Here is a 72,089-nt window from a genome sequence, read left to right on the forward strand (position 1 = left end):
CTGATTGGAAGATGGCTAATGTATGTCCGATATTTAAAAAGGGGAAGAAAACAGTACCAGGTAACTACGCACCTGTGAGTTTGACATCAGTTGTGTGCAAGCTTATGGAATCATGCCTGAGGGACAGTATTATCAGCCATTTGAAGGTTCATCGCTTGATTAACACATCTCAACATGGATTTGCATCTGGTAAATCATGCCTGACCAACTTGCTTGAATTTCTAGAAGACATAACAGAGTATGCTGACAAAGGGTCTCCAGTTGACATCATTTATTTAGACTTTGCCAAGGCGTTTGATAAGGTTCCACACAAGAGGTTGATTCATAAATTGCATATACATGGAATAATGGAAGACATCTCAGGATGGATACAGGAATGGCTCAGTAATCGGCAGCAAAGAGTGGTCGTAAGTGGTAAATGTTCTTCATGGAAACCAGTGACTAGTGGTGTACCACAAGGATCCGTATTAGGGCCTGTTCTGTTCGTCATTTTTATAAACGATATCGATGACAATATCCATGCTCGTCTTAAGAAATTTGCCGATGACACAAAGGTTTATAGAGAAATTCAAAGCTTTAATGATCACGTAATGTTACAGAGAGATTTGGATCATCTAGTGGACTGGTCTAATAAATGGTTGATGAAATTTAATATTGACAAGTGCAAAGTTATCCATGATGGACGTGATAATCCTAAATGGAATTATTAAATGGGCAATGTGCTTCTGGAAGAAGTTGAGGAAGAAAAGGATATTGGAGTTATAGTTCGCAAAAGTTTAAAACCCAGTCGTCAGTGTTCAGAGGCAGTTAAAAAGGCAAATCGTGTAATTGGTATGATCAAGAGATCATTCACATCCCACACAATAGATATCATGCTCAGGCTTTATAAGCAATTTGTGAGGCCTCACCTGGAGTATGCTGTTCAAGCGTGGTCTCCTTGGTTACAAAAGGATATATGTTTATTGGAGAAAGTTCAGGCTCGTTTTACAAAGGCTATCCAAGAATGTAGAGGCAAATCATATTTTGAAAGATTATCCTCACTTGAATTACCTTACCTTGGAAACTCGTCGTGTGAGAGGTGATATGATAGAAGTGTACAAGATCTTGAATAATATAGATGACTGCATAATAATTATAGAGCGATGTTTGTCTAAAACTACAAGAGGACATGTAGAGAAACTACAAAAGATATTGTGTAGACTGGATATCCGCAAATACTCCTTTTCCCTTCGCATTGTTGATGAGTGGAACTCATTACCGGACTATGTAGTACTTTTGAAGGATGTAAATAGCTTCATGAACAACATTGATAGATACTTCCGTACCTTTAACAGGATTTGACATGGGATGTTATTATCGCAAGATAGTCAATCCCTAGTATACTGAACTGAACTGAACTGAACTGAACAGTCTGACAGCGCGTTTTTCTGTGACCAATATAATATGATAAGCAGCAGTAAGTAGAAAAGAACTTACACTTTTGGTAATAAGGGTGTTACGTCTACATAAGGTAGCCATCTAGGGACAAAAATGTAGTGCAATCTTATCAAAATAGGTAAAACAAAAATATAATTGTCTATAAATAAAATTATTACATGCCCTTTATTTTGTATTCTCGAAATGCAATCTGTTTAAAAAACGCATGTCTAGGTTCAGCGTTTTCAAAGTTCACCCTCTGTTTTGATATTTACATCTCAAAAATATTATTTTCGACTGTGCAAAACTAAACCATCACATCTTCCTTACTCTAACTAACCGATTTTATAGGAAGACTATCAATGATATATCAAGGACAATTGACATAGACGAGTTACTACTTACGTTGACCATTGCCTCTCCTCTAATTTTGGTACAGCCGTAGAAGTGGGTTCACGAGTCACCTTAATATGTTCTTCTGTGGGAGAGTGATTGCAAAAAAAATCATTACAAGTTGAAAGTAAATGCACTAACGATGCTCTGTGCACATTTAGCTTAAATGGTCTTTTGGTTCTTGTAGAGAAGTATTTTAAATATTTTTGGAAGCTTAATGTAGGTTTTTGGAAAAAAACAAACATCGCTGTCGAACCACGTGACAAACGTAAAATCTTTGCTCCCATACTTGTCCTCTTTACCCAAATCAGACCTTTAGCTCTATTGGCAAGCCAAGAGTTAGATATGTGCATAGTTAATAAGGTACAGTTTGAGGTACCATAAGGTGCCTCGTTCTGCAAAATGAGAAGGATGTAGCATTTGTAATTACTGATTTATAGGCATATTTGCTAATTTGAAATCAAAGGTCATTCAAGTCACATGACAGTTTTGCAAAAGTCTTTTCTCCTATACTTATCCCTGTGCCACAAAAAGTCAGACCTCTGGCTCGTTTTGCAAAGAATTAGATATGCGCAAAATTAATTAGGTACAGTGTGTGGCATCATAAGGTCCCCATCCTACTAAATATGATTGTGTAGCACTTGTGGTTACTGATGTTTCGCATATTTGCTAATTTTAGGAATAAGGTCATCCTGATCACGCGACTTTTTTTCAAGAATCTGTGTTGTGTTACGTCTGAGGGCTGCTGGCCTTGTTGAGATATTACAAAGTCGGACTGTGACTTGCCCATTCTGTCTTTGTCTTATGGCCCCTCCACCAAAGTAGTGTAATCTCCTCCTTTGGTCCTCTTAACATGCGACCATTAATATGCATCTCTCGTCCAGTGCCAAATTTACGTTTGTGTCGACCCTTTCACTTCGCATATCCTACTCTACTTCTTTTACCACCAAAGACATTCTTGTCCCTCTTGGCAAAAGCACGACACCATGTTACAGATTTCTGCCCTGTCTTTAAAGGTAGTTTATGCAGTATTTTGGTCTTTCTTCATTTCTACTTGCCATGATTATGTTTGTTGTTATAAGTACGGGCACATCCTTACTGTAGTCTTCCTCAGGAACTATAAATACAGGCATTCCCTGGCATGAATGTCCTAAGATGAAATTATTGACCGAAACACTACCACCGTGGGGGACACTGTCTCCTCCAGGTCCTTCGATTTCGATTGCACTGATGTCCAGCTCTTGGCTGTGCAGATCTGGATGCTGTCGCGCAAAAGTCTATAAGTAACTTTAAACACGATTGGAAGAAATTTGGGATAATTGAAACTTCGTAGTTTTCAAATTTCTCAAATGTGCTGGATGCCATATAGCTGAACGTTACCATATTACAAATTAATCATGACAACAAATGTATAGCTGAAAAAGAGAAGCAATGTAGCTTACATTTGCAGATTGTGCAGACACTACTTCACCATCCAATAATCCTTAATTAGTTCCAATCGTGGTTTTGGTACCATGGATCTGGTATCCAGTAGTGCAATGCATATTAAAACATTTAACTGAACATTGTCCTTATTAGTGCTGAGAAATTTGGCGTAGAGTCAAATATCTTGTTACCGTCTTCACTGGTCTGGTCCTGTGCAAGTCTACACTCAAGTGCGTCCACGCAATCATTGTTACGACTGTCTGTATTTTCGTAGCCAATGATTCCTCTCCTGCGATAAACTTTTTTCGTTTAAATGATGTGCGATTATTTTGGTATCACCACTTACTTTGTGGGCGAATACACATACCGACAAATCGACGCATTTTTTTAGGATCTTGTGACGATTTCGGGAAATCTTTTTGTCGGCGTTATCAATAGAAAATTTGGGACGTGAGAATGACACGAGCTTTGAACTTGCTTCGCTCAGCTTTTACACTTTTGTTTTCATACTACTGAAGCAAATGACTGAAGCTGAACGTTTTCTCTTACATTCAAATTTACCTTCGAAGTGTAAAATGATTTTTTCAACAGATTTCTATCACGTAAGTTTTCTTTTGTGATCATTTGAAGAGTTGCAAGTTTTCTCTTACGTTTAACTTTGCCGTATAAGCAACCAGTGAAAATAGAAATATCATTAGTATCGTAAAATCTCTCAAAAAGACTTGATGATGATATCGACTTCGACGGTTTGACTTCGATTGTATCAACAAACGAAACGCGATATCCGATGTTTCTTCCGCGCTGCGGCGCATGAACTGAAAGTTCTTTGAATTTCTTCCGTTAATATGTTTCATAAATTTTGTAGTTTTTCTCATGTAATGAAAGGTATTTATTGTTTGAACGGCATTTTTTTGCTTGTGTGTGTCCTTTTCCTCAACTAGTCCCAACAATGAGTAGAAGGATAGTGTAACAGACTTTCAAGATTATGCACGCTTTCGAAGTCTTGCGAGGGGAAAAATACCAGTACTCAACTTCACATCAACTCCATATTCCGAACAGTTGATCATAGATGACTTAATTCCACATCAAGAGACATTTTGGTCATCGATACAAGTAATAAAAACAAACTTTAGGGTGTATTGCCAAAAATTCAACACATCAAATAAGCAGATTGGCGCAGCAATCTTTCGTCTCGGCCAGCCGATGCTTCAACACTTTACCTGTTCGACCCTGCCTGTTCGTAAGATCACATATCGTTTCGAGATACGGGTAGACGCTATGAAACTAGGAGCAAAATAATGAAACTCACGACGTGTAATTGACCATTTATTTTATGGAGTACAGTAAATGAAAATCTTACATAGAAAACATCGGACGGACACCATCCAACTGAACAGAATTTTACCTTGACCTCATGCACTGACACCTGTGACCTATAGCGTAAATTGACCAATCACAGCCAGCGGAACTTTAGGGACTTTCCCTTCACTCATTGTCTGACCTTTGTGGCCATGCTATGGGGAGCTAGCTGCTGCTGGGGAACGTACTTGTTGTACAAATTTCGTATTGATTATGTATTCACGAAATACGAAGATTTATTGCTATCGTATTGCTTAGTAAAAGAAGGTATGGCAAATACGCTATATTTCAAAACTTTTGGATCTCCATTAATTTATACTTGTACAGATTCGACTGCGAGTATCTACGTAGCATGGCCATGAGTCGATATCACAAAGTATTAGTTGTCTGTAGCGTGAATCAAAAATCATTGGCATAAATATGATTTTTTGATTTTTTGCATAATATTCCATAAATTAGCTTAAATTAACTACGACGTTCGATTTCGCGGCGACATCTCTTTATAAGACACCCCCCATCTTTTTCGTCATCTTTGGTTCAGGAAAGGGGGTCTTAGAATCGGAGGAATACGGTACCTTTGCATAGTGACTTTCTTGTTTGCACAGATTATGTAAGTCCGATTTATTTCGACAACTTGTAAGGAGCGCTTGTTGATCCACGCGCTTACGGTCCCTGGGGGGTAACTCCATGGCTAATAGTACGGGGGGGGGGGGTGCTCCGCGCGAACATGGAAACCCAAACTGTTGTGATACCAGTTTTGAGCAAAAAAACTACCCTTTCTGATACCTAGTTGTCGAAACACAGCTATCTCTTGGCGGGGTAGCGTGGGGTTGACCTTTGACCCGCATAGCAACTCACGCTACCCGCGAACAGATCACTCGCCCGATACTAAATATGGAAGTGCTCATGAATAATAATTTGGGGGCAAAGGTAATGAAGTGTCCAATCAGATCCGTGCACAGAGTCAAAGGCCGTGACCTACTTCACGTACCTCTGCCGTGTTTTGATTCTGCTTCACAAAGAAACGTGCTCGTCGTTGTCCATAAAAGTATGTTTTTTTCTCTTTTCTAAGCACCTCCTTATTTCTAACTGTGTCAGATTAAAAAGGCGAGGTTGTTCGTGAAACAATTTTAGGGATAGGTTTTGGTGTGCGTACGATCGGCGGTATCCATGGAGCTAGATCCGTACCGTACTACTCTTGTGCAACTGCCGAGCTCAACCAGCATGCTCGATCAAGATCTGTCCTCAATTCCATTGAAGATTCATAAGTCTTAGTTAAAATTGCAGTCTTGTTTCCGTATGATAATCCCAACAATGTGTGGTATGGTCAAACGTTGTGGCCGTTTATGATAGTACCATGAAAACTAAGCTGCAAAGCCACACAGCGTCACTGTCGCGTGATCGAGGTACAAACATGCGGGTGATTCACGGTGAACGGAACTGTTCAGAGGGAAACACGATCGTTGACATGGGCAGTAATTGAAAACTCAAATTCACAGAAGGTGACCATGCAAGTCAAAGTTATCAAGAGAAAATTTAACCATTATGGCCTTCTTTATTTTAGTAGGATTGCAACTTTGATGATTTGAATAAACTGTCAATACACTCTTTCGCCAGCCTACATTTTTACATATTTTCCAACCATTACATTGGCCATGTATCACAGGAAAGTAAACCAGGCGAAAAGCAGAAATGAGAGAATATGGGGAATACAAAGATCGACAAGGCAATCCTATCATTTGAACATCACATCACAATCACATTTATTCAATAAGATGGAACTTCATCTGTCATCATGGAAGCCATAGAAAAAGTGGAAGGAAACAGAAATTTCATCATTGAACAAAACAAAAAATAGTCTGTGAAATTGTTCCCGTAGTACTACCCGAGACAAACATTCGTGTTGTCAATTTTAATTTCATTTCATAAACTTAATACTTCATCGAGTATCACGTAGTATTTCAGTCTTTGTGAAGCCATTTTTATTGATATTTTCCTTTTTTTGTCTTAGCGTAATTGTGGAACATGTAGAATCACATGGAATGTAACATCAAAATTCAATTTATTAACTTCATGATGTACATAGTTTGTAAAAAAGAAACAACATCCGACCACAGGATTACATACATAGCATGGAGATACAAGCATTTCTTTTTACCTTCACGGTACAAGCGAGCTACCTCCTTGACGCAGGCTTAAGAAGTCTGTTTCGTCGCACAAAACCGTCAACTATGAAAATCTGTTATTTTTGAATATATGTTATTCTCAGCATCACAAACATATATGCCTCGAAGGCTATGTGTCATCCCAAATAGTTATATTTGAGAACTCCGTAAACAGAATCCGCTGTATTTTGTGAACCCGGAAGTAAATTGTGTTCGGCTCAATATACCATACATTGCCTAAAGACAGCGAGCTCCGAGCGAAACTGCCCACGTTCCATGAACCTTTCTTCAAGACTAGTACGACGCTATCTGTGCAAAATTTGTGGCAACTCATGCTTTATTTGATGGAAAACCTCCCTTAGTGTAACATGGACGTAGCTAACTAACTTTGGATTTCGATTTCGTTAATTTCATGTCCATGCAGCGAGTTGGAGGTTGGCGCACTTCCCACAACTCTCCCGCCGCCGCCCACATTCCGATATCCCGCATGCACGAAGCTCAGGACTGCCAGAAAGATTGCAGGAAACCCGTAGTTCAGCTCTGTTGTGGTTTGACAGTTGATATCATTGCTTGTTGGAGAGGTTTTTCCGGGAGTAGAAGCCATGGCCATGCAAATTACACTTTTCACTGCACTGCGCCGCGCCCGTTTGGATCGCCTCTAAATCATGCAGACAATGCACAATTGTAAAACCAAATGACCAGATCGCGGCTGATCGTGGCTAAGGTTGAAAGATCATTATCCGCATACAGGCAAGATCATTCGCCAATGAAATCTTTCGTTTCAAAGCGTTAAAGTTGGGGATAGGAAATTTGTGTAGCTGGAAGCCTTTTTGTTTATGTAGGACCTAAAAGCTGCTACCTGATTGGCTCAAAGGTTGGTATAATGAGAAGGCGCTGTCCTAATTGAATATTCATGAGCACTTCCATATATAGCGATCGGGTAGAGTGATCTGATACCATACAATACCATACGTATACAGATACGACTCACTCGCCTTGCGTACCAGGGGTACATGTACCAACAGTCAAACCGACAGATCGGAAATATTGATGGTAGATCTGGGATGTAGATACATGGGTTTCCAGTGTTGACAGCATGATTTTTTAACAAATGTCAGTTTGTGTTTAAAACCGGACCCTTTCTCATACCAACACCTCGTGAAAAGTATACCCTTTCTGATACCAAACAGTGCAAAAAACGACCCCTTTCGCGCGGACCCTCCCCGTATAGCCATCTATGGGAGTTACCCCCCCCCCGGGTTACGGTCACTCAACAGCACCTTCGGGAATCGTAGTGCATTCTATTGTCATAACGGGTGTTGCGATACCATAACCTAATTTATTCGCGTATATGGGATTACCGCAACTCGATCTATTAGCATAAACAAAGATGCATTTACCTGGCGAGCAGTGAACTACGCGACAATGCGTATGCGTCACCTACACTTGCATTTTTCATATTTATCCTACTGTATTTGCATTTTTCAGAAATCCACTTTTGTCACTATCAGTATAATAAACGACGGCGATTCCCTTTCTTTTGATGAGAAAACGTCGATTCGGACATCGCTTTTTAGGGACAGCATGAATAGGTCGACGATGTTCCGAATGTAACTTTTAAAACTATCTTCAAATATCCTGTCTGCCACCAAGTTTATGGAATCGCAAGCGGTTTTTGGGGACCTATGAAAAGTCTCAAATGCCCTTTGTGAAATGTCGATTTTTTTCGTAGCTACATGGACGTAATGTCAATGGTAGATGCATATATTTTTACACCAGGAGACCTGTGTGACAATCAAGCACATGTAGGGCTTCATGACGCGAGGGAAAACAAAATTTCTTGGGCTTGAATCAAAACATTGCTTTTACGAGGTATTCTCGCCAATGGATATGTTAAATCAAAAATAGACCATTTCACCCCTATTAGCATATGTTATGAAAATGCGTATTTACATTATTCAAATTTAATATACAGTCAAAGCGATGTTCATCTAAGTTGATCGAAGCAAGCAAAGCGAACAGATGTATTAGCCAAAAGGTTTCCAAGTTACCCTGCTTTCCGTAGGCGCACGGTGTTTTTCCGTTGTAAAAATCATGAAATTACGTATGCCCTTTCAGCTGAAGTACGCGTTAGCTGTAGGCCTACACCTATGCCGACTTCGACGGTTAAAGAAAGTCAGGCAGTGATCGTATCATCAATTGAGTCTTCGGTACTGCCTGGAAAAATCCTATGGGAATGTGTCTATTTCAGAGCCGTACTGCATTCCGTGTTATCAAATGTAAATGGTAATTTAACATTTAGTCTGTTAGCGTATACTTCTGAACATAGCAATCGGAAATTCCTGAACATAACAGCCAGTTATTTAGTTTGTTTGCTTTGATCACGTTCACAGCCAGTCGATTGGTGACAAATATTCAACTTGAGGCAATTGCCGATAAGTGGTGCATTTGTTGAGAACAAGAGTATGTTTATTGCCTTCTGCCTATTGGCGTATTGTCTCGCTGTCAATCACCGTGAGACTTTCCATATTTGTATTGTACCACGCCCTCTTTCACGGGCACGTGGGTTCTGAGATTGGCGGAATAAAGCTGAGTTGAGTTTTGCTGTTGTCAACTGAACACGTGCGTCTGTTCGTTCTGTTCTCTGGGTATCTACGAACCACCTCACCCTAAGCGGTCACATTTTGGTGCCGAGACCAGGATACAGGTACTCTGAGACGAGATGGATACGCCAGAACGAATAAAACTTAGTAGAAGGGCACACCGCGGTCAAATGACCAAAATACTGAACCAACTAGACGAATTCATGGAGACAGCAGAAGATGGGTTGAACGAAGCAAAGTTAGACAAGATCCAAGCGAAGCTAGAGTTGGCTTCCGCCAAGCTTCAGCAACTACAAGTTCTAGACCAAAATCTGATCGACAAGACAGAAGATTCCGATTTAGAAACCGTCATCGTCGAAGCAGATGATTACCATAGCGCTAATAAACAAAGGTTAGTCGTTTGCGAAAGACACTTGAACAGACTGTCTGACAAATTTACCAAGAGTACACAAAAACTCGATCCATCGGCTGAAGAATTCAGGCCAACATCTGCAATGTTACAAAACTACAAACATGTCAAGAACGTACAGCTACCCAAACTAGCTTTAGCCAAATTTTCCGGAGACATTCTGAAATGGCAGAGCTTTTTTGATAGTTTTCAAGCCGCTGTACACAACGATCCGTCACTGGACAATATTCAGAAATTTCAGTATTTGCGAGCCCAACTATCGGATGAAGCAGCCAGGGCAATAGAAGGACTTTCCCTCACCGCCGCAAATTACTCAAATGCTATCGAGCTGTTGGTTAAACGCTACGGTCAACCCCACATGGTAAAGGCTGCCTACATGAAGGCCTTGTGGGAACTACCAAGACCGAACGGTGATCTTGCCAGTTTACGTGAGTTCTACGACGCCACTGAAACTTACATCCGAGGATTACAATCGTTGGGAAAAGACGAATCATCGTACGGCGACCTCCTCGTACCAATCATCATGGAAAAACTACCGAGCAGAATCCGCGAACTCATAACAAGAGATCATGGTACATCGCGAGAATGGTCACTTCAGGAACTGAGAGAAGCTATATCTAGGGAAATAGATGCGAGTCTAGCCGGACAGCCGCTATTTGAACTATTGAAAGGTTCATCCAACCATGGAGATACTCAACCCCGCGCAACCGCCGCATTCTTAACCAGAAGTGAGACAAAACCGCCGCCACCGCGAAAATGCGCCTTCTGCAAGGAAACTACACATAAACCGCTGAACTGTATCAAGGTCAACTTGCCAGAGCAACGCTTAGAAATTGTCAAGCATGACCGCCTCTGCTTCAATTGCCTAGGAAACCGGCATAAGGCTTCTGATTGCAAATCGAAATACCGCTGTAGAAACTGTAAGAGAAAACATCACACATCGTTATGTTCACCGTCGCAACCCACCTCCAAAACGGACACAAAACCAAATTCAGTTAAACCCTCCTCACCCGCAGAAGTCCACGCGAAATCAGTAGCAACAGGTGTCGGTGACGTTACCCTCTCGACCTCATCCAATGTCGGAGCTGTATTACTAAAAACTGCAGTCGCTCAAGTTTCTAGTCGGTCGGTAACCACATTAGCAACGATTCTCTTCGATGAAGGCGCGACGAGATCGTTCATCACACAGGACATGGTGGAAAAGTTACAATTGGCGCCAGATAGCTCGCAGATATTGAACTTGCCGCGTTCGGAGACAAAACATGTCAAACAAGGTCTCTGAGTCAAGTTACTTTCTCGCTACATACTACATCCGGGACAAAAGTAGACATAACCGCATTGATCGTCCCCAAAATATCTGCTCCCATGCGAAATCTGATAAATCAATCAGTACTAGATTTGCCACATTTGAAAGGGCTACATTTCGCTCATCCGCGCTCGGACACTGACACATTTGAAATAGCTATACTCCTTGGCGCAGATTTTTACTGGCAGCTGATCGAAGACAAGATTATTCGTGGAAATGGTCCCACCGCTGTCAAATCTAAACTGGGATACCTTCTGTCCGGTCCAGTTCACTCCCGCGGTACAAAGACGAACACTGTCCTTCACGTCGCTACTAATCTCAAACAAGAAGAAACTGATATGAACTCATTTTGGGAATTAGAATCGATCGGCATTAGGGACGACCCACAAGCTACAGAGAGTGCAGCTGACTACGAGCTCTACCGCAGTACCAAAATAGAATTCCATGGCAACCGGTATGTTGCAAAACTTCCCTGGAAACCGGACCATCCATTGCTCCCGACAAACTTCTAAACCAGCGAAACGCGCACTCGCCCAATGGTGAATAGACTCAGCGGTGATCTGCACAGTACGTACGGCAGAATAATACAAGAACAAGAGCGCAATGGCTTCATAGAGAAGGTCAAGGACTAAGAAATGTCACAAGGACACTACCTTCCACTCCATCGGGTAAAAAGAGCAAAGAAACAACCCCGATCTTACATGTTTGCGGTTGCAAAGCAACGAACGGAGTCAGTTTAAATGATTGGTTTTTTTTCTTTGTCAACAGGAACGCCGCTACTAAACGATCTGGTATCAATACTGATTCGCTTCCGTGTTCATCGCTATGCCTTGTCAGCAGATATAGAAAAGGCATTTCTACAAATTGGATTACATGAAGACGACCGCAACTTTACGAAATTCCTATGGTTATCGGACTGTAATAACCCAAATAGCGATTTTGATGTTTACCGTTTCAAATCGGTATTGTTCGGAGCAGTCTCTTCGCCGTTCATTTTGAACACAGTTGTCCGTTCTCACCTTGAAGCAAATGGATCCGACGTCTGTCAAGATCTAAAGGAAAACATTTATGTTGACAACGCAATGAGCGGAGCACAAACCAGAGAAGACATACTGAATTATCATAACGAAGCGAATGAAGTGATGTCGAAAGGCGGATTCAACCTCCGTTCGTGGGCTTCAAACTGCACAGAACTCCGCGACCTTGCTCGGGAGCAAGGAAACTTAGACAGCGAAACGACCGTGAACGCCTTGGGTCTAGTTTGGAATACAGAGTCGGATAAGTTATCCTACAAACAGAGAGTTATGGAAGATGGACATTTAGTCACAAAGAGAGAGGTCGTACGGAGTACCGCAAGTATATACGACCCGCTTGGATTTCTCGCGCCAGTTCACGTGACGGCAAAATGCTTTATCCAGGAACTCTGGAAACGTGATACACAATGGGATGAACCGCTACCGCAATCACTCAGTGATACTTGGTGTACTCTCCGCGCTGAATTATCTGCCGCCACAAGCAACTTTTCCATCGACAGGAAATACTTTGGTTGTACAGACTCTTGCAAAGAACCCTACGAGTTACATGTATTTGGAGACGCCAGCACCAAGGCTTACGGTGCTGTGGCCTACCTTCGCCATGAACAAAATACCTCCTTAATTATGAGCAAAACCCGAGTCGCACCGATCAAAACAGTAACACTTCCGCGCCTCGAATTGATGGCCACATTGATTGCTGCTAGATTAGCGAAATTCATCCGTGAAAGTCTCGCAAAACTCGTGAACATCACGCGTTGCGTATTGTGGTCAGACAGCCAGATAGTAATTCACTGGGTCAACAAAAATAGTCAAAAATTGCCTGTCTTTGTACAAAACCGCGTAAGAGAAATCAGATCAATTTCTGTCGACGCACTGATGTATTGTCCTACGAAAGACAATCCCGCGGACATAATCACAAGGGGCATCCCCGCATCTAAACTTCAAGAAAATTCACTGTGGTGGAATGGTCCCCGTTGGCTTGGAAACGGTAACTGGCCAACTTGTGCTATGAATGACGTCATACCACAGTCAGATGTTGACACCACCACACGCGACTCAGAAGAAACCACGGCTGCGTTTAAAACCATCACATGTCAACGTGACACTTACGATAATATCAAGAATATTATTGATCCAAGCCGGTACAGCTCATACAACAAACTTCTACGCGTAACTGCGCTCGTGATGAGATTCACATCAAATATCGCAAAGCCTAGCGATAAAAGAATGCTCGGACCGCTATCCGCTACAGAAATCCAAACGGCTGAAACTACGTGGATTAAGAGCATTCAACGAGAACATTACAAGAACGAAATAAATACACTGCAAACGAAATCTCAAAAAATCGGATCATTGTGCAGACAACTTCACTTGTTTGTAGATGAGCTTGGTTTACTTCGCGTCGGAGGCAGACTACACAATGCTCCTCTAGACTTTGAAACTAAGTTTCCATTGCTTCTGCCGACACGCGAACATTTCACACGGCTGCTCATATCAGACGCGCATCAAAATGTCGCACATGCTGGACTGAATGCTACAGTCACCTATATCCGTAGAAGGTTCTGGATTACCAAGATACGACAAATCGTAAAATCCATTCTACACAAGTGTGTTGTGTGTAGGAAGATAAACAGCAAACACTACAAAATTCCGATACCAGCACCACTTCAATCGATGAGATTACTAGAAGCGCCCCCATTTACAGTGACTGGTGTCGACTTCACCGGGGCACTTTTCTTGCTGGGTGAAAAGCGTGAAGAAAAGGCCTACATATGTTTGTTTACGTGTTCTGTTTCTCGTGCAGTTCACCTTGAACTCGTACATGACCTCTCCACTCAAACTTTCTTACGCGCATTTCGTAGATTCTGTGCAAGGAGATCAATACCTCGCTACATGATTTCGGACAATGCCACAACTTACGAGTGCGCAGCAGATGAATTGAAAACACTGTTCAGTTCGCCAGCGGTCAAGTCCTATTTAGCAAATCGCAGAATCGATTGGAAATTTATTCCCAAGCGCGCCCCGTGGTTTGGGGGTTTCTATGAACGCCTAATTGGCATAACAAAGATCGCCCTGAAGAAGGTACTCGGACGATCATATGTTACGTTCGATGAACTACAAACAGTAGTTACGGAGATTGAAGCGATCATCAATGATCGACCTCTCACGTATACATCTAGCGATTTCGACGATCCTCAGCCTTTAACGCCGTCACACCTCCTACATGGTAGACAACTTACTGGATTACCTTACGACACGCCGGATATCGAACAGTTGGAAGATCCGACATACGGTGTGACAAAATCAGCTCTCCAGAAACGATCGGACCTTCTCGCGAAATTGCTTGGCCACTTTTGGCAACGCTGGTCAAGGGAATATCTCACATCACTTCGTGAACGTGACAGTTTGAACACTACGAAGGGAACAACTGAGAATGTCATTAAGGTCGGTGACATTGTTCTAGTCGAGGACAATCGTGTACCGCGAATGAGATGGAATCTTGCTGTCGTCGAGAATTTGAACTATGGTAACGACAATCTCGTACGCTCGGCAGAAATCAAAACAAAGTTTGGTCGCACAAATCGACCTATCAAGAAACTATACCCAATTTTGGAACTGGGTGCAGACATCGACGGCAACAATTTGTGTGATCTCAATAGCTCTGAAACCAATGATGAGCCAACACCGGATTGCAAGGAATCAAAGACTGTTACACAGCCAGACAAACTCACCCGCGCTGCTGCCAAGAAAGCGCGTCAATGTATAAAAAAGTGGACACATGATCTGTTGAAATAGAGAGCTATTTCATGTGATCTATCAGTATAATACTCACCATATGAAAACGGACTTTAATTTCACTTGTCATTACGAACATTTGAACATTGTCATTGCATGACATTAGTATTATCGAGTTTCATAGAGCCTCTGTGAACATTTGTGTGATACGTCACAGTAATAGTGTTTTTTCAAATCGGACGCAAAAACATTGACCTTTCGTTTACAGGTCAAAAACATTTGATTGCCATGTTTTATTTGCAAACTTGAAGGAGTCATGTTTATCATCGTGTTATTATTGTGTTTACAGTTACAGTTTAATTCAGTTGTTCAGTAATTGCAGCACTTTCGCCGGGCGGAGTAATGTTGAGAACAAGAGTATGTTTATTGCCTTCTGCCTATTGGCGTATTGTCTCGCTGTCAATCACCGAGAGACTTTCCATATTTGTATTGTACCACGCCCTCTTTCACGGGCACGTGTGTTCTGAGACTGGCGGAATAAAGCTGAGTTGAGTTTTGCTGTTGTCAACTGAACACGTGCGTCTGTTCGTTCTGTTCTCTGGGTATCTACGAACCACCTCACCCTAAGCGGTCACAGCATTACGCCATCTGGTTATTTTCTTTATCACGGTGTCAAAAGGCTATAGAGCAATTCCTAATTTTTGTAGCCAGATAAGTGTAATAAGTGAAGCCAAAACAGCACAAACAGAGAAGTGTCTGTAGACATTATACAAAGTTGTTGACCAAGGGGCATTGATTACTCAGGGCTTCCTGCGTCACAGCGAGGTGAAACCTAATTATCGACGTTAAAATTTGCTATACACTTCTTTGATAATATATCATAATTTCCGTATACATGCATGACAAAAGTTTAAGTTCTACTTTTGTCGCATAATATCCGTACTCGCTAACTACATGTCGCCATTGATGTAAAATATCGGTGTTCGCCCTGACTGCTAGGTAGACGCGACGGTTGAGGGGATTTAAGGTTCTCAACCACGGAATATGAGCATGTTAAGTGGAGACCGCACGCATATGGGATGACAAGCTTTTCAAGAGTATTCAGACAGGTTATTAGTAAATGTCCTTGTCTGTAACAGTGTTTCCCCCGATTAACCATCGTTTACATGATAATGTGAAAACCTTCCGCCTAAGGCATGCGAATGGCTGCGTCATCAGTTATCCCCCCGCCGTGCGCCCACGGTAATTTAACATCATGTTTAAAGGAGGTGCTAGTGTTGAGGTATCACCACCTCCTTCGAGAGCGTATGAAACCTACTCTTCGCACACTGCCCTTCTTGTCCACACCGATCACATCACCGATTTACTATGATGACAACTGGAGCGCATGTTGTACAGGCACGATGCGTATTGCGATCCCGTTACATTGTTTATTCACATGAACTGATATTCGCAACTCGGTTTAATATTTGCATAAACAATTATGTTTACCTGGCAGGTAATGAATTTGCGGAAATGCGTATGTGTCACCTAGACTGGCTATTTTCGTATATACGCTTTGTTAGTTGCATTGTCAGAACTGCATTTGTTGCCACTATCAGTGGAACGATAAACGAGGACGACTTCCTTTCTTTTGATGATAAAACACTCTTGAGACACCATTTTAGCGGAACAGCGTGAAGAGGTAGTGCTCATAGAATGATATTATAGGATCACGAGACAACTGATAATCACCTTAATCGACTCTCAACTCTTTAAAGTCGTCCCTGTCTTGTATCTGCTCAAGGGTATGCACATTCAACATCAATTCCCTTGTCTCTCCAGTCAATTACCTGTCAACTGTCGGAAACGGCAAACTCAACGGCGTCCCACCAGTTTGTAGCGAATACTGCATATCATATATCCTTTCTACATTGGATATAGGTGTGGTGAGCTACCATATGTGCAGACTGGTCTGCCTGGTTTTCCCAGCCTGCCGAGATTACATTGTGGAAGTTGGGTAACCTAATACCACAGGTGTCGGTCCACCTGGCAATGCATTCTGGCTAAACTTGGTGCTAGAAGGCATGGAAGAGATGTTACGCACATGTTGCCAACAGCCCGATGGTCAGTCCTATCCTGTGTTGCCCACTGCCAGACCATCTACCTCATGACCCTGACCCCTGGTCAAATAATCAAGCCATGATCCTGGCTACCTATACCATGATAGCATACAACACAATTGGAACGAATTAGGCAGAATGGGATCTTTAAGTTGTTCAAAGTCATCAAAAGTGTCAGGTGCTCCGTAGCTGAAAGTCGCAATATTGAAAATTAAATGTATTGCAAAAAAGAAAAGTAGATGATCCCAATTTAGTTCCAATTGCGTTATATGATTTTGTACGTACATGTACATTACTATGGTACAGATCTAAGCTTTGTATACATTTATAAGTATACTACATTTGTGCAAACATAAACAGTTGTAAACAAAGTATTGTTTGTGCACCTCTATAGTACCATGTTGTGTGGGTCTGTAATCCTTTCATTCACCACCATGGTTTGGCCCAAGCCCATTGTTATCAATGGTGATTGTGGCCCTGTTTCCAGGTAATTGGTGTTGAACAGGTTAATCACAAATGTACGCATTCATATACAGTGATATACTTATTGTTAATCTATGATTTAACTCTATGAGTAAAAATAAGTAAAAATTTGAATCATGCATTAAAGTCAATTTTCCAGGGCTCAAGATGATCACATATTCATTCCTAGCTTTATTCACTCATGAAATGACAAAGAGTTATGAAAACACACTTTGAAATCGGGCCCTTTGACTCAGAGGTTTTTATACAACCTCTGCAACAGAACTTGATCAATGCCAGTCTTTAAAGGTAATCCATGATGCATTGCATGTGAATGTCTTGCTCATCATTAATTTTTTCAGTACACTGAGCTTTAAGGCAAAGTACTACAAAGTTATTCTTGATAGATGAAATTTGGCAAGTACATTCTTTAAAAAATGATTTGAAAAATGAAACAAAACGTGTTGCTACATGATTTATGTTACGTTGAAAATTGGAAAAATTTCAAAGTAGATTGTAATGTTATAAAATATGGACTGTCTGACAATCTTTTGTACTTCAATCAATTCAATTTCATATTTTAAAATGATAGCTTTTTCAGATATTTGACTGCCAACTGAATAAATTATGTCTAGTTATGATATAAATTTAATAAAATGAGAAACCTAAGGGGTCATGCTAGTGATTGGGTCAAAGGTCAATAAGACCTTTGCAAACAGACACTATGATATGCATACAACTATAGTCATATCAATTGATGTTGAATAACACCACACTACCACGCCAGGTCAATTATATTACTGTCAGTCTAGAGAGTTTACATGTGGGTATAGAGCTCTTTGGAATTTTGGTACACCTATCACTTAACCTTAAGCCATGATATCAATTTCACTCATCATTAGATTCTCAATGGATTTCTCTGATGCATATTCAAAATGAATTGTTTTATTGCTAAATTTGCATAATAGAAGATTCAAAGCAATATCTTCAATGCTTGTCAAAAACTGGTCAACTCAAGATGCACTTCAACTTTAAATCAAGTCCATGAAGGTTGATAAATACTGTACGTCATGTGTAGAGTATGCTGATCACTTTGATGTACTAAATTTGACAGTTTATGCAATGTGAGATGCAATAATTGAGAAAAATAATTCACCCTTGATAGGAGAAACTAAGCTGAATAATACCGGGGGACTAAACAAGTGATGTTAGAACAGTGAATTATGCCATCAAGACAAAGTGTCAGTCAAGGGTGCTTCAAAGTTCAGTATTTTCACAAAATATCTAAGCTAAGATGAAAGAATTGTACATCCTGAAACACTTTTTCAATATTCCTTTCCAGAGAGACACTCGTGGACAATGCTTGCATCCGTATGGCATGATAGTTGAAGAAACTAAAAGTCATCAATATTCTATGATGTAAGTAACCATGGTGATTTTTATCTGTGTTTGAAGGCTTGCTGCATACCGGTATGTAGCAACACAAAGTGATCTGACTAAATAGTCTGTGTTTCACAGATTTACAACAAGGGAGCAATATCAGTAAAGTATAGTGATAACTAGCAGTTAGTATTTTATCACATTCACTTTTCCTACGGCTGTAAACATTGATTATGAATCACTTTAACCCTTTGAGTGCTGTTTTTTTTTCCACCAAAATTTTAGTGCAATATTTAACCAATTTTTATGAACTTTCTGTAACTTTTTTGAAAAGTTTGGACCAAATGGACACATATTTCATTGGCCACAGTTTTTTATCAAAATTTGGCAAAATCTGACAAAAATTAACTGAGGTCTCAGGTATATTTTATAAGGGCAACAAAAATTGACTTTGGCGCCCAAAGGGTTAATTGAATGTATACACATACTTTGTTTCTCTCACAAACAAACCTTGCTAAAACCCTGCTGTTTCTGTGCCAATGCTTGACCCCTGAACAGTGCCCTCAGTGGTGAAGCACAATTGTACCTTTCTTTTTAAAATGGATTCATGACTACTTTTTTTTCTGTGGGTACAAGCAACAGAAATGCATAAATTTTGCACAGAAAAGCCAACAGAGGACAATGTAGTTGTAAAGAACAAAGAATCAACGAAATATACACTTAACTTAAGACAAGATATCGCTTGAAAACATAGCTATGATCTAACCTGTAACCAAATTTTAATTTTACTTTGACCCTATAGCTATACTAAGCTACCATATCATTATTTTTAGGCATTGCCCCCGACTTTCCTTTTCACTTTTTCACCCACTTACCTGGCTTCTTTGAATATCATTGAGATTCATTCATAGATACACACAGTGCCTTAAAGATTAATACTTTTCATTGAGTGAAAAAGTTAATCTACTTTAAAATTGTGTTTGGATGAACATAGTAAATCAGAGATTACAAAATATTAAACTTCATTGTTGAGACACGATTTTCATTTCCTCAGACATGTGTATATTGTCAAACTGTGCAATGCCATATTGTACTTGTGGACATTTTCAATATTCAACAAATTAATAAGAAATATCACCCGTTTCAGTTGATCACTGACCCTGATTAAAGCTTTGAGAAAAAAATGTTCAGCTCATCATGTGTCACCTATGTTATTAACACTTATGTAAATATGTTTTAATCCCTCTATTTCACCTGCATACCTCACACACACTTCATTAAGTTGCTATATGGATCAGAATGGACCTTCATATTTCAAAGATTTAACTTTACAGAAAAATCCGTACCATTGTTTCATTTGCAGATTCGACACTTAACAGGAACACGAGGATGACTCTAATTTGAGTAAATTGATTTAATTACCGAATAAATTCCTGTTTTGGTAAGTACTGTTTGCGAGAGTAAAGCACAGAATTTGAAACCTCATTTCTACAATTTGAATATGCACGCATGCATATTTGGTGCATTGTAATGGTTTGTGAAATTGCAACATCGTGTCGACAAGCCTTCCCACACACAAACACGGTCAGGAAGGTCTCTGCCCGCGCCCTGGGTCTCTGCTGGCTGATTCAGCCTAGTAAAAACGGAAGAAATCAGCCAAAAATGCCGACAAAATAAACATTGTTTGGTCAGATTGAAAGATGGAACCAGGAAAAAGAGTGAAAGAGTGGTTGTTAAGTTGACTTGTCGAAAGAGTGACTGTGTCTATACAGTTTCTCGCGAAAACACCAACGTCGCCACTGTGTATTGTGCTTTCCCCCACCGAGCCATCACAGGCCGAATGCTCGTGGGCAAGTGCAAAAGCATGGGGTAAATTTTTTAGATGTACTGACAACAACTGAAGCGGCAGCCAACAGTCTGCATTGATATAGGGCCCAGCAAGGTTTTTAATCGATTGGTACTGGCAAGAAGTTGAATCATAGGCCTTGAGAAAACAAAGGTCTGTTGAATCTGCCAGTGGCAGTGCAGTGTCACTAATCATCTAATGTCATCATGGCTTGTTTGCTACCCCAGCCATATTTACCTTGTCTCAGTAGTCTCATTGATATACTGAGCATGCATTTCGGGGGTTAAATGTGATTTTGATAACTACTAGTACTCAATCAAAAGTTTTATGTCCATTTCTGACCAGAGTTAGGAGATGAACTCAAACTTGATATGTGGTGAGTGCATATATAATCAAAGTGGCGTATATTAACGGCAGTTCCGTGTGATGATCAACTTTGCTAGCCAGTGGTGTTTCCTCGGGCAAGGACCCTTAGTCCCATAATATGCAACACCGACCTACCAACACCATGTGGACCCCACAATTTGTAATGTGAACTGGGCAATAATCCTTCCGCAAGGAAATAATTTTTATTCAATAGAGCTGACAAATCACTTAGCATTCATTGATAGGGCCTAATCTGGAATCCTTCAGGTCAAATAGGCATTTTTCGGAAACAAAGAAAAACTGCATTTTCCATCATCAGTGGCACGGTCCCTCCGCAAAATGTGTCAAAGGTCATGGTCTCATTTACTACGCGTCGATGCCCTGACATGGCCATGCAAGACCAGACTGAGGGGCAAGACAGTTGCTGATCCTCTGCAGTGGCAGATGATACTGAAGTGGGCAAAGCTTTCAAATAAATATAGCGTGCAGATACCTCACCTTATAATATGAAAAATGTAACAACTTGCATAGGGGAGAGGTAGCTGTGGGTCCATAGCTGTGGTGTTTTCAGACGGGATTCATGCCTTTTACGGGCTGGTTTTGACTTTTACGATTTTAACCCCGCCACCACAGCTATGGGATATTCCATAGACTAGCGTCCAAATCCGCCGCAAGCACTCATTGCGCAAGTTTGTTCGACGATATTTAGAAGAAAAATTTCATCCAAATTACAAATTGCCAACACTCACGACAGCTTGGTTATTAAGGACTCACCTGACCAGAAATCCGCTCAAAATTCACTGAAATATCGCCTTTTTTCTAAGTTTGCGCGACATGACTACACGTAGACCGCCATTTTGCTAGCGTAAAACTGTTGGTCGAGGATCCCTGCAGTACGCACTACAGTGACGTAGGCCGTACCTCTCAACTTCTGAACACAAACTAACTTACGGCCAGCATCCGCGCGGCGCGCCACGAATAATTATAGATCCTAGGACTGAACTTTTTTCCCCCAAGTAAAAGTTTGGTTTCAGTTTTGTGAGACTGGGAATGTCCATAAGACGAACGATGGTCATCGATATCACACGATGAATCTCTCAGTTTGTGTTTAGAAGTTGAGAGGTCACGGCCCTACGCCACTGTAGTGACGTACTGCAGGGATCCTCGACCAACAGTTTTACGCTAGCAAAATGGCGGTCTACGTGTAGTCATGTCGCGCAAACTTAGAAAAAAGGCGATATTTCAGTGAATTTTGAGCGGATTTCTGGTCTGGTGAGTCCCTAATAACCAAGCTGTCGATGAGTGTTGGCAATTTGTAATTTGGATGAAAAATTTTTCGAAATATCGTCGAGAAAACTTGCGCAAAGGGTGCTTGCGGCGGATTTGGACGCTAGCCTATGGAATATCCCATAGCTGTGGTGGCGGGGTTAAAAATCGTAAAAGTCAAAACCGGCCCGTAAAAGGCAGGAATCCCGTCTGAAACACCACAGCTATGGACCCACAGCTAAGGGAGAGGATATATTGCAGAAATGCCGTCAAACACGTGGTGAACACAACCAGAATTGTGTACGTGGTTTGGACGCTCCACCGAATGTACACAGTTGCATACGGTGCAGTGCTGATATATATGGGTGTAAAAAATCAATCACACAATCATTTGTAGAGCTGTACTTTATTTTACACATATACCCGGTATGTATACTTCTGAAAAATTGTGACACGTACTACCAAAGTTAGACAAATGCAAAATTTACAATGAATTATTCATTATATATGTCAAGTTCACAGTCACCTGTGGTCTATTCTGCTCTGCGTCTATATATACGCCCCTAGACGTGTGTACATATGCTTGAGAAGAAGAAAGTCGGGAAACCAAATGGCTATTTCATATAGGGACTATGTGACCATGTCATCTTCGACGTTCAATTTTACCGTGAAAATTAGAAAGTTCATCTAACATGTAACCGTCGATCATTCCCTATATACAATCATAACGCAGTTCAAAAATAACTGCATCAGCAATTTGCAGATTAAGTAGGTTGACTGGTGTCACAACTACCTTAAATATCAACGTTTAGGATCTGATTTAAACAATTCACATTCAAAGTGTCACAACTACCTGAAATATCAACATTTAGGATCTGGATTTAAAGTGCTGATCAGATTGACTCATATGATCGAATTTACTTCATATGTCAAATTTATAGAAAAATCCATAACAATTTCATTTAAAGTGTCACCATTAACAGGAACACGGGATGGCTCCAATTTGAGTAAATTGATTTAATTACCGAATAAATTGCTGTTTTGGTACGTACTGTTGCGAGAGTAAATGGTAACGGTTTGCGAAATTGCAACATCGTGTCAACGTGCCTAGCTAGCCTTCCCACGGGCCGGGCAAGTGGTCAGGTCTCTGCTCGCGCCCTGGGTCTCTGCCGACTGATTCAGCCTAGTAAAAATGGGAGAAATTAGCCAAAAATGTCGGCAAAATAAACATTGTTTGGTCAGATCGAAAGATGGGACCAGAAAAAAGAGTGACAAGCGACTACTGCACCACGTCGAGGAGGCAGACTGTCTACAGATTTTCGCGAAAACACCAACATCGCCACTGGGTGATGATCAACTTTGCTAGCCAGCGGTGTTTCCTCGGGCAACACCGACCTATAAACACCGTGCGGACCCCATGATTTTTTATGTGAACAGGGCCTTAGTCCCTCCGCAAGGAAATAACTTACACTGCGTAAAAACCCTATAATACTTAGTGTATTAACATGGATTATTAACTGTATTATAGCTGAAGAGTGCATATACATGCAGATGAATACAGTCAATAATCCATTTTTTGTATTCAGCAAGTCTGTATTCATGTGGATTCATGTGAATTCACGTGTATATTTATACTATAATACAGGCAACTCATTAATGTGAATTTATCTGAATTATCGGGTTTTCATGCAGTGTTAGAATTGTTAGCATTCATTGATAATTCACATTTAAAGTTGCAATATGGATCAAAATTGTTGATTTTTTTCCGTAAAACTAAAGCAGATAGACCATACTATGTTGAAGTACTCTTCTTAATCTTAGCTAAGCCTCTCACCAAACCCGGCACACAAACACGTTCATTTTGATACGTTGCGGATGCCTAGAAAAGCTGTTTAATTTGTAGACAAACTTTCAAAACAAAAACATTGGTTTTTCTGCTGGGCGCGTGACAACTTAGTACCACCAAGATTGATGAGGTCTCCATAGACTGCACGTTGGAAAGGCGATGTTGACACAATAACAGAACTTGACCACAGTCATCTGTGGTCTATTAATTCCTCTATGCGTCTGTACGCCCCCTAGACGTGTGTACATAAGCCTGAGAAGAAGAAAGTCAGGAAACCAAATGGCTATTTCGTATAGGGACTATGCCACAATGTCATCTTCGATGTTCGATTTTACTGAAAAATTAGCAAGTTCACCTATCATGTACCGTCGATCGGTCGATCCCTATCGTCCTCAACATTCATACCTGATACTTAATCTGCTTCAAACACGCTTGTTTCATGTGATTTCCGGCCGAATTTGATGGTTACATTGCCAAAACAGAAGTGTGAGCAACATTCCGTTCACCTCACAGTGAACGTTGGGCACCTCCACCTTACTGACCATATAGCGCTGTGTACCCATGAGGGTGACTGGAAGGTTGCTCACGCTCAACGTTTTGGCAATTGGTGTTTTCCAAACTCGGCCGAAATCACACAAAAATTTACACCTGATAAATGCTCATTTCGTGTGTTTTTTTGGCCGAGTTCGAGAGACACATCGCAAAAACATAAGCGTGAGCAACATTCCATTCACCCCGCATAGGTAGGCGGCACCAACGTCGGCGGATCGTCCATGTAGCCGACACGAACACAGCAAGTGTCTGATACCGGCTATCAAATACTATGAAATATAGTAAAGAATGAGCTACAAAATCACTATCAGTTTTAAGTTGCTGGTAGAATAAGTCTGTGCCTTTGTGTAAAATACTACAAAATAGTAGAAAGTGAGCAACCAGCTGAAAGTTAGTCGAGGAGACCTTAAACGCATATCATTAGCATCTCATTGTCGGCTACGTCAGCCCCCAAGGTAGAGGTGCCCAAGAGGTGCTCGCTTGCTACTTCTGGCGTATGTACTGAGTGACCTCTTTTCCTCTAGATCATGATTTTTTTGCTTAAGAACTTCATACAATGCAAAGGCAAAAAGAGTCTAATGACAACTAGACTCTGACTTGGCTGTAATATATTACTCAAAGCAGCGGTATATAAAGGAATGTAATATGAGTCTGTGTATGTGAAGTGCACTGGGCGAGTGCAAAGTGTACTCCCTAGTGTGTGTTTATTATTGGTCCATAAAAGCTCTTTGATTTTCACCGCAGTTATAACAAGTCAGTGCAACTTCTGAGGCAAGTTTTGGAACAACTTTACAAACCAATTACACAAGTGTGGCAACATTTAGATCAATTTCACTGTCCATTCTTATCTGTATATCAGTGTAACATGTGCCTTTGTGTGATGTCATAAACCCTAAAAGGTCATAGTTCAAGGGTCATAGTGACAGTAGTCATAGTTTGATAATAAATACATGTGTTCAAAAACCAGTAGTTTATACAGTTATCAAATCTAGGGTTTATTATTGAGCCTCAGTCGTTGTGATTTGTGATGTACAGTATTTTTCATATTTTTTGTTTGATAGTTATCAAAAATTTTGTTTCATTCCCAAGATTATGTTGAAGTGGTTGTTAAGTTTGACTTGTCAAAACAGCCTATTTGTGTGTAATGGACATGTTCTTGTTCAGTGTGCCCTATAAAGCCTATTTGACATGCCATGACAAATCAAGAAAATTTTCAGTTGAATTAGAAATTATACATTGTGACTCAAGAATATTTCATAAATTTTTCAAGGGACTCAGAAATCTTTTTTTTTTGGGGGGGGGGGGGTTGGGCACACTGTTCTTGTTGAATAGTGGATTTCAGTCCGGCTACCATTCATTTGTCAACAATAACATTGCACATAATGTGCTGTGTTTGCAATGCTAATACTCTGAGTCACTTTAGGGAAAAGAAAGAGAAACAGCAAATGTTACAGTGTCAATTCAAGTAGCTATTAAGTCGTTGAAAGACTCAATTGACATGTACAGTTAGGTTCCATGGTATGACAACCAGTGTCAGAGTGACACTGACAACATTGCTTGACATTCATGAAATCTTTCATCACTGTTCATAACTAGTCATTTGATGTTCATCCATAATCATGAAACTCATCTTCTTTATTTTCTCTCCTTCTAAGTTGACCAAAACATGAAGAATGCCATTCAGATCAGAGAAATGTGTATCATGCTGTTAAAAGGCCTGATTGCTGAAAAGATGGCAACTTCATCACTGAGACGAATCTATTGGTAGTAATGCTGGCAGATGTTAGCAGAGCTGGATTATTCTAAACTTGTCAGATGTATGTATAATATTACGATGAGATGAAGCAATCTGATTGTTTCACTATGTCTACTTAGGGTGCATTTACAAATACTGGGTAGTGGGGGAGCTGAAGGAACTCTAATAGGCATTTAAAGTTTCTTTGGTATTAGTGTTGATTTGAACAGTTTGCCATGGCTATACCAAAGAGTAGTATGCTCAAAAACAATTTGGGAAGCATTTACAGAACTTCATGACTCTTAACAAATTCTAAAAAGTATAAGTGTCATTAAATTTTCAAAAGAAAATAAATAACGATACCTTGTAACAAGCTACACAAGATGCAAAAATTAATATTTTTTCAATATATAAATCTATTCATTGCATCATATACAGTTTCTTGTGATCTCCACACAGCATGCTGAAACACAATATTCAACTTGTCAACATTACCTGTATTACGATACTGATGTACAATAAACTGGGGCTGTTTGCAAGCTGAATTCTGAACATTCCGACATGACAAAGGCAAAAATTAAAATGTCAAAATTTTAATTTGATGTTATTGGCTTATTAGATGTTTGGCAATACACAAGTTTGGGGAATTAAATATTTTCATAATATAGAGGAGTGGGATTTGAAATATTTTTTAAGGTATTGAGAGGGGGCTCTAAAAACAGATTAAAGTATCAATTCTCGCTACCTTAAATCGCTTTTGTCTAGTGCTAAAGGGGGCAAACTACATAATATTGCAATGCATTGTGGATAACAAGTGAATTTCTCACCATAGCAAGATTTTGAGTTAGCGATCTAATAAGTTCTGTTTGTTATTGAAAGTAGCCAAGCTTATGCAAGTTGTTAGGCATTCTGATATGAAATTCCTATATATTATAGCGAAAATTTTACTTTGGCTTCTGTAGTCTTATGTGTTTTGCCTGTAGTAATTCTGTTTATTGAAAATATGGTCGACCACCTTAGACTTTTATAGCTTACTTAGGTGGCACAATTGCATTAATGTTCTGAGAATTGCAATTTCTTTAGCCATAATCAATAAACTCATCTTCTTTATTTTCTTTCATGCCGTGTTGACCAAAGAATGTGTTACCTTTGAGATCAGAGAAACAACAACAAGACCTGACAACTGAAGGTGTTGCAACTTCATCTCTGAGACTTAATTAGGACAAAACCTTTATGTATTCTACCTTAGGTTAGTAACCATTGTAATATTGATAAGTGTATCTGAGCTGATATGTTCAAACAGTGGAATATACTATTACGTATACATCTGTTGTTTGTTTGTCTTCAGTTTAAGAGCTGGCATTTTTACTGTGCTGTAACAAAATTGATTTTTAATGGAGGAAAGTAAAATGAGTTGAATAATATCCTGTACAACTCATAACTCATTACAATATAGCATTTTATCACCCATTTTTGGATGCACACAGTTTCCATACAAGATAAATGTTGCATAATAAACTGTTACGAACAATATATCAAGTATGTGGTTTGTTATTTTAAAAAGTCTTTTTGTAATGTAGAAATCCAGTACACAACAAAGTAGTCATTTCTCTGTGAGGAAAACTACTAACATTCAATGACTGCAGACTATTCTATATGACTCACAGGTCATCTACTGTTTAATAATCAAACAGAAACAACATAGTTTGACAAATTGTGGTAATTTGGCTCCCATATATTCCAATTTGGTTTCTAGAAATTTCAATAGAATAGTTGAATAGAATAGTTTCAATAGAAAAGTTTAATTTCAATCCTGAAAGTGGTCTTTTCAATACAATACAGACAAATTGTATATAATGATAAAATAATCACCACCATCCATGATACATTCAACTCTCACCTTTCACTTTTCTTTTTTCACCAATGTATTTTGTACCACCAATTGGTTTTGCCTCAACTTTTGATGCACTCTTCTCTGCAGCAAAACAAATTTGTTGGTATTCAGAGGTGGCAGAATAATGCCTTTTTAACATTCCTTTGTAATTGTCATTGACTTCAACAAAGTTAGCGTCTATTGTTACAGTAGTGGCCTAGGCCTGTGACTAATATTTCAAATTTAAAAAAAAATATTAAAAAAATGTTTTAAGACTCAACAACTATGGACTATTTTAATTCATAAATAAATGCATAAGAGTGACTAAATTGTATAAATTATATTCTCTTCATCTCTATATAACAATGGATATATACAAATCTAAATACATGCATATATAACTTCTTTCACATATGTTAGTGACGTGCATGGCACAACATCCTGGCTAGATCATTGTATTTCTTCATACACAGCTCATCAATGTATTGAGTCTGTAGAAATTTTGTATGATGTAATCGTTTCTGACCATTTCCCACTTTGTATTAAGTGTGACATTGGTACCATACCTTCATGTGAAAGTAATGACTCGGTTAAGAATGATACAGATGTTCGCTTAAACTGGTCCAAGGTTAGTACTAAACAACGCAATGAGTATGTGAATTCAGATAGGCTTCTTTCTGAAGTTGATATTCCAATTTAGCATTATGTTGTAAAGATATTCATTGTAATATTACAATCATGTTGATTGTATCTTGAAGTTTTATGACAATATTATTGATAGTTTATATGTTGCTGGCACTAAAATTACACCACCCACCAAAAGTACGAATTTTAATATTCCAGGGTGGAATGACAATGTGAGACAGATTCATTCTATTGCACGTGATTCGTTTAAGCTCTGGCGTGATTTCTGGTAAACCCAGGACAGGTCCATTGTCAATCTCCACCGCAGAGTGCTTATCGGCGTGTCTTTCCCACAATTCCTGCGCTGTCGCCGATAATGAATCTGCCACAGGTGTCTTGTTTACGTGGTAAATCACCACATACCAATCCGCAAAGCGGAAGTCAGCTCGAAAAACCGACACCGATACGAACTCGCCGAAAATACAAAGTCCATCCTCGATGCAAACATGTTCATCGGTTTGAAAACTAATCACTATAAGTTTATAGCAAAACACGAACTGGAAAAATATAATTACCATTGGAACTACTTTTAAATAGTGTAATTATTCGGGAAGAAATAAGTCTTTGACCTGTTCTGACCTCTTGGCGAATCCCCTGTATCGTCTGCTGATGATGTATTTTCTTGAATTGTGACCCCTCCTGCACTCGAAGTTATTTACCAAGGCCGTATATATGAACACTCAAGAAAGAACAATGAATAAACACTGAAAGAGAAAATGGCGTTTTTTATTATAAATTTGTAGATAACTGTGCGCGTGCTGGAACGAATTCGAACTGCCGCGCGTTACTGTGGCAATACCATAGCCACAGTGCGCGACAGGTAAAAAAGTAGTTCATTTACGTTCCAATGACTCGAGGTCACATGAATATTAATCTGCCTGTGCCAGAGATACTTATGAGCGTACGCGCGATAAGAACTCTGGTTCCGAGAGTGGTCCATTGTATGACCTTAAACGCCGCACGCATGCGCAATTTAAGTATGCTCTGCGTCTGTGTTGCCGTAATGAGGAACAGATAAAAGCCGATGCTATGGCGAAAAATCTGTCCTCTAGCAAATATGACAAATTTTGGAAGTCTGTTAACAATACTAAAAATTTGAGTAGGCCAAATAATGTTAATGGATGTACAGGTGATGCAAATATTGTTGAAATGTGGCGTAACCATTATCATGATATTTATAATTCTGTAAACAATAATAGGGATCAGGAATTTGTTTTAGATGCTATGAACAGTTGTTCACTGCAAGACAATTTCACTGTATTACCAGGTGACATAAGTGATGCAATTAGTAAGCTACAGACTGGAAAAACGTCTGGTTCAGATTATCTTGCCGCTGAGCACTTATATTTGCCTGTCAGAAAGTTTCTGTTTTGCTAAGTATGTGCTTAACAGCTATGCTTGTCCATGTAGTTTGCCCTAGACGACTTTCTAACACTATCCTTGTTCCAATTATCAAAGACAAAAATAGTGATATTACAGATAAAAACAATTATCGTCCTGTTGCACTTTCCACTATTGCTTCTAAAATAATTGAACTTGTTTATTGCGTCACATTGATTCTTTTCTGGGAACGACTGATAACCAATTTGGTTTTAAGTCAGGACATTCCACTGATATGTGCGTCTTTATTTTGAAGGAAATTATCAATTATCATAGACAACATGGTAGTAATGTATTTATTACATTTATGGACGCCTCTAAGGCTTTTGACAGAGTGAACCATTGAACGCTTTTCAAGAAATTAATTCAACGTAAAATTCCCATTTACTTTGTCAGATTTCTTGTCAAATGGTATCGAACTCAAATTATTATTATTCGTTGGGGTACATGTTTATCTGAGGGTTTTCTGTCACTAACGGTGTAAAGCAAGGTGGTATTTTATCACCAAAGCTCTTTAATATCTATTTTGATAATTTGATTGTTCTCTTATCAAACTTGAATACTGGCTGTAATATTGGTGGCATTTTTGTTAATCACTTAATGTACGCGGATGATATCTGCTTGATTAGTCCTTTAGTCAAAGGTACACAAAAGTTAATAGATCTCTGTACTCATTATAGTGATATTCACGACATCATTTTCAACAGTAAAAAGACTAACTGTATGTGCGTGTTTGCGAATCACAGTAAGATTCGGCACATTCCATGTGTGTATCTGAACGGGGTTAAATTAACCTTTGTTGTTAAGAAAAAAACATCTAGGGTTCGTGTTAACTGACCATTTCAGAGATGATGATGACATTGAGCGCAGCAGACGAGATATTTTTACGTAGTAGCGAATATGCTAAAGAGAAAATTCCACATGTGTACTTTTCATGTTAAATGCATTCTATTTAAAGCGTTATTGTTATCAGTTGTATGGGGGACCAATAGCTATTATGCAAATGTCTTGAAAAAAACTGAAAGTTGCTTACAATAATGCTGCACGACTGTTATTGGGTTATGAGAAACGGAGCAGCGCGAGTCTAATGTTTGTATCTAACAGAATAAGCAACTTTGATGCTCTTCTGAGAAATCAGATTAACAGCCTGAGACAAAGACTTTTGAAAAGTAGCAATGCAATTGTACGAAATGTATGTAAATCATTGTATTTCAACTCAGAGATGGTAAAACACTGGAATAAGTTACTCTATGTTTAAATGTCTGTTTAAAAAGAAACCCATTGGATTATGTATGTAGATATAATCAATTTTTCTATCTTTTCAACCATAATTTAATTTTGTAACTGAATTTTCATACTATTGCCTTATTTGACTATAATATGGACGCTCAAATCCGAAATAAAGATATAATAATAATAATAAAAAAATAATAACTCAGTTGCACTATTCAAATGCTATATAAATTCATTTTGTTGATGAAAGTGTCATATTTAGACCTCATTCTGCACTCTATTTAGAGTTTATGGTATCATATATTTCTTGTTAATTGCAAAAGAATTCCTACTACCAAAAATCATCCAAAACTTTACATCCTAGTTTGTGGTGGAATATGGGGTTTTTATCTGTAGCTTACATTGGTTTCAAGCTTAATTGACAGTGAAATGATACAAAGGACATCTTACAATAATGAAAGGGAGATGGGCTGAACAAAGAGTGATTATTTGGAAAAATGTGTTCAAAATAGGCTTCTTCTAGTATCACAACTTCTTTGACTTGTGACTGTCTACGCTAACATGGAGGCACAAGTAATTTTTCAAGAGAGTGTCATTGCACATGCTTCACACATACAAGAGACGACTTGTCCAAGCTTCATTTTGGGCACTCAGCTTTGATAATTGGTAAATCGTTAATGATAGTGACTGAAATGCTGACAAAAACTGTAGCTGTTTTGGAAAATTTCTGGATACTGGCAATGGACAATTTTTTCATTTCAACAAAAGTTGGCTATTCCAAATTTCCCTCCACGTTCACCACTTAGGTTTCTTGTTCAGCTAATGAATATTCATGTGTTGATTCTATAGAATTTAATATTGGATTTCAAGACTCTATGACTCTTCTGTGACTATTGTACTCCACTAAGTCTCCTTTCAATTGAATACTTACCTTTTGCAATCAATTTCTCAGTTTTTTCTTTTGCTTCCTTGTACTGATGCTGAACACATGCCAGTTCTTTCACTGTATCTCCAAGTTGCTGTTCTAGTAGTTTTATATCTGTCTCTAGTTTATCATGTGCGATCTTATTTGTTCATTTTCTTTTTCCATATCTGGAATTTTGCTACTTCTTGTTCAGTTTCTGCAAGCTGCATTTCTAATCTTGTCCTCTCCTTAATGACTCTCTCTAGCTCACCCTGTATTTGTTGTGAAAATGACTCTGATTTAGAGTTAGCAATTTTCAGCTTTTCCGTTTCTTTGTTGTGAAAATCTTGAACTTTTTCGACTTCTTTTTTGGCCATTTTTAGTTGCCTTTCTAGAGTGCTTCTTTCTTGAATGGCTATCTCTAACTTGTCCTGTACTTGTTTTAAATCTGACTTGGATTTTGTGCAAGCTTTCATAAGTTTTTTTTCTACGTCTTCCTTTTTTTGAAGTCGTTGATTTAGTACATTTCTTTCTTCAACAACCATGCTCAGCTTTTCCTCCACCTGTTTTACATCTATCTCTAATTTTGTTTGTGCAGTTTTTAACATTTTATTTTCTGTTGCAAATCTTGAACTTTAGCTGCTTCTTGTTTAGTCTCTGTAAGCTGTGTTTCTAATCTTGTCCGCTCTTGAATGACTCTGTCTAGCTGATCCTGTATTTGTTGTGATATTGACTCTGAGTTAGATTTAGCATTTTCCAGGCTTTCCTTTTCTTTCTTTGAAAATCTTGAACTCTTTCTACTTCTTTTCTCGTCATTTCATTTTGTCTTTCTAGCCTTGTCCTCTCTTGCTTAGCTAATTCTAGCTTATCTTGTACTTGTTTTAAATCAGACTCTGATTTTGTCAGTGCTATTCTGAGCTTTTTTTGTTCTTTGTCACAATGGTCATGTTCTTTTGCATTTGCTTTTCTGCATTATTTCTTTCTTGTAATACAATAAAGAGGTTATGTTTTGATTCAGATTGGTTTTTTCATATTTCCTTTCTAATTCTTCCTCTCTTTCTTTGAAATGACTTTGGCAAGTTTTACATGGGATCTCTCTCTGAGGAGGAGAGCCATCAGGTCGAAGTGGGGATTGTCCTGACCTTCCTGCAAAAAAAATACGTGTTATTTGTGGCTGTGTTGCCTCTATGAGAAGGTTTAGCTCATAAGCCCCCTTAACGGATGTCAACAAGCATGGCACTGCCAGAGTGCTTATGAGGTTGAGATTTATAGTGGTTGTTTGCTTGCTTCTCATCCGACTGCTTAGTTAAACTTGTGTCAGAAATGAAATGATGGAATTGGCAGCATTTCAATTCCAGGCAACAGACACTTTCAATTTTCATAACAAAGTGGAAGGCCAAAATGGCTCTCACATTCGATCCCATCTGCACCAGTTCAATGGTGATGACAAAGAATATACATGTAGGTCACTCATGATAAACAAATTCCTTGGCATAACTGAAAACAAAACAAACTAGATGGAATTCTGCTGGGTTTGGACTCACTGATAAGAACATAACAAAGATTTCTGTGTTTTGGAATAAGTTTGGAGACTACTCGATTCTCCACCAAGTGTCATTTTTAGCATCAATATTCAACAATTTGGTAAATCAATGAACTGCAGCTTTGTAATAAAACTGTATGGCTGCTTAGCTTTGTAAATATGACATTCTACTGGAAGAAATGATTCCTGATTGAATAGTTGTAGGCCTCTGTGCCAACAAATTTGTTAGGAAATCACTAAAGGAAGCTGATCTGACTTAAGAAAAGGCAGTCGACTAAAGAATAAATGAGGCTGTTAGGCTGTATTCACAAACACCTCTTGAGTTGGTTGTGGTGGCAGTGGTGGTGGGGATGGGGTGTGGTTCAAAACAAGTTCTCAATTTTTTAAAAATGCCCCTTTACAAACTCCCCCTTTCTCACAAAAATTTCAATAACATCAGAGTCTATTAGGCAAATATGTTTGACAATTGAAACAAACATTCAAATAGGTCATTGATTCAAATAGGTCATTTGAAAGTTCAGACACTGCATAAAAACGCTATAATACTTACTGTATTAGCATGAATTATTGCCTGTATTTTAGCTGAATAGTGCATATACAGGTGAATACAGATAATAATCAATTGTTTGTATTCAGAAAGCCTGTATTCATGTGGATTCATGTGAATTCACGTGTATTATTCTATAATACAGGCAACTCATTAATGTGAATTTATCTGTATTATTGCGGTTTCATGCAGTGAGATGTGGACAACAAATACATAAATGATATTGGAATTTCGCCTAAAATTATTTCACTTCTATGACAATCTAAAGGTAAACTATTCTATTTTCAGGACAAAACATGCTTCATCTGTAATATGAAAATATATAACTTAAAGAGTTGTTAAACATTAATTTTACGCTGTAATAAGTTTCATGATGATAATAATAGTGTCTCTGTACAATTACAAGCCAAACTGCAAATGTACATGTAGGTAAATACATATTACAGCTATTGGCCCTTTATGATCACGTAAGAAAGGTTTTGTTCCATATGTATCGACTGTACCGGTAGCTTCTTGTTCTACTCCCAACAGCATACAAGAATAAGAAAATCCTGTTTGGAAAACCATAATCATAATTGTTATTGATGATCAATAAATTCTAGTCTGGACTTTTATTCAATTTCATACTATAACAATGTTGACCGTACGTATATGGCTGTGTTTGACTTTTCGTCTTGCTTCAGAGAGTAGAACAAGAAACTGCAGTACACAAAACAAAACCACTAAAAAATTAGCAACATTAACAACCCAACATATATTTCATATCAATGAAGGGACAGTCCTTCTTTAAGTCCCCAAATCCTTTAAATTACCTCCCAAAATACCCTTGATATTTTCAGGTCTCCATCAATTCTTTCACCACCCTGCAGAGGTGTTTGTGAATGCAGCTTTAAAAGCAAGCAAGCAGCATGCTTTTGAAACCCCGTGGCAGTGCATGTAATGATAATGTGATGCAATCAAGCCAGGAGAATGACCATCAAGCCTGTGGTGGATTTAACAAACTAAAAGTAATGATGAACTCTCATCAAAAACTCAAACTCGCTATTAATAACGCCACCATAAACCAATCAAGCTGCCAATGAACAACAAACAAAATTTTGACTGTAGGTGTTCATGGTGTTGAAACAAACCAAATCACAACAGACTGAACTGTCCTATGAAAGGTACCATGTATGATGCATGCGTTGGAGAGTTGGTAATTACGTCACTTTACTACAAGAAGCCGAATTGATTCATAATCATCAGGTGAAGGAGGCAAACTTTGAAATGAAGACCTGACACTTAACAATACACGTGTACACTTGAAGGTAGACATAGGTGCAGGAGAAAACATTTACAGAACTGCACGACTTATCAAAACCTTAACACACATAGGATGTTATACGAACCGGGAAAATTCATTGCCGAGCCTTTTCAATCAGCAGGGGAAATCACTGCGCTGATTAAGGTACTAGTACCGTAGTATGCGCCTCAAAAGTGAAAGACTTAAACTTTTGCTCAAACTTCCTTCAAGGAATCTTTCAATCATTCTCTTTCAAAATCAAGAATAAAAATAGGGGGTCACCGTGCAAATTTTGGTACTAGGGAAACAAATTACCCAAGATTTACCGAAATTAGAAATTCAAAATGGCTGCCATTTGTGTGTTAACTCTATGGAGAATTTCGAAAAACTAAGACGTTGAAAAGTTTTCTTTCGCCACGAGCTTTAAAATTAACCCCCACATGTGGTAGATCAGAGGAGAATTGTAAAAGTTTGAGAGTCCGAATGTCTGTCCCCGAGGTGCGTTCTACCTTAAGGTGTACTTGCCACAGTTGCCATTGATTTATGCAGGGCACTTGATGAAGGCAAATGTGTATTTTGACACCATTGACAATGACTTACTGATGCTGATTTCAAGATTGCAAAATACACATTAGATCTATGTTTACCCAAACACTTCATATCATCGACTCTATCAACATTGTCCCTTCTGTTATTCACCTTGCAAGTTCACCTCATAATATTGGTGAGACCTTCAGGAAGTGCACTGCCCTCACATGCAAATGTATGCATGCCTCGAGACAATTGGTCACATTAATCAATACTTTACGAATTGAAGTCATTCATAACCTTCTCTAATCTAAAATGGACCACTGTAATGCTGTTCTGGTTGGACTACCATCCAAAGACAGACATAATAAATTACAATTATTAACCAACATGGTTATAATCTTGTGTAACGCGACTATGTGATATAACGATTTCTTTGAGAAAGAAAAGTAAATTGTCAATATGTGAAGATTTTGACACTGTGCTGCCATCTGATCTGAACTAATGCATATTCAAGTTAATTTATATGGATTGTGTGTCATAGTACTGGGAATTAAGATAAATTATACCAATTGTTAGTTCTCCCTTTCTATAATGTCATGAAGGGAATGATTTATACTGGTGTAAACTTGTTGAAATCTTAAACATTACCTTTTGCTTGTTCTAATTGTCTAAGTTTCTTATTGACCATTTCCTTAAAATCATTATCATCGATATCTTCATCAAATCCGAATTCATATCTGACTCTGACCTCAATCGCCAACATGTCAAGATATGCTGCTTGCAGAAGATGCACCAAGATGTTACAGTGACTCTCATTTATATGGCCAGCTTCTTGAAGTTTAGCAAACAAGCTGAGTGGGTCTTTAATGTTCTCCCTCTTCTCGTTTATGGATTGGTCGATGGTCAAGTCTTCTCAGCATGAAAGAGCATAACATGAAGATCATCTGGTTATAAATGTAAGAAAGAAACGTTGTCGAGTATTAGCTTTTGTATTTGACATATTATTAACTTTTCAAATGAAATTCACTGTCAAAAATCGCGAATAAGGTGCTTGAACCTGTACATTTGAAAGCAACAATAATGTAAATGGAAATTATATGATAAGACAATAAAGCTGATAGAGATTTTACCATTAGTGAAGGTTTTTGGAGTCTCCAAAACTAGCTGGCTATTACTGAATAATTTGTTCCTGATCATAAGATGGAGTAGGACAATATGAAATATATGTAACAATTAAACTTTACTTAGTACTTGTCATGAGTAGTGGCAGTATCAACAATGTTATGCTGATTTTAGCTCACATTTGGTATATGTATATATAGCAAAGAGAGCTTATATGTAAGTCAGCGCTGTCTGTATGTTTGTATATATGTATGTTAGTATGTGCGGATGTATGTCCGTCCATATCAAAAACTCCTAAAACACAGCACCCCCATCTTAGTATTTGGTGGACAGATGCACCCAGGAGTGGAGATGTGACTTTGTTCCAATGAACATGTAAGTTTCAAAAATATGCAAATGAGGTTAAAAGGAAAAATCCTGCAATTTGCTAAAACTCTGTAACCACTGGTCAGATTAAGGTGAAACCTGGTATGCAGGTTCTTTATGGTGACTTTGATTTAAATTTTTCAAATTGCGGTGAAATTTTGATAGTTGAATTTTTGGGGCAATTTTCCCGTTTTTGGTCATAAAATCTTCTCAGAAAGATCTCGTTCTATTGCCTTTAAATTGAATATGCATGATTCTAGGGTTGTCTCCTGTTAGATTTGTTCAATTTGTGGTGAAATGTTCATAATCGTGTTTTTTGGGGGAATTTTTCCCCATTTTGGTCAAAAAATCATTTCCCCCCAAAGTATCTATTAGATTGCTTTGAAACTTGATACTCTTGATTCTACGGTAAATGTGTAAAAATTGTGGAAATTGTGGAACATTTTTGTATTTGTTTTTGAGGCAAATTTTTGCAATTTTGGTAAAAAAATCATTTTCTCTGAATTAACGAATCTGATTGCTTTGGAATTTGGTATGCATGTACCTAAAGGCAACCTTAGTTGAGTGTTTTCAAATTATGGTGAAATTTTCTATTTGTATTTTTGGGGCATTTTTTCCCATTTTTGGTCAAAAAATTTTCTCTGAAACTGCTCGTCCGATTGCTTTGAAATTTAGTATGTATGTTTCCAGGGGTTAAACTTAGTTAAGTATACTCACTCTGGCCTGCTGCATTGAAACAAATGTGAGCCCAGTGTCATTGACGGTATTTTTTTCATCAGATGAGCATCAAAAAAGTGGGAAATGTCTTTGTAATTAGAAATAGAACAAATGTAAAATGTAAAATTATTTTGCATTTATCGCATACTCAAAAATCCTCATGCATCATTGACCCAGTGACACTGGATTGCACACCATTCAGGTACTATGAAGGGATGTCTTGCTTGATGTCATAATTAATCATATTTATCAAAAAAGCATAGCTTGGCTGCATTGGTAAACCAAATGATACACTCTTACGTTTTCCGATCTTGTTTGCCAAACTGCCAAGATATTTGCTGAGTTGATTCAATCCTGTTGTCATATTTGTTGAGGATGTGTCATTTTGGTGAGAACCTACAGGCAAAGAACACGTTATTTAGCAATCATGGACTAATCCATTTGCAAGACATATTTGGTGTTTCATCAAATTTAGATTGTGCAGTGATTTAACTAAATATTGCAACTCTTTTTATAAAAGTGACTATTATAATGCTTCAAAATTATTGATTGGTGTAAATGCTAATTAAAGATATCACAAACACAGAATTGTCAACATACAGGGGAAAACCCCGATTTTTTCAACTTACACATGGGTTTAAAGACCCAACTTTAGTGAATAAGGAATTTAAGAACATTTATAATTCAATTCCATATAGCCCAATATGGCCCTGGACAATTCAGTAGGTAATTATTAGGCCCAGATAGGGTATTGATTGATCTTACTCTGATAAACAAGTAATTTGTTGATTGTAGAAGATCAATAGGCAGACAACAGGTAAATGAATTTTATGTGTAATTTTCTGTTTTAATTTCTTGTGTAGTTGTTCTTTTTAAATTATTTTATCCAGCTATGTACAATGCGCTGAGACGTACGTGTAGTGCATTTGAAACAATTGTAATAATAATAAATATAATAATTATAATAAATCCTAATGTCGATTTTCATACACACATGGTGTTAGCATGTCAGTATGTCTAGCATAGGGCACTTTTTTATCATACACTTTTCAGAAAATGAATACAAAAGATCTAAGCTTGCAAGGGAATTCAGACAATTAGAAAATGATAAATTAGCTCTGAAATATAGCTTGGCAATCCGAAGCAATCATCTTGAATCAGGTGAAACGTTGACTAACTCCATTGCTACTAGGAAGTTTTCACATTCATTCAAATGATGACCATTTCTATTGGAGGGGAGGGTACATTTTTGTTCAACATTTCTGAAACTGGTTTTGCAGTAGTGAGTTATGAAATTTTAAATTGGTTTGTAGATTAGTACGTAGCTGTGAAAATGTAGCTATCTGTTGGCGGGGTAGAGTGCATCGCTATGTGGGTCCTCAAAAAGGTCAACCCCGCACCGGATGGCTGTGTGCCATCTGGCAGTGAAAATGGGTCTGTTACGACGACACAACTTACGTCAGAACTTTGAATGGCAAAATAAACCAAAGTGAGTGTAATTCAATAAAATGACCTATACCTGCCTGAACGCTGATTATTGCTCTTTCCCTAACTCCTTTTGTGAACAAATTTAGTCTGTGGTTCGTTTATGTAATTCGGCTGATTTTCCAAGAAGTACTCAAGATTTTCACTCAAGAAGCGTTTTTGATCCGCTAATAAGGACGTCGTGCGTTCGAAAGTGAATAGGCAAAATAAACCAAAGTGAGTGTGTCATAATTCGATAAAATGACCTATACCTGCCTGAACTCTGTTGCTCATTCCCGAACTCCTTTTGTGAACAAAATATCTTGTTCGTTTACGTAATTAGGCTGATTTTCCAAGGAGTACTCAAGATTTTTTGAACGGCCATCACCCATTCAAAGTTCTGAAATAAGTTGTGTCATCGTAATATACCCATTTTCACTGCCAGTTGGCCCACAGCTATCCATGGCAGGGTTGACCTTTTGATGACCCATATAGCGACACACACTACCCCACCAACATAGCTGCGTTTCCACAGCTAGTGTATATATTATATATATATATATATATAATATATATATATATATATATATATATATATATATATATATATATGTATGTATATATTGATCTTCCAGTGCTGTACCAGTGTTCAAACACATGTAGAGTGTCATGTCAGTTAATTGCTAATGTGAGTAAACAGTCGTAATGAGAGTGATTGTCCAGAAATACTGCAGCAGCAAATTTGATAAAACTTGTAGATATGTTGATCTCGTAGTGCTGTGGTACAATGCAATGACATCTAGCAGTACCATTTCAATGATTTTCCAATTTGCATAATTATCGAATTTTTATCGAATTTTTTAGCTACTATAGACTTTACTGTCAGTACTTACAGGTCTTATATTTGTGTGTAGATGCAAATATGATTACGAGAAACTATTTTATTTTTTGATATTGTTGAAAAAATGCAAATAAGTGCAAAAAAAGGCGTTTTTTTAAAAATCTTCTTCTTCATAACTGCTGGTCAGACGGCTTGATATTTGGTGTACAGGTCCTAGGGATGACCCAACTTGGATTTGTTCAAATTGTGATGAAATATGCAAATTTGTGTTTTAAGGAATTTTTTTGTCATTTTTGGTCAAAATTCTTTTTCTTCAAAACCGCTTGTCTGACAGCTTTGATATTTTGTATACAGGTTCATAGTAATGATCAAATATTATATATTCAAATTATGATGATATCTACAATTTTGTATTTTTGGGCAATTTACTGCCATTTACTGTCAAAAAAATTATTCTCAAAAAGTACTTGTGTGATATGTTTGATATTTGGTGTACAGGTTTCTACAGATGTGTTACGGCCAAAATTGTCTGTTCACTATTTGGAGTAAGAGATTACAGATTCCAATTGATATCAGCGTAGAGTGTGTTGACCCATAACACGTTTTCAAGACTGAGTTCATTGATACAACCAGTGTTTACCTTTCTATTACACAACGCGATGCATAGAAAGACACTACGTGGCCTATCAGCCTTTAGTGTGGAATACACCTCCTTGAAATGTTCAAGTCAAGGAGATCATAGCACATTTTTCTCGCCAGAATTGCTTGTAAAGACGTTTTCAGCCTGTTCAGTGCTACAGTTGTCTATGAACCCACAAAATATCCGGTAAGCACCTATCTTATTGTATATTGAGTTAACAGCTGAATGAGTTTTCCAAGGAAACTCTTTTGGCCTTGTGCATACAAGGGCGTCGCCCCTGCAAGGCAAATCTATACGGACAATGACCAAGGACAAAGAACACTCATGCGGACATTGATTGAGTTGATTCATGTTTGATCTAAGACTTATTAGTTTAGTTGCTTTAGTGATTGTATTTTCATGCAACTTTGATTTAGTTATAACTGTTGCAAAGCAGTTAAATTGTTCATGCTCTGTAAGTCAAGGCTGCTTATGCAAATGAGATCTTGTAAACAAAGGTAAGCGTTCAGTCACCGTTAGAGGGCGCTTAATGAGACAGGTCCTATGACTTGACCCACTGATTTGACCTTTGACCCCTGAGTCATTACAGAGTGTGAATTTTAGCTTAGTTCTTATTTTTTTGTGTGTATTTTTCTGATTATTTCAGTTAAACGTTCCATTACGTTCTTATACGTTATCTGGGAGACTTGCTTATATTCGAATAAACCCCGTGATGATTATCGGATATTTGCTTTGTCTTATTTATGGAGGAACGCATTACGGAATATCATTCATAGATGACAATTGCACAGTAGTCGCAGACAAATTATTTTGAGTCTTAAAGGATTTGTTTGCGCGCTACAAGATGGTTTAAGATGATATATCGAAATTATGATGAAATCTGCAATTTTGTATTTTTGGCGCAATTTTTGCCATTTTTGCTCAAAAAATTTGTTTCTCAAAAACTACTTATCTGATAGCTTTGCAGGTTCCCAGGGGTTGCCTTAGTGTAATATATTGAAATTGTGATGAAATCTTTAATTTCTTTATTTTTGGGTCAATTTTTGCCCAAAATGTTTGTTTCTCAAAAGTTACTCATCTGATAGCATGGATATTTGGTAACAGGTTCCCAAGGTTTATATTGATGTAATATATTGACATTTTTATGAAATCTTCAACTTTGTATTTTTGCAGCTAATTTTGCCATATTTGGTCAGGCTGTCCTGAAATGAGCTATCAAAGATATCCACCTTCGTCATCAACACACGACGCAAAAAGTTATAACACAGCGGAGCTCTGTTGACTGTTAGGTCACTTGTTTTTTCAAAACAGCTGGTCAGACAGCTGTAATATTTGGTATACAGGTCTGATCCTTAGGATGACCTGATATAATTTCATACATTCAGGAAATACTTAATTGTGTATCCATGTCTGTAGTAGCTTCAGGGACATTGGCTCTATGTTTGTATTTGGAACATTTGTATTTGGAACATATGTCCAGCAGCGGCACAGCATCAAATTGTCTTCAATAAGGTATGGATGGTTCTCACAGTGCAATAACATTTAGAACATCCTGTTAATTAATTACTAATTAACCTATTAAATGACCTTTCAGAGTTGGCAGCCTACATTGGCTTAACATTAACACCACCATGATAAAAACACACGTACAGAGACACTAGTCAAGAAAATCAGTTAGCAATATCATGTCTAATAACAGTAATTCTCTCTTGTAGTTTTCTCCTTGGCATAATATCGGTTTTAAATCAATAACGTCCACTAGGCCAATGCAATTATCAATGACTTTGCATTTTCACTGCCGCATTATTCACTCAAATTTCATAAAAAATCCCTTCTGAGCGTGATTATTTGAATTTAGTGATTATGAATTTTGATCATAAAAGTTTGGTGTTAAATGTCTTATCCTGAATAATTCAAATGTATGTTTAAGTATTTTTTGTGCAGTATACTTGTGTGCACATTTCTTAGTAGCTGTCAAAATTGTATTACAAGCAGACACAGAACAATGACAGAGACATAGTGTTTGCATGGATTCAGGGGCAAGAGCACATCCAGGCATAGACGCTACATTGCCAAGTCAGTTACATGTTTTAATAAACCTAAAGGTAGAGTCGCATGTTGCCACACAGCAGGGTCTCAAGGTGTTAGGCTGCGTTCACAAATAACGATGGGGGGGGGGGGGCTGGAGGAATCTCGATTGGAATCTTATTTTTTTTCAGATCCCCCCTAAGTACCCTAAAAAATTTTCAAATGCCCCCCTCTATATGGTCAAATTTTTTCAAGTCCCCCCAACTATCACAGGCCCGCATATTTGTAAAGGATGTGAGCGCAGAAAAAATAAACATGTATTGCGCCGTTCTGCTCACAGGTGTTCAACACTACCTGTATTAGCACTTTGTATAGTCATATTCCCAAGGCAAGTTCTTTAAATGCATCAGTTAATTTTTTAGATTTATTGGTCTAAAAGCCAACTTGAATTAATCCAACTCTGGCCAGGTCAATTGCTCCTGTTGAAGAGCACACAAAATGCAATCATGAGAGAGTAGGAAAATTGTGAATTCTGGCTAATTGCCGTATTGCACAGTGACCTACCAAAAAATTGTTTCAAAACTACAAGACCTGTATGAATTAGATGCTACTCAAAATTGACAATACCGGAAGGTTAAAATATTCCATCAAATAAATGTTTTAATCTCTGAAATTTTGGGTGTGATAATTGCAAATTTGGTTAAAAAATAAATAATTCCATTTGGTCACATATTTTTTTCTTTTAGTCTTTACTATTCAAAGTTTTACTTCTGTATCATTTTATAATAAGAGTGTGAAAATTTAGAAAATCAAGCATGGTGACCCCATCTTTTTTCTTTAATATTTGATTATTCTCATATGCCAGAATTCAAACATTTCTATGTTTTCTTCCTTGTGTTGCTTTCTGGCATGATCTTGTGTACAAGTGAGTTTCACTGTCATGAGTGTCATTTGACCAAAACTCTTCTTCAACTACCATGTACATCAGAGTCAGAGCTGTCTCTGTCACTGTTCAGGTATGTAGTGACAGTGACACTGCAGTAGCATGGTAGTATCTGATATGACACTACCCGTAGGCAGTAGCTGTATTAACTTTGATAATTTTGGCAATATTTTTGTTTAGTTTTACAACTGCGTTCTTGTTCTACTCCCTACAGCATGTTGAATTGTCCAGTATTTAGCTTGCTATCACAGCCTATGTATGTGTACCATGCATTTGTATCACTGACAACTGACTGTCAGTCTGGACTCCACTTAAATTATCACCAAATACATATTTACATTTATATATACAGGCTTTGTCGACAAACTAAATATTGTATGTTTGACCATGCTGTAGGGAGATAGCAAGAAACTGTTGCAGAAATCATTAACAGTTGCAGCTTCTGCCCTGTTACGAGGCTCAAGTTTGTTTTTTACGACAAATAACACGTTAAGATTTTTTCGAGATAAAAGTCATGAAATGTGACAAAATGGTTCTAGATTTTGTTAAATTATTACTAACATTACAACATTTGAAGACATAAAATGGTATTCATTTTCATTGAATTACCTACAAAAACTTGGAATTGGAAAATGTAAAACTCAAAAGGGACCCAAAAATCGTCAAGTCCCCCCCCTACAGGTAGAGCAAAATTTTCAAGTCCCCCCCTCCACCACCCACAAAATTTTCGAATCCCCCTGAATTCCTCCAGCCCCCCTAACCGTTTTTTGTGAAACGCAGCCTTATAGCAGCCTTGAGGGTGACCTATGACCCCTTCTAGGTCATATGTATGGGATTCCTGGCAAGATCTCGCCATAAATTCGGGAGTGTTGAGGAAGCTCCACAGAGCAGCATGTTTTCTTGAGATGTTATAAACACTGCAGTGTTGCTTACGAACTGTTTAAGACAATATTTTGTTGTTTGTTTTTTACACAGTGACGATAAGAAATGGCTGGATGGGACTTGTTTTTGACGTATCTTGAATTTTGTAAGAGCTGACATGGTTAATATGTGATGTGTTTTGGATGTGATAATGTGACTGGCAGATAGGTTTATTTAGCCATGTTAGCAAATATAAAGTTGTCGTGAGTAGCAGGTTTGTTAAAAATGCTTTATGACATAGTAAGTGAGAGATTGATGTGATGTTCAAGACTGACATAGTGTTGACCAATCTGTGAGACGGTGTGATGATATGATGGCCTGCATCAATTCTTATGGTCTTAGCCTGGGTCTTTTTTGTTTTTTCTGCATCAGTATAGCAAAACTATAATCATCCATTACATTGGAATTTGGAGCTAAATTTTTTCCGCTGAATTTCAACAGATTAGTGAAAAATACACTGGATTTAAATGATTTTGAGCATTTTGGCATCATTTGATTTCTCATAACAGTGTTTTAGACAAGTCTGATTGGGCAGAAACTTAGCAATTCTCATTTCAAATGCTATCACAGTGATATATTTGTGTCGTTTGCACTTCTTTTGAAATGACTTACTGTTACGGCATTCTTGCAGATTTCCAGCTTCTGCAGCTGCGATCCCTGTTTCATTAAAGTTTTCTTGAGTGTTCAACTCCGGGTCAATTGATGATGTTGCTTGACATACGATTCTTTCTTTTTCGAGATTATCTGCTGAACCAGCAAGAAATGGTAACAATATATTAATATCAGATGTAAAATCAGCTTACCATGAAACAAAATTCGCCAATGATATCTTTTGAAATGGTCAAGAAAGACAAGATCTTATGTGAAGGGAAAAAAAACACATTTTCAGTACCTTTAAGAACTATCACTTTTGACATTAACAATATACAGTTTTTCCTCACTTCCATCACAAACTATTTGGCCTTTGATTCTTTATAGTACTGGCAAGTGGGTACAAAGACCTTACAAAAAGGTCATAGTTTTTCTTAAATTATTTTGGGTGTTTTTAACTTTAAATATTTTTGACGGAATTTGCATTGTGAACATTAACTTTCTTTAGTGCTTCATTACCTTTTCAGCTAAATAGACAATGAAGCCCTACAAGTCAATTGATGTACTTTACAGAATTAATGGTTTTACTTGAACAAAGTATTTTAGTTTTCAAATCAGCGATGCAATTACAAGCATATTAGCAAATGTGTCATACGTACAAAATATTGTTCGAAAATTAGACAAACATCATGCTGACTATTTTTATTCCCATCCCTTTGCTATACTTCTGGCATATTCCTGTGGTCCCTTCATTATTTAAACTGTTTTACTTTAGACTGCTTCCATTCAAATCAATCCAGAAATTAGCCAAACCTTTTTAAACACTCACCATAGGGAGGCACTGTAGCATGGCTCACAGCTGTAACACCAACATAGGACATACTATCACCCGATATGGCACAGCCATCCTGTCTTTCTGTATCCAATGGCGGAGAATCGCTTGGTCTCACTTCGACATCATTTTGTGATGGATTGTAGGATTGTGCAGAGGGTGATATACCTATGCATGAGAGAACTTATAATTTATCAAGGGCACAAAAAATATTTACTGTACACATGAAATTATATTTGAATATGAGTAGGTGGGTAGGTGTATAATGTAATTGGATGCTGCATAAAAACTCGTGCAAAACCTTCCTGCAAAAATCAGAAAATACATCACAGTGTTACATGTTAAATTGGCTAATCAGATGAAGAAGGGATTATGTTCAACTAAATAGTTTGATCATAAAATATGCAAATACTTTCAGAAATTATGAAAAAGTAAAAAAATTAAAAAAAGTTCAAAAACTGCAAAATAAAGGAAAAATGCGGTCTTTTTGAACTTTTTCATGAACTCTGTTTGATATGAATGTTAGTCTGTCATGAAACGTGTTGAAATACTTGTTCACTGTGCAGCTCAACTCTGGTTGAAACCACACAATAGTTAATATTCAATTAATGATCTAACTATCTTTACTAAATTCTAGCTCATAGCATGAAATTCACCATCATAGCTGGAATGCACACTATTAGATATATAAAGGTGGACCTTATGCAGGTTTCCTCAGATTTTTATTCTGCAGTGTCTTTCATATACATATTGATAGCAGCTTTCACTTGCATTGTATGTTGCAATATTTATAGTCATTGGAAAGCAAGTCAAAATAGGAAAATATCATATTCGCACACAGGTCACTGTAAAAATCAGCTATTTGAATTAAACAAAGGGATATTATTGACATTTTTGTACGCTGAGTGACTTTATGCACTTTACATCTTTCTTGGTATCAAGTCAAAAGATAGATTTTGTCCCTTTATTGTATTTATTTGGAACCATCTGCGACAAATTGTCTGATTTTATTTTTAATTTTAATTTCACAAAGACTCGAAAGCCTTGATCAATAGTGCTGAAACTTCTGTTTAGTTGATTTTCCCATAGTTAGTGGTGATATTTCTTGGCACTTGCCTATCAGTTTGGCAATGGAAATATATATATATATATATATTATATATATATATATATATATATATATATATATATATATTATGAAGTGTCCTACATTTGTCACATTTAGCCTTTTTCATGACAACTACTAAACTTCATCTTTAAACTATGTCAAGGTATTTGTAGGTTTTAAAAAAATTGCTTGGTGTTCAGAAAACCATTTGTATGGTTAAACTGATGATCCCTACTGGTTGAAATAATGAAAAAATGTATTTCAAAGAGGACTCTGTTTCCAAATGATTGTATGCAAGAAAAAACTAGTTTATAGCATAAAGATGACGTGAATCCATCGATATAATCACAGTCCCTCCACAAAACGGTCAAGAAACGCCACCAGTTTCTTTTGTTATGGTCCGGGTTTCGATTGGGCTTTCTGTTGATTTTACTGATGGGGATAATCCCGGATTATCACGCGTGCGGCGGGAGGTGTTAACAGTTACGTGCATAAAATTATCGTAAGCAGAAACTTAATTCTCCCAGAATGCATTCTGATTATTGTCTGCGCATGAGTCTAAAGGCCAAAGTTTGTTTACATCTGCCTGCCGTGGAGTCATGCAGCGTGAACTATGTACAAGTTCGGAGACGATTTCGTCAATTTTGACGACTCCCATGTTGATTGGGACTTCATTTTGGAAGATAAAAATCCTGCGTCGACACGTACTGCTGCGAAACCCAAGCCTTGCGTGGTCTTCCAATGTCCACAGTGTAGCAACCGATACAATCAGTTTGTATATAAATACCCATCGATGGATTGACCACGGTCTCTCGTGGGTAACATACGAAACCCATACACGACATGATTTGTATCTCACTTGATCCTCAATCAGGAAAATCCATGGCAGAGGCTTGGGGAGGTCATGTCACCAAAATGTCGCGACACTTGTAGGGTTTCTAGATTCTCTATATTTGGCGGTCTGAGAATTCGAAAGATCGACAAAATCAAAACATTGGGTTCGGCAGTAACTTGTGTCTTTAAGAAAGAACAGATTCCGTCATGAACCTGATTGCCTACTTTTGAGAAGACTGAACGATCGGTAGGGCCGCACTTGACACCTCTGAACGATCGATAAAGGAGAAAAAAAGGGTCGGAAAAAACGTTGCACTATTACCATAACGCCAACTCTCAATGGGTCGACGCGAGCACCTTGCAAAAACAAGGTCATCGTAAGAGTTCCTTGATTTCGTGCATTGTATTTTGTTGATAAACGATCAAAAATTTCAAATCGAACTCTCAAAGTTTGGAACTGAGGAATTATCATGTTAAATCGATATCAAAAGGGAGTTAAGGAAGACATTTTAGGATTTTCCCATGTAATGCAGATACGACTCGTCGATCCCAAGCGACGCCATTTTGTTTTCAGTTGAAAATATAAACGCGGCAAAAAGACTAGTTTTCTTGTCGAATTAGGTTTCAAAATAACAACACAACACGATTCCCTATTTTTTCGAAGTCTTTGCCTTGTTAGGAGGTGCATGACTTACTTTTTTGATGAAAGGTGAAAAAACAAATGGGGGAGTAAAATTCACAGTGTTTCCGAAATGCATGGCGTCGGTCAAGATCACCTCATGGCTGAACTCAGCCATAAAATATCATCCAAGATTTCTCGATAGTGACCTAGATCTTTAAGAAACTGTTTTACTCATCTTCTCACCAGTCTTCAAATACATGCGAAACAGTGCAGAAAGATGAAAATAAAGTAGCTTGATTGACTGAAAATCGTAGGATACCGGAGCGGGACCGTGTCACAAGACGCCACTGAAACAAGACGCTAACTTGCCTATGACGTCATTCGCTTCCTGCGTCCACCGCAACGCGGACTGTTGCAACTGATTAGCACCTTTGAACAAAAGCGTTTCTTGACCGTTTGTGGAGGGACTGTGATATAATTAATTACCTGTACCACTTGGTCTTTCCGCAGGACCATCATTTGCTTCCTGTTCACCTTTTTTGTAGCAGCATGGAAAACAGCAACAGAGTAATCTCCTACAACTGTTTCCATGCTCTTTGTTTCCTATGGACAGAAAACATATTATTGTGAATGGGGTAAGGTTAGTTATATTTTTTGATCAGGTGCGTGAACATGATTTGCCACGCAATAAATAATAAACACTGGCAATACTTGACCCCTTGAATAAAAGAGTATTCAACACAAGGTTTACAAAATGTTTAGGACGGAGTTTTACAACCTTATGATTATTTTACTCACACAGATTACAATGCAATGCATTTTACTTTTGTAATCGTACATGCAATGCTGTATGGACTGAAAGATCCGTTGCTCGAGGGCGCCCTCATCCTCCCTCGAGGGACGGATCTTTCAGTAAGTCATACTGCTCTTAGTGTTTCTATCAGCCTATTGCCCGACATCTAAAGAATTGCTTATAGGATGGAAATTGAATTTGGTATAAAAATCTTGCTTTGTACTTGTAACATCAAAATAAAATGTAAATAGTGTTGCAAACTTTATTTATATTGATGTGCATACTATGTGTCAAGAGTTCAGACATTCTAAGAATGATTGTATCAGATCATACTCAGAACAATTTTGCTTCAGATATTGACCACACAAGACTATGACTGTTTTCATATTGAAGTTCATGTGAGGGGTTCATGTAGGAACGAAAGATGATGACATTTGACTATTTACGATAATGGACCAATAGTGAAAGACAATAAGCAATTTCATGTCAACTACATTCTTACTTGAAAATATATTCGTATATTTGAAATGAAGCATTGCAGTGTTATTAAAAGAATACTCACCGCGGATAATTTGAATATTTAATGAGTCTTCAATATGAGGGATTAAAGTATAGAAGGGCCGGATATATTTCAATGAACTCTTATTGGAACATGTAAGTCAATTGCTTTCTTGCATAGTTTAGCTTGTGTATTTAGTGTCAACCCGCTGATTAAGTTTTGATGGATTTGGAAATGGGGATATTTCTCATAAAAAACATAGTAATGAACTCAAAAGTAGTTCCATGTCAAGCGTTTTTAATTTGCACAGTCTTTATAAATGCATTTGTTAGAGACCATATTTTAAGAATTCTGCTAATGATGCTGATCATCATTGGTAAGGCTGTGTTCACAAATAACGATGGGGGCTGGAGGAATCGAGATTGGAATCTTTTTTTTCAGATCCCCTGTATTACTAAAATATTTTTAAATGCCCCCTTTATATGATAAAAATTTTTTAAGGCCACCCTAACTATCACAAGCCACATATATGTAATTTGTAAATGATGTGCGCGCAGAAAACATTAACACGTATTGCACTGTTCCACTCACAGGCGTTCAACACTACCCGTTATTAGCCCTTTGTATAGTCATATTCCTAAGTCATTTTCAAAGTTCCATTAGCTGTATCTTCTGGCGATTTTTCCGTTAGTTTTGATTGAAATGATCACTGGCTCATGTTGAAAAGCCTGTCAAATAACAGAGAATCGCATATTATTCGGAAACATTACGTGCCCTACAACTAAGTAACATGTGATTTTACAACGAAAATTTCAATTTTTGTCCGGACAGAAATACAAACTCTGTTGACACGCGGATTGCAACGTAGCATTCTTCTGCACCTGCGCGAGCCATTTACAGCAATTTCAAAATAAATATTCATTACTTATGCCCGGTACTTACGTCGTAGTCCATTGTCCGAGCACGTTGCGTAGCTAGTCTGGTTCCCTGACCCATTTCCCCGGTAGAGGGCGTGGGGAAATATAGGGTCAGGTACCGGGTAGCCATCTTGAACAGAATTTTGTTCAAGATGGCGGAGGTTAGTCACCTGACAGAACATGCTACAACAAATATGGCTGCTACCATGAAAACGCCGGTCAAAATTCGACTGGATCAGAATTATGTTCGAACACTGGTATCCGAACCAAAACATTGGCACACGAGACGGGAAGCATAAACTGAAAGGATTAATCCAGAAGTACGGGGAAATAGAGGTGATTGGCGTGTATCGAACGCGCTAGGGTCATTGAGGTCATCGCCGACTGTGGCGTGACCCAAATGCCCAGAGCACGTTCGATACATGCCACAAGTACTGCTGCGATATCACTGCTAATTGAAAGCAAACTTTGTTGGAACTGTGAACGACGATTGATTTCGATGGATAGAATGGTGTCCGAATTTCGTGAAAAATGCCAGGCATCATGTCGACGTTCGTGTGCTAAATCATAGTGGCTAAATCATGGAGGTAAAAAGTCTTTCTTTCTACCTCCACGGCTTTGTGGTACAAACAAGAAGTTGGTGTCAAGTGAGCCTGAAAGTGCGAAACCCAAGAAACATGAGAAAAAGTTACAAGTGTTACTTTCATCCAATCACGGGTTGTTTTATTTTAACCCAATAGCGTCCATGTTTACATTAGCCGGTACCTGACCCTATATTTCCCCACGCCCTCTACCGGGGAAATGGGTCAGGGAACCAGACTAGTTGCGTAGCCAGATGTCTGGCAATCCACGACGCAATGTTGTTTTGATCCCGCAATAAACGTGAACTTGTACATCTCGCGTGATCGCGGCGTCAACATTATCTTTGTTCTCCCCAGCACGCTGAGCATGCCAGACGTCAACAAACGAGCTCGGAAGGGCGACACGTTTGAACAAAATTAGCAGTTTTATGTGGCTATACATCACTAATCATGTTTGTTTCTTCGTAAAACAACATTTTGCAACAAATATGAGCCTCCAACATGGAATTTTCGGGGGTAAAAAATGGCCAAAAGTTATAAATAAAGGCCCTTTAAACGTATCAGTGAAGTTTTTAGATTCTAAGCCAACTTGAGTTTATCCAACTCTGGCCAGGACAGTTGCTTCTGCTGAAGAGCACACAAAATGATAATCATGAGAAAGTAGGCAAATTGTGAATTCTAGCTAATTGCCATATTGTAAAAAAACTGAGCACAGTGACCTACCAAAAATTTGTTTCAAAAGTATAAGACATATGAATTAGATGCTACTGAAAGTTGACAATATTTGAAAGTTAAAAAATATTCCATCAGATAAATGTTTTAATCTCTAAAATTTGGGTGTAATAATGGCAAATTTGGTTGAAAAATAAAAAATCCATTTAGTCACAATTTTTTTCATTTAGTCTTTACTGTTCAAAGTTTAGATTTTGTATTATTTTATGACAACAATGTGAAATTTAGAAAATCAAGCATGGTGACCCCATCTTTTTTCTTTAATATTTGATTATTCTCATATGCCAAAATTCAAAAATGTCCATGTGTTCTTCCATGTGTTGCTCTGTGGCCTGATCTTGTGTACAAGTATGTTTCACTGTCATGAGCGTCATTTGACCCAAACTCGTCTTCAACTACCATGTACATCAGAGTCAGAGCTATCTCTGTCACTGTTCAGGTATGCAGTAACAGTGACACTACAGTAGCAGGGCAGTATCTGATAGTGACACTGCCCGTAGGCAGTAGCTGTATTAACTTTGATAATTTTGACAATATTTTGTTCAGTTTATACAACTGCGTTCTTGTTCTACTCCCTACAGCATGTTGAACTGTCCAGTATTCAGCTTGCTGTCACAGCCTGTGTATGTGTACCATGCATTTGTATCACTGACAACTGACTGTCAGTCTGGACTCTAATTAAATTATCACCTAATACATATTTATGTATACAGGCTTTGTCAACAAACTGAATATTGTGTGTTTGAGCATGCTGTAGGGAGACAGCAAGAAACTGTAGTTGATATATTGCATAGAAATATCGCAAATATATCAACTGTTGCAGCTTCCGCCTGTTACTAGGCTCAAGTTGTTTTTTTACGACAAATCATACATGTTTAGATTTTTTCGAGATACAAGTCATAAAATCTGACAAAAGGGGTTCTAGATGTTGTTAAATTATTACCAACATTACAATAATTGGATGTCACTGGTATTCATTTGTCAATGAATAACCTACAAATCTTAGAATTGGAAAAAGTAAAACATAAAAGGGAACCACAAAACTTTCATGTTCCCCCCTGCAGGTAGGGCAAAATTTTCAAGTCCCCCTCCACTACCCCTCGAAATTTTCGAATGCCCCGAATTCCTCCAGCCCCAACCGTTTTTTGTGAACACAGCCCAAATCATAAAGCTGAAGGAAACATGATCTTAATTCATATTGCTTGTCAGAATGTGTTTTAAAACAGATTTATAAGGCATAGCCGTTTTCGTACTCCTTGAAAATTCAAGGAGTACGTGGAATCTTACCAACTAGCTCTTTAGTTATTTATTCTAAAATACGTTAATGCAAAGTTTGATCTAGGTAGGGTTTAACACTTATCTCGACTTGTTAAACTATGAAATATTGTTAAACGGCATTTTGCATGCATTAAAGCACCGAAATGCTACATCTTGCATGTTTGTAAATACAGACAATCAATACAACAACAACACTTACCATTCTGAAAAGCGGTGTTGTCTCCGTTGCTTGATTAGAGCTCTCAGGACTAATTTCGTGAACTTGTTGTACGTCACCTGAACAAATCGAAGAAATAAAATCGTAAGCAGTTTACACAAAAAGATGACAGCACATGCGTCATCATATGGTTTTAAATCCTTCCTGTATAAGAGAAGTTCATATGATATTTACTCGAATGAGTCAAATAAAGTACAGTTGGGATTGAATTTCGAACAAGTCTGCTATAGTTGATGTTTTCCGAAATGCTGGTTCTCTTCATCAGTGTTACAGTTTTATCTATCACTAAAAGATCTTGAAACTCATGTTGCAGTCTATCGACATAACATGCTCACCTTCTCCACTGTTCGGATCCGGCTTCCTATTGTTTCTCCTCGATGCTGTGTCACTCATTCTTCTTGTAGTATTGCTGCACTCTACTGTGTAGTAACGCTTGGAAACTTCTGTGTCAAAACCTGTCTGTAACAGTACAAAGGTTCTTATTATCTTTGGTCTTCTCTTGAAGGGGAGTGCATCATATTCACCTAGAGTTTTAGTCCTCAAGTACAGTACTTAACAGTATTATATTTATTTTCGAAGCTAGCTGTAAATAATTAGCTTAAAGGACCATATTCAATTGGAAACACGATACACACACTACGGATGCTCCATTATTACATTTAAATCATTACATTTCAGTTAAGAAAAATATTTTCCTTCTAAATACAATGATATGTAGACAATGTAAATATGTTTTAATACTGCCCTCATAGGTTAATGTACTGTAGATAACATTAGCAACGCCATTGAAAGCTTCATATGGTGAAAAATAGGAAAGTCATGATTCAAAATGCGAGGCTGCAGATCAATGGAAACATAGCTGTTCCATGAATATAAAGATCACTCTCGATAACCTTTTTCATTATTCAATGACAGAGCAGCTACCATATTCTATGTGTATTCATGGCTTGATGCAGGGCATTGCCAACAGGATTGGAACTAATCTGGAAGAATCGGATCTCTATATTTTTTCAAATTTCTCAAATGTGTTTTGTGTTCTATACCTGAATGTTGCAATGTTACTTATATATTACTCATAAAAACAAGTGGGCATGCATGGCTTAAAGAGAAAAGCAGATGAGCTTACATTTGCAGATTAAACCGACATTAGTTCACTATCCAATTACCCGAATTAGTTCCAATCGTGTTATTCGAAGTAGGTATCTATCGGGTCATAGTTCAAAACCTGTTGACAATGGGATACTAAGGACAGGACCTGATATACTACTAGTATTTATAGAGAACTATGAAACTAGAAAAATGAAGAAACGAAAAAATGTTAATTGTAAGCAGAAATTCTTGCAAGGAAAAGATGTTGTATTCGACAAGCAAGGACCTGTATAATCAATAGATATCTTTAGTTTGCGGTCTTGGCTACTATAAGGTTACAACCGACAGTTTCAGTTCAAATACGATTCATAAGACTAAGTCTTAATGATATTACTCTCTTTTAATTTACGAAAATTTATGAAGTCCTAATTTATTGAAAATCTCGGTCAAACACAATTTCAATTCAGCTGTAACACACATCAAAATTCAGTAATCTGTGAGCTTACGATGAATCTCATAAAAGAACACGAATGTACATAGTATACCAAATTTTAAATAGGGTTTACTTGCATGTAATTGAGGAAAACGCATAACATCTAGTGGTGATCATTCATTGCTCTATCTTAGCTTTAAAAAATCATATTTTTATGGATATTGTATTTTTCGTTCTATTCAATCTAGCAAAGGTCTTTATTTTATGATTTCATTAGTAGGGTATTCGAGCAAACTATTTCTTTCCGTTATGTGATCTTGCTGCAATAATAGATTGTGACAACGATAACATTCATCCGTTTACTATAACATTGTCACTGGTTATTTAGACTACCCGTGTTGTCGTTCCTGTAATGTAAACCTGAAGCATCTTAATGACATTTATTCTGTGCAATCGTTAAACACTATCACCGGAAAATGAAGCCTAACCAATAATCTTCAGACAAGGTATAGGCTTATAACTGAACAATACTTACACAGGTCCTACAAAATATCATATAGACTAAGAATTTTGAAATGATTTTTGGCAAGATAAATTGGGATTCAATAAAAACCACAAATGTACTTCATGATTTCTAGAAACTTTTGTTTGTGTAATTGTCTACTGATTAAGGCACGTCGTAAATTTACAATACAAGGTTACTGCACCGATACCTGACCGTCGACAGAACAGTGCCGAAACTACAACCGTCTTGCTGAACAAATGAATAACCGACTCTCACGCAAAAATAAGTGTTCACAGAGAGGTCACTGGAGATAACCTTTGTTAGTCTTTATAATGAAGCTGAGATGAAATTTTGATTTATAGCTTTCGCGAGTACCCTTGAATTCATAGTTTTAGTTGAAATGATCTGTGTTGTGAGAATATTATCGGAAAAATTATTTGGATGTCACAAGTTCCTTTGTGAGGCGAATCCCAACGTAGGGTTTGTTCTAAGCTGTTAGAAATGGTCAAGATCTCTTCAATTGATTGGTGTGTGAGTCATAGTTTTAGTAAATGAATTTTTATCTTTACTGTTACGAGCTTTGTGAAGTTCAACTTGATTAGCATTATGCATATTACAACCAATCTACGCTATGTCATACATAGTAACATTTCTCTTGAGATCGATTTATACTTCCTGTTCGCTATGGAGCACTTCAGTGACCCCTACCTTGCTCGTGACTTTAGCCGCCCGTTTCACCTGGTCGCAGAACCTCACAGTGAAGAAATTGCAGTGCTCTTGGTGGCGGTGGTGTCTGTGGATTGAAAATTATGTGTCCTTGCGTTCTGTTTAGAGAATCCTGTGGTTGTGAAAACCAATATGTCCGACCACAAGGCGACAGTGTGGTGAAACTATTCTGTGGCAGTGTTCGGACAAAGTCCATACACATTGCTTGTGTTTATGGCCTATTTTACCAGGTCACCTGATCTAAGGTCGCAGTGGGACAACTTGATGTGTGTCTTTTGAGATCATAATTTTCAAAGGACGCTGAATTGTACACCTCATGAACTTCCATGTAGTGCCATTTCACACTTTGGTACGATTGTCTCAACCTTTATCTTTCGACATCATTGTTCACTTCTGACTGAACTCTTGCTACCTTTAATAGCTTTTGTCTTGTGCTGGAGGGGCAAACTACATGGTATTGAGATGCATTGTGGGTAAAATCTACTCACCAAGAGAGATAGTGGTAAGATTTGTGTTGATAGTATTTAGAAGATCACTGTGTTGGGAAGTTGTTGTTCATGAACAGGTAATCTAAATCATGTGTTCATCTTTTCAAGGCATTTTTGACATTAAAATCATGTATAACCTACAATTTATTTTTGACTTTTCTAATATTATGAGATTTACCTGTAAAATCCGCCATTGAAGATATGGCCGACCACCTGAGACTTTAAAGATTCACTTAGTACTTAGCTAAATCATATTTAAAGTGCTGAGAATTAATGGGGATGTTTTGTTGAACTAAGCTGATAAATATGAAAGCTATGTAGGTGCCATTGTTGCCATAGACTGGACAAGCGACACCAACAAAGTCAATGACATGAGAATAAGAGCAATTTCGCGCGTTATCTCATAGTTTGTAAGACCGTGGCCATGCTTTAACTGGAAGTGAGGGCGTGATAAATATTATGCAAGCAACATTTTGCATATGTATGCACAAAGTAACCGTGAACATGAGTCCTGTTTCAAAACAAAACCTCATGACAACAAAGTCAATGAAATTTTTGTCTGTCACGGCAAGGGCTTTCATGTTCCATTCTGTTCGCTGAATGTTCTGGCCATACTGACAGCTGTTAGTTTGGAGAATCACTGTACATGTTTTCTACCTTTAATGAATCTTGATCCTCCAATATGATGGTTGTGTTTAAAAGTGTCTATCGTGGGAGCAAGGTTCAAGTATAGTATTTTATAATAAGGAAAAATATCAACAAAATCTGCATTAAATAATATTTATATACATACATAGTGTTTGCAAGCTTATTCTCTCTCTCTCTCTCTCTCTCTCTCTCTCTCTCTCTCTCTCTCTCTCTCTCTCTCTCTCTCTCTCTCTCTCTCATGCGGTTACGGTCCTCTGTCAGTCACTGAGAAGAATATGGTACGATATTGATCGGCCACGGATAGCAAACATGGACGTCAAACTTTAATAATATTGAAAAACACAGACAAGTTGTCAGGTCCTATGTCAAAATAGCTTATTAATTCTTCTACATCAACCCATTCTCCATAACAGCTGTAACTGCAATAACTTCATCAATAACAGTAAATTAATTGTTTTATCAGACATTGTTTTATTTATTTTATTGTACAATCATAGAGTGATCAACCATGTCTACACTTTTCTTATAATTGTTTATAATTTAAACAGCGTTCTAAAGTTGTAAATATCACGTAAACCATACAAAACTGCACAGTTTTTGAAAATACAAATTATCTTGTACTCCGCACAGATATCAATATTGTGCCAATAAACCACCATTGTAGCAAGACTTTGTTCATGTCATAAACTCAAGTATTGTCCGATACATTTAGATGTCGTGTTACACTCACTTGTATCATCATAAATGGTACCATTGACGACGCCCGTCATCTTAAGGCAATGAAAACCTTCTCCACTCACCCTCGGGTAGGTGATTATCGCCACTGTCAATATTATTACTCATATCTGCACCCAAAACATCGCCTATATCTTTCTCATTCCAATTAGAAATTTTAGGGATGTCACCAAATTTAAGGTTCATAGCAAAGTTACTTTAATACTAACAACTTTACCTTCTATTACTTGTTGTCGATGCACAGCGAAACTCACATTTACACTGTTAGTGTTATACGACATTATATTACTGTCATAATCTTCCAAATTGGCGCACAGAATAGTAATATTTCACGCTCAAACTAATACATTAGCGTTCTGCGACGCAAATGATCAAGCTGACGTTTCTTTGTATGGACTCTAACAATGCTGACGCCACGAAATACCAGCACAGTATCGACAACATGATCTCGTTCTTTACACATTTAAAAGAATTACCCAGTAACTTATTTTCTCATGGAGGTATTCTGCGTACTACCCCCATGTTCTATTGTATTTCAACCAATCGTAATATTGAGCCGTTGTTATCATTTTAATTTATTCATGGCGTGGGTTTGAAACAAAAGAATTGTAGCAAGCCACGCACGGGCAAGTGATAATTTATACTTTTGTAATCTTTTCTAATGTCGGTAAATCAAAGTATTGTCTTATTATATTCTTTATGGCGTCGGCATCCGACATAGCCAAGATACTGTATAAATGGACACACTAACTCAGAAACTAAAAGGAGGACCGATAACCACGGTCACTCTCTTGTGGAGTGACCGAGACAGGACATTCACTCAGAAACTAGAACTTTGACCGAAACTAGATCTTTGACCGAAACTAGAAACTGGTACTCAGACAGACTCATGTATCAGCGGCTGGGCCGAGAGGCCTAGTCATGATTCCGTATTCAATAAATAAGTTCCAGTTAATACATCAGCACTCGTCGTCAGATCCAGCTTCTTTCCCCCACGATACGACATGGTTGAGATACCAGACCCGGTTCGAAGACTGACTTTGGGTCGTTAGTCACCTCTCGTCACCAAGCGAGAAGCTCTACGATCAAAAACCCCGAAGCAGGAAAGTCACAATTGCCAAGCCGAACACTTTGTCGACGAGCGAGTTCCCCGTATGAGTAAATCCTCTGCGATCCGCTCTCAAGAAACTATCAACTTGAAGAGTCACATCGAGCAATTCCCAGATTACGGACATCTTGAAGACGAGAATCCACTCTTCCTGTGACGAGGAAACGGGCCACCCATAATCAACGATGAACAATCTCCATGCAGTGATTCTATGATGCGATAAGTAAGTTTGGAATTTGGAATGATAGGTTTGTTTAAATGATTGTATTTTCGATTTCTAGCAAGAACAAGAACATGCTCTCTGTTTCTTTTTTTTTTTTTTTTAAAGGCTCGTTAATCGCATACCTATGACAAAACAATACATAGAATCTTCGAGCCTACTACGCACGCGGGATGAAATACTTAAATATTATAACCCAATTCTTGGCTTTCAATTATATTGCCATTTCGAGACCTGCGTTTGTATGCAATCACTGTGAGAAAATTTTCAAACGACGATATCTCCGAATAGAATTACTGAAAGGAAATTAACCAACCTCGGTAACTCTACAAACCAAACAGTTTTGACAGAACAACGACCATTGAAACGAACTTTACAAGCGCCAGAATAAGAAACTGAACTCAAGATACCTCAAGAAGTTAAAGATTAACTTACGGACAAAAACGTAAAGACATTTTCTTGGTGCGCTAAGAACAATTGACTATTAGAAGAAAGTGACTGACTAAAGAATCATAACTCAACAAGAAAGAACAAACATTACAAACACATTTTTACTTGCATTTGTTATAACTGTAACTTTTCTTAAATGTTTTTATCAGCTGTTAAGTGACACATTGACATTTGCTGTGATTTTATCGTGTGAGATCTTGTAGTGTGCGGGTAACGGCCGGTTCCGTCATACTGCCTGATGTCGCACCCTCAGAAGCAGAATTCTTTGTTTCACGATTCAGTGTGCTATTGCAATGTGAATTTTATCTACATCATGTATTGTATACTTTTTCTTTCATTTTTTTTGTTACCGTTGCGTATTTTTTTACGTTGCCTCTCATTGTCAACTCGTGCCTTTAGTTACGCAAATTTCCCATTTCCCTTTGTATGAAATTCAACTGTTTTACTTTCGCTGAATGCCCGAATCTGAAAACGTTCATTGTTTGCTTCTCTCAAAACTTTAACAGTGTTTAGTCCAACAATATCGTTTCATACACTTTCAATCACTCGTTTCCGTACGAATGAGGATCTATTTAAAAGCCACTTTTGCGAAGATTTTTGGAACACCGATGCTTGGTCTCTATTTCCGTTTTACGCTACGCCAGCGTGTTTTTCTTGCTAGTAAAATTTACGAACAGGCTTTAGTTATTATAATGCTGACGGCAAACCAAGAGATGGTCACAAGAAGACGCACAAAGTCCGCCATCCGAATGCCTACACGCTCTTTACTATTATTCTTCGAGGCCAAACGAGCCCAATTATTACCCGCCAAAGACGCGAGGATTATTTTTTAAGGTTAATAGCGATCATGCATTTTATGATTATAAATCACACGTGTTTCAGACATTCTTTTAAAGAAATGTACTTTGTCATATTCTCAACTCAGAGGGAACGGACGTATTGTTTTGAAAATGAGGTCATTTTCTATTTCGAAATTGGCCCATGTCATAATCTTCCAGAATAGTAATATTTCACGCTCACAATACATTAGCGTTCTTGGACGCAAGTGATCAAGCTGACGTTTCTTTGTTTGGACTCTAACAATGCTGGCGCCACAAAATACCAGCACAGTATCGCCAACATGATCTCGCTCTTTTACACATTTAAAACAATTACCCAGTAACTTATTTTCTCATGGAGGTATTCTGCGTACTACCCCCATGTTCTATTTTGTTTCAACCAATCGTAATATTGAGCCGTTGTTATCAATTTAATTTATTCATGGCGTGGGTTTGAAACTAAAGAAATGTAGCAAGCCACGCACGGGCAAGTGATATATTTCACTTTTGTAACCTTTTCTAATTTCGGTAAACCAAAGTATTGTCTTATTGTATTCTTTATGGCGTCGGTATCCGACATAGCCAAGATATTGTATAAATAGACACACTAACTCAGAGGATGGAAAGAGAAGAACTCAAGGACCGATAACCACGGTCACTCTCTTGTGGAGTGACCGAGACAGGACATTCACTCAGAAACTAGAACTTTGACCGAAACTAGAACTTTGACCGAAACTAGGAACTGGGACTCAGACAGACTCATGTATCAGCGGCTGGGCCGAGAGGCCTAGTCATGATTCCGTATTCATTAAATAAGTTCCAGTTATACATCTCAGCACTCGTCGTCAGATCCAGCTTCTTTCCTTTACGTTATGACATTACCATGCCCTCCCCGTCGCATTTTGATTGGTCGAGCTGAACTTCGTGACTGACCACAAATACACAGTAATGGTTTGTTAACATGCCCGTGAATATGAATAATAAGATACACAACTCAAAGTATCGTAACTTTACAGCTTAAACGTAAACCATAATCAATCACAAAATAAAATGGAGCACTTGTAGGTCAAGTTGAGATACTTTTTTCTGAAAACATCTCCGGATTTGCCAAATTTTTACAGCGCGCGTGACAGTGCGTCGCGTATTGCTCAGTTTCTGGGCCCAGTTGTCGTTCGCTCCTGAAATTTTCGGAAATTTTGACGGTTTTCTTGGGTTTACTGTTAATATAATGGAAATAACAGACTCCGCTCTGACCATTAACGTTTATTTGTGGGCGCGGGCTCGAGGAAAGCCAAATTAACGGGCTCGGCAAGCCTCGCCCGTTAATTTTGGGCTTTCCTCTCGCCTCTCGCCCTTGCAGAAATAAATCTTCAATGGTGTTTGATGGATATAATGTATCCTTTTGGAATAAATAACGACGCAGAATTGCCGATTTGCCGACACTTTTCCCGCCAAGAACCACCAGTGGCTCAACAACATTAAAACTCATGATTGATTTAGAAGTTTCTGTGGAATATTATTTCGAAAAAACCTATGTCTGAATTGGAGAGTGAAATAAATACTGGGTTCCGAGATGATAAAACACACTTGAATGAGCAAATAGTATATTTGTCTCAGATATTTTGACTTTATGAATTCTTACATGGAAGACATGGCTGACGTGTGTTCGTTATTTTGTCCTTTTCAAACAAACGATGAAACCTAATATTAGGTTACCATTGGTAAAGAATTAATTTTTTTTTTACTTACTCATCCAACAGACAAACCCAATTACATGATTAGGTACCCACAACCCATTACCCTATGGGGCAACGATGAGTAAAGTGCCTTAGGGACACGACACCGTGCTGGAGTCTCGAACTCACTATCCTCTGACGGTTAGTACGATACTCCGGACCTACCGGGACTTGAAAATGCCATCCTCCGATAGTGAGTCCGGTACCCTAACCACTGCCAAACGGTGCCTCCGTAATTTGCATAATATTAAGAGCAAAAGCTTTAATAATATGAACAATTATATTGCCAGCGACAAAAATCGGCGTTACCGTTATTTGCATAAGCTTAATTCTTAAACAAGAAATTTATTCAGATTTGCATTGTACTACCTTGCAATTAAATAATTATTCGAAAATTATTAGAGTTAATTTAACGCTAGAGAGTTTGTAGATCATAGCTGATCTGTTTGCTGAACTGTTTGTAAATCTTAAAGCAGAATCTGTCACGTGATCTCCCAACTATCAATAGGCTTTAATATCAGTATTTAAAAAAACTTTTTCGGCCTGGGATACCTGATTGACTGCATGGCTCACTAAATTTCTTAGAAAATGGCTGACTAGTTGACTATTTATCTTACTGACGGACAACTAATACACTGATTATAACCGATCGACTGGCTTACTCAATTCTCAGCTCAACAACCGGATCAGCTGATTAATAGATACATTCAATGAGGGCGCTCTTTACTGAATGTGCGCACCCTATTGAGTGGAATGAATGGAAAATGTGTATCCAAAAATGGTCCCTTTGTTGAGTGACCGTGATCCAAATAGCAGAAATGACAGTTTGATGTCCAGACGAAATACAACTGATCGGTTTACTTCTTGTACAAAGACTCGGAGAAATGAACACGTGCTTCTTACATAAAACTGTCCAGATACCTTGAGAAAACGATGAGGTGTGAAGGTGAGCTAAATGATTCAAACTCAAAAAAAAGATTGTGGATTTAGCTTGTAGCAAAGAAGATGTAACTGCTTGTGAAACACAACTTGAAGAAAATCACGAACCATAGGAAACACTGAAAAATCCATTTAACGATCAAGTAATTCTAAGTAATAATAAACTATGGGACGTCAACCTCAACATGAGGATGGCGAGGGCGCTTTTCAACTGACAGGTTGTGAAGCGCTGAGCTCTACAAAAACTTCACAGTTTCATTGTTAATTTTACAAAAAGTCGTTCTACAGTGACCAAGATAGTTGCTTCAATGATGGGTGTCAAGGTAGATACCTGGAGAAGTAGAATTGGTTGATTTGTACAGCCAAAAAACCCGGAGAAATGTCGACACGGAGCAATACAGCCCTTGGACAACGTGGTCGTATGGAAATGAGTTGTTGTACAGGCTGATGGCATGCTTTGTGGTATGTGGTACGACTCTAGTCGGAACTTACATGATACTCATTGCTTTGACAAATATTTCAACATGGTTAGAAGAATCGGGAAGACTGTGTGTACAAAATGTGCAGGACTGTATGTTGAACTCATTTAATTTGGAGGAAACTTTGGATTTTGCCACAGCAAACAGAACATGTGAGTACAGTCACGACATACGCAGCAACAGGTGGGCCGATTCTGCAATGTCAACGAATAATCCTCATGTAAACCGCTTTTTGCATTTGTCTGGAGACATAGAACTAAATCCAGGTCCAGGAAAGGATATCGTTGAAGCCATGGGTACTCTTAAATCAGAACTAATTGATGAAATGAGAAATATTCGTAAGGGGATTAGAGAAGAACTGCATGAAATAAACACGACAAAACAAATTAACTGATACGTGTTCTAGAATTGGTGAAGAAGTTGGGAGATGGAAGAACTCTGTAAATCAATTGAAATGTGATGTTGAAGAAGTAAAGGCAAACCAGAATGTGACAGATTTGGACTTCAGTGCTATAACAAATAAACTGGAGAAATAATGGAGAAGCTAGTGTGGAAGTAGATGTGGACAAAATGAGCCACATAATAGAAGAGATAATGTCATATTACACGGAATAGAGGAACAGCAAGAAGAAACATTTGATAAATCCAAAGAGATAGCACTAGACATTTTGAATTAAGTCTAATTTGTTTGGTATTGATTTCTTTTTAAAAAAATTGCCGACACTTCATCATTTACCGTAGAGCTTCACGCTTAAAAACTAATTATCAAACATCCCCTGTGTTACAATCCTTTGGTAAATTGGCACTCTACTGTACATTGGTCAACTGACTATGACGTAACAATACAACTTGTTATTCTAATGAGTCTGCGCAAAGCGATCTCTTCGGGACATCAAGCTAATTATGTCACTGATCATTTGTAAAAGCGTTCGAAATTACTAATTAAAAACAAATGTCAAGAGAAAAGCTTCTACGAAACTGAATATGTTAACACAAATAGTAGAGAATAATGTGAATTGACATTTAATTTCAATAATTATTAACTCAGTTCACTACACGGTGTGTCCGTACAATATCTCGTCTTGTCAATTGTTTCCAAGACAAGTTTTTATGGAATTTTGCTGTTAGGAAGTTTATTCAAATATTTTATTTCGTCATAGTTCGAAAATAAAAACGTAATGTGGTGAAAATTGATTGGAATAAAGAATTACAATTGATATAATTTTCTCAGTTACATTGCTGTGCAGAATAGAACAATTTACTAAAAGATCTATTTGTCTGTTCATAATTTTTTACAACAGTTTTAGTAAAAGTCAAAATCGTGACGTCTTCGCTATTGCTCATTTTTTTCATTATTTTTTGATCAGTAATCGTTTAACCTTTTCACCCAATTCCCTGTAAACAGGCCACAATCACCATTGATATATGTGGTTGGACCAAACCATGGTGGTGAAAGGGTTAATGCTGTTGCAGAAAACAGTAAAATTGTCAACACTGCGCCTGAATATGAACTACAGATGTTTTAGACATAAAGGGATATTTACAGGTTATTAACATTGTGCACGGTGAAAAATAATAAATGGAAAATCATAAAAAACATAATTTCATACCTAACAATGAAATCCAAGTCAGAAAAGCAGATCAGTAATAAAAGATAGACCAAATGATTGTAAAAGCTCAAGGATGCATGTACAGTGGTTTGTTAGAAAAGGGTGAGTCAGCATAACATAAAAGGAAAGGCTCGTTGTTATATGTGTTTCGCGTACAGGAACAGAATATACTCCTGCTTTCGCTCAATTTATGAGATTCAAGTAGTATAACATGGGGCCCGGGGGCACTGACGTCCTCTGTACCTCCTTACTGTTTATTATTTGCATAAATGTGAAATTTGGCAAAAAGTCAAATTGTTTAGACATAATTGAAAGTTAAATTCCAAGAGATAGATAATGATGACCAGGAGGTCACATATCTACAAGAATATTGGGTTCTTCGATTGATTCGCGACACAGGTGATCGATTTATCTTTCAATCAGATGGAAATATTTATGTAAAGATGTGATTTATTTTTGATCTTTTTTTCTTCTATATTACCATATACTATACACGAAGTGAAAAGATGTGATTTATTTTCTTTTTAACTGTAATTTTTTTCTTCTTCACTACTATATACATTACACGAAAATGGGGTACGATAGATCATTATTTCCGACTTTCAGCAACCGAATATCTAATGGAACGAAGTCAGAAAGAACTCATCATGTGGTCACTCATAATCCAAATGTGGCAGATCCAGGGCAGACACTTATCATACGATGTCCAAAGTTAGAAAGCGGAGTAGTACTAGTTCCAGATACTTTCGACCTGGTTTTTGATCTCGAAGTAACGGGACATGAAGATAACCGAGTAGTACAAAATGTTGCAAAAAATTTGTGGAGCGCATGGTTCTCACATTTGAGGGTCAGGCGCTTTTTAATTTGAATAAATATAATCTTATTGAATGTTATCGCAATCTCTTCAAACATAAAAGGAGAGAACGAACATGACACTGTACGGAATTCAGTACGAAAATCTAAGAAAACTGAGAAGTGGCACAGCCGATGCAAATGCCGACAGGCTTTCAAAATGGGGACGATCTTTTACTTTTCGACACGTATAAAACAAAATATGCTATTCGTTTGACTCATCCCCTCATAACAGGTCATGGGGTTGCATATCCAAAAGAGTTACGTAGTCATATTGAATGGAAAATAACGCTTGCACCCGCCTCCCAATTAGTTGTTAGTAATAATACTGTTACACCCAATTATAAATTAAAAACATTCAAATGGAATACGAAACAATAACTGATCCCGAACTCGCGGGGTCAACTGCTGGTTATTACAACAGTGGGAAAAGTTACCTTTACGAGCATATACATTATTTTAGAACAATCCCATTTAAAGAATCAACCACGGTTATCAATGAAAATATAAATGTACCACGACGTAGCATGAGAGGTATCTTAATACTCTTCACTAAAAATCAGAATCAGTCAGAACTTAATAGCGAACTTTTCTTTAACCCATCCATTGAATCTGTGTCTGTAATGATTGAGGGCATTGCGAACAAAATGTACGCTCAGAAGATGTTACCAAGACAATTTTGGCCAGAGGCACGACGGTATTTTGCAGAAGATAAAGATTGGTGTGAAATTGATATAGATGAAGTCGATTATTTGAAGAATAAATTTTGTTTGTTTATTGATCTGCGTAGTTTTAAAGATATTGAATTTCATGGAAATGGTCTTAGAGTAATGAACACAAAGGATGGTATACAGCTTGAAATTCTGAAAAAAGATACTTCAGTTAAGGTTGGCGACGACGTTCGAGATGATAATATATTTGCTCATGTTTATGTTATTAGCGATGCCCAGGTCTCTGTTGAAAATAGTAGATTAAAGTCTATACTATTTTAACTCCGTTTCTATTCCGAAGGGGAACTCCGTCCTATCGGCCATGTTTCTGCCAGCCATTCGCCCGTGTCTGGATTGTATAACTGCACACGTTTGATATCATTTGGCGCCATCATGATTTTACTACGCTTTTCACTACGGATTTCTCCAGGTTTTTTCCGTACAAACTGTACAAAATGTGCCTGCTCGGGCTCCTTCCCAGTTTCAAACAAATCCTTATAGTCTTCAAAGTTCAAATGTTTTCTAACACAAACATCTTTTATCCCTTTATTTTTTTTCGTCTCGGAAGTTGGAGTTCGAAAAGCATACACTTTCGAGCGTATGCCGACAAAATCAAGAATAGGTTCTCCATTCAACTCATCTTTAAATTTACCTATCACCTTTTTATTAATCTTTGGAAAATCGGGGCTATTGCGGAGCTCATCCAACTAGTATCATATATAGACTTCTCACCATTCTGTTCTACATCTTCCCGAACTATATCATTGAAAGTGCTGACGCTGGCAGTATCTGCAGAAGGAAGAAGTACACTGTAAACAAAACTGTCAGTATCTATGTAGGCTAATCGTATTCCAGGGAACTGCTTTCAAAAGTAATTGTAATGCGTCTCATACATTTGCAGCTTAGAAAGTTCCAGTACTGCCGCGCCAATGAAATGTGTACGGTGTTATTGTAATTCTCGAGAAGTTGTGGTAGAATGGGGAGCCATTCACGTGTCTGTCAGTATGTAAAGTATTTCCACATCATTGTCTTAAGAGTACGATTAAAACGTTTGACGACGCTAGCTTTTTGTCACTGTAGGTGTGAAACCAGTGAATGCCTGACTCCTCCAACCATTTCTGCATTTTTCGATTAGTAAATTCCCGCCCCTCATCTGTCTGAAGTTTGTCAGGTTGCCTCCCGGATTTCTTAATTATGTCTTGTAGCGCCTTCAGAGTATCATCAGCCGTTTTTGACTGTATCGGCCTGGCCCATGCATATTTGCTGAGCACATCGATTACTGTTAGCATGTATCGAATGTTATTATTCTCTTTTGCGAATGGTGAAGGGAATTCCACGAGATCCGTTTCCCACTGAGCGTCTATCGATGTTACGAAAACGCGCCGGCCGCCACGAGTACGAGGTACCGGTTTATGTAGATTATAAGTTAGCTGAGTTTTAACCACTCCTGCACCTCTTTCTTAGTAACTTTTAGTCTGCTGGCACGTGCTGCATCATATAATTTTTGTACACCTCAAAAACCAGTTTTCGGGTTGTAATATAATTCTCTAAGAGTACCTTCGGTAGAACCTTCGGCGAAGCCATGATTAGCTATATTATACGAAAAATTGAATGTCGTATGGATGTCGTAAATGAAATACTAGTTTACTGAATGGCGTATTTTTCAATTGCCTGATTAGGGAAGTGGCCTCACGTTCTGACACCTCCATTCCATATTCTTTTATAATAATCTTGTTATCTGTCTTGCTTGGTGTGTAAAATAGTACTAACATCTGTATGTTTTCCCTGAAAGGTTTACTAATACTAGTATATTGTTGAGTCAGAACCCAGACAGATAATCCGTCGTGTCTTGCGCTGAAACCAAGTTTGACTAAAACGTCACTGCGCTTCTTCATATCTTTGGACGAGGCGCAGTCGTCGAGGATTATTAAAGTGTTCGTGCCGGCCCATTCTTTATGTACGAAGGCTAGTGTATCATCCACAGCATCGAGTCCGACCGGAAACACAAACACATTATCATCGGTGAAAATGAATCTTTTATTATATGTTTTATTGTTCATGAATGTTGGACAAATGAAAACTATATATTCAAATTTCCTTAAGTACGGACCGGTGAGGAGATCCATCACATATTCTGTTTTGCCAGAATTTGTCGGTCCAGTTACAATCATGTTGAATGGTACGGTCGCATACATCTGATCTATATACTGTACATAAATGTAATGAATATGGCTAAAGATAACAAACCAATTTTGCTATATTCGTGAATAAGATCCGCGCCGGCGACTGTCACGGATGCTGCCTTCCGTTCCGAAGCGTTCCGAAGGGGTGATATGGGAATCCGACTCGTGTCATTGTGAGGCGGGTCGTCCTGCCACTTCACGGGATCCTCTTCCCCTTCCATCTCATGTATAGCACTTTCTCGAATTTCCGTGTTTATATCACCATTCACCCCGAAGGTCATAGATTCTGTTGCGTATTGCAATTCATTATTATAACCCGAGATTGCCGGGCCTGAAAGAATGACCATTCTAGACGGCAAGAGAAGTAAATTGGGCGAAACGGCCATATCAAGTTTGACACCAGTATTCATTATTGTGTCTTGGTATCGCCTATAACTGATTACTTTGTCGGTATTACGAATTTCATCTTCGAGGAGAACGCCGAATTCTTTTCTTACTTGCACTGCGCTGCCAGTATCGCCCACTATGGTACTGCGAATATTTGCTTGTGCACCGAGTATGCAATATACGTAGGCTTCAAGGCTTTCATTGAGGCGGGCGAGACCGGCCTTTGTTAGTCCCCTGTCTCCCTTCAGAGGGATGAAACTATTGTATTGTCCCTCCGATCCATCATTTCGGAAGAAATAATAATGTGGTCGGTCTTTGTCGGGACAGTACATTTTTTTTCTTTCCAAAAATGGTATGTGTGTAATAAACGCCTCCGTCGGCAGAGAGGAAAAAGTCGAGGCCATTGTATACAGCGGCAGGCTGACGAACGGGCCCACGATTAGTGTAATATGTATAACCATATCCAAGACCTGAGTTTTGACCGAAACGATAACGAAAGTCGGACTTCGTTGGACTTATATTTCCAAATTCTGTACATAGAAGTTCATATTGGACGAGATTGTATGGATTGTTGCCCGCTTTGAAGATCGTATCGTCTGGAAGTGCAACGCCCATTTCATGAAGGATACGACGTATTGTAAAATATACATGGAAACGGCAGAATGATCGTATTTGTGGTGGATATTTCTTATCGAAGAGATGGGCGAATGATATACCACAACCAGTCGTGCTGCACCATACAGCAAAATTTAATTGCTGGTCCCAATATTTCATGTGCGGGCTGCCCAGCCAGACATTACTTTCTTTAGCTGATCGATGAGTGATTACGTTATCTTTAAATACATCCCTTGGATGAAAAGTAAATTTTTCTGTCGGCGTTACATATATTTCTAAGTCCATGAGAACACGTTTTATGTCATTCGGTTTGGAAGGAATATCAGCATGCTGTACTGTCGGTACGCTCGTCTTATTCAATTGAAAAGCAACTGGGAATAAGTCTGTACTCATGATTTCTTGTAGTAGTGTATACAGATAGATTTTAATGGAGGAGAATTTTCCATACTTCGGAATCAGAATCGTTCCGTTAGGGGAACTACCATTCCAGACTATGTTAATACTATATTTCGGATTCAGGTTTAAACGAATTTTTTATTTTTTACTAAGAATAGATAACATACTGCAAACAATGGAGAATTTAATAAAGACATCGGCAGCGGCAAATACGACAGTGGCACTTCCAACCGCAGCGTTGGACGCTCGATCCATAATAGAGACGAAATGTGAAAACATACTCTGTGTCATCGCAAGTGGTCAAAGTAAGTTATTTTTTGGCAAGGAGATTTCAGTTGGGGACGTAGAAAAATGGGGAGATGAAATGGTGAATAAAGCATTTAAAGTCTATGAAGCGAAATACAGTTCTCTTATAAGTGATAATATCACTCAAAGTTTCATAGATCTAGGAGCCAGTGCAATAAGTCAGGTAGTTCCAATCGATGATCGAACAAACTATGCCACTGATCTTAAAAAGGATTTTATACTAAACAGTGAA

At 38.0% G+C, this 72,089-nt stretch overlaps 2 protein-coding genes and 2 long non-coding RNA genes across 4 annotated transcripts; 2 read left to right on the forward strand and 2 right to left on the reverse strand.

Moving 5' to 3' along the window:
- Window positions 1-9,480: 9,480 nt before the first annotated feature.
- Window positions 9,481-11,052, forward strand: LOC139126409 (uncharacterized). The gene has a single exon (XM_070692471.1). It carries the CDS (start codon window positions 9,481-9,483, stop codon window positions 11,050-11,052), a length of 1,572 nt encoding a protein of 523 aa, XP_070548572.1.
- Window positions 11,053-11,612: 560 nt separating this feature from the next.
- On the forward strand, window positions 11,613-14,906 carry LOC139126410 (uncharacterized). The gene is made up of 2 exons (XM_070692472.1): window positions 11,613-11,643; window positions 11,845-14,906. The coding sequence occupies exons 1-2, from the start codon at window positions 11,613-11,615 to the stop codon at window positions 14,904-14,906; spliced, it is 3,093 nt and encodes a 1,030-aa protein (XP_070548573.1).
- Window positions 14,907-28,345: 13,439 nt separating this feature from the next.
- LOC139126427 (uncharacterized) lies at window positions 28,346-37,316 on the reverse strand. Its single transcript, XR_011550567.1, has 3 exons — window positions 37,027-37,316; window positions 32,503-33,621; window positions 28,346-28,376 (listed from the first exon to the last, which is right to left on the reverse strand). It is a non-coding gene; the product is annotated as an uncharacterized lncRNA (long non-coding RNA).
- Window positions 37,317-38,883: 1,567 nt separating this feature from the next.
- Window positions 38,884-47,005, reverse strand: LOC139126464 (uncharacterized). Its single transcript, XR_011550584.1, has 3 exons — window positions 46,841-47,005; window positions 46,033-46,164; window positions 38,884-38,979 (listed from the first exon to the last, which is right to left on the reverse strand). It is a non-coding gene; the product is annotated as an uncharacterized lncRNA (long non-coding RNA).
- Between the last annotated feature and the right edge of the window lie 25,084 nt (window positions 47,006-72,089).

Source organism: Ptychodera flava (genome assembly GCF_041260155.1).
Source record: "Ptychodera flava strain L36383 chromosome 3 unlocalized genomic scaffold, AS_Pfla_20210202 Scaffold_27__1_contigs__length_13241970_pilon, whole genome shotgun sequence".
Lineage (NCBI taxonomy): Eukaryota > Metazoa > Hemichordata > Enteropneusta > Ptychoderidae > Ptychodera > Ptychodera flava.

Excerpts from the sequence above, each read along its gene's own strand:
- LOC139126409 (XM_070692471.1), top strand. The coding sequence starts at position 9,481 with ATGGATACGCCAGAACGAATAAAACTTAGTAGAAGGGCACACCGCGGT.
- LOC139126410 (XM_070692472.1), top strand. The coding sequence starts at position 11,613 with ATGGTGAATAGACTCAGCGGTGATCTGCACA. Across the intron at positions 11,644-11,844 it reads ACTCAGCGGTGATCTGCACA|GAACGCCGCTACTAAACGAT; the intron begins GTACGTACGGCA and ends CTTTGTCAACAG.